The sequence below is a fragment of the Nicotiana tabacum genome, chromosome 4, assembly GCF_000715075.1.
Source record: "Nicotiana tabacum cultivar K326 chromosome 4, ASM71507v2, whole genome shotgun sequence".
Taxonomy (NCBI): Eukaryota; Viridiplantae; Streptophyta; class Magnoliopsida; order Solanales; family Solanaceae; genus Nicotiana; species Nicotiana tabacum.
In genome coordinates this window covers 43980441-44052529 of record NC_134083.1, presented here as the reverse complement: position 1 = coordinate 44052529, position 72089 = coordinate 43980441, and the positions used below count along the sequence as shown (strand labels likewise).

General features: G+C 38.7%; 3 protein-coding genes and 1 pseudogene across 5 annotated transcripts; 2 read left to right on the top strand and 2 right to left on the bottom strand.

The window, feature by feature from the left end:
* The first annotated feature begins 34911 nt into the window (after nucleotides 1-34911).
* LOC107785252 (E3 ubiquitin-protein ligase AIRP2) lies at nucleotides 34912-38440 on the top strand. Of its 3 annotated transcripts, none has more exons than XM_075251750.1 (5): nucleotides 34912-35384; nucleotides 36934-37096; nucleotides 37216-37282; nucleotides 37593-37828; nucleotides 37938-38067. In XM_075251750.1, exons 1-5 carry the CDS (start codon nucleotides 35293-35295, stop codon nucleotides 38022-38024), a joined length of 645 nt encoding a protein of 214 aa, XP_075107851.1. In that variant the 5' UTR covers nucleotides 34912-35292; the 3' UTR covers nucleotides 38025-38067. The 3 variants fall into 3 exon arrangements, with proteins under 3 accessions (XP_075107851.1, XP_016461990.1, XP_016461991.1); XM_016606504.2 differs by having other exon boundaries at nucleotides 34920-35384; nucleotides 37593-37824; nucleotides 37938-38440; XM_016606505.2 differs by having other exon boundaries at nucleotides 34922-35384; nucleotides 36095-37096; nucleotides 37593-37824; nucleotides 37938-38440.
* Nucleotides 38441-58597: 20157 nt separating this feature from the next.
* LOC107826434 (cysteine-rich receptor-like protein kinase 10) lies at nucleotides 58598-60624 on the bottom strand (annotated as a pseudogene).
* A 1166-nt stretch (nucleotides 60625-61790) lies between these two features.
* Nucleotides 61791-62863, bottom strand: LOC142161699 (cysteine-rich repeat secretory protein 38-like). Its single transcript, XM_075250778.1, has 2 exons — nucleotides 62790-62863; nucleotides 61791-62463 (listed from the first exon to the last, which is right to left on the bottom strand). The coding sequence occupies exons 1-2, from the start codon at nucleotides 62861-62863 to the stop codon at nucleotides 61791-61793; spliced, it is 747 nt and encodes a 248-aa protein (XP_075106879.1).
* Nucleotides 62864-63673: 810 nt separating this feature from the next.
* LOC142179889 (uncharacterized) lies at nucleotides 63674-65670 on the top strand. The gene is made up of 4 exons (XM_075250777.1): nucleotides 63674-64061; nucleotides 64200-64465; nucleotides 64552-64842; nucleotides 65149-65670. Exons 1-4 carry the CDS (start codon nucleotides 63674-63676, stop codon nucleotides 65668-65670), a joined length of 1467 nt encoding a protein of 488 aa, XP_075106878.1.
* The last annotated feature ends 6419 nt before the right edge of the window (nucleotides 65671-72089 follow it).

Here is a 72089-nt window from a genome sequence, read left to right as displayed (position 1 = left end):
ATCAATGCCAAAGTCAATATCCCTGTCGGGTGGCATACCCGGAAGATCTGCTGGAAATACTTCAGGAAAATCTCTTACTACAGGAACTGACTCTACGGTAGGAGTATCAATACTAACATCTCTCACATAGGCTAGATACACATCACTCCCCTTCTAAACCATTCGTTGAGTTTTAAGAAATGAAACAACCCTGCTAGGAACATGATCCAAGGTACCTCTCCACTCTAGCCGTGGTAGACCTAGCATAGCCATCATCACCGTCTTGGCGTAACAATCAAGAATAGCGTGATAGGGCGAAAACCAGTCCATGCCCAAAATAATATCGAAATCTACCATACTGAGCAATAATAAATCAGCTCTGGTCTCAAAACCACTAATAATAATTAAACACGATTGATACACGCGTTCCATAATAATAGATTCACCCACGGGTGTAGATATATAAATAGAAGAACTCAAGAAATCACGGGATATGCCTAAATACAGGGCAAAATAAGATGACACATAAGAATAAGTGGAGCCTGGATCAAATAAGACTGATGCATCTCTATGACAGATCAGAATAATACTTGTGATAACAGAATCGGATGCAACGGCCTCTGTCCTAGAAGGAAGGGCATAATATCTGGCCTGGCCTCTCCCTCTAGGGAGACCTCTACCTATCTATCCTCTACCTCTGGCTGGCTGTGCAGGTGGAGTGGCAATTGGTGCAGTAATCATGGCCTGAGAAGCCTGAGGGCCATGTGGAATGGGTGGGGCATGAGAAATCTGTGGAAGTGCACCCCTCCTAAATCTGGGGCAATCTCTCATAATATGACGAGTGTCACCGCACTCAAAATAAGCCCTCAGAGGACGTGGCTGCTGGGACTGGCTCGGGCCTGATCGACTAGACTGCCCGCTGAAAGCACCCCATACAGGAGGTACAATAGACACTGGCGGTGCATAATATGGAACCTGAGGTCTGGGAGTAGCCAGAATACCACTGGAAGTTGGAAGTGATGAATGAATAGGACTCACATAACCCCTATCATGACGAGCTGCAACTGGGGCACGAGAATTATTATATTTGCCAGAATCTCGGGGTCTCTGAGCTTCCCTTTCCCCTCTCCCGAATCCGCATACCTTCCAATCTCCTAGAAATTGATACCACCTATTGGTATATGATGTCCATCTCTAGCTCTCGGGCCATACTAGATCTGATACTAGGGCAGAGACCCTCAGTAAATCTGCGAACCCATTCTCGAACAGTAGCAACTAAGGTTGGTGCATGCCTAGTAAAATCACTGAATCGGACCGCATACTCTGACACGGTCATAGAACCCTAGCGCAACTGCTCAAACTCTGCGCACTATACATCTCTAAGACTCTGAGGAACATACTCCCTTAAGAATATATCTGAAAATTGAGTCCAAGTGAGTGAAACTGCCTCAGAGGGACTATCCAATTCATATGCCCGCCACTACTGGTAGGCTGCTCCTCTAAACTAGAATGTCGTGAAAGGAACCTCATTGGAATCCACAATACCCATAGTACGAAGGATACGATGACATTCCTCATGAAAACCCTGAGCATCCTCTGAAGCTAAACTGCTGAAAGTGGGAGGGTGGTACTTCTTGTACCTCTCGAGCCTGAGCTGCTCCCCCTCTGAAACTGCTGTCCTAATCTCAGGCCGAACTGGGACAACTGGCTGCACTGGTATAACCTCTAGGGAATGATCAACTTGGGCCCGTGGTTCTGGAGTATGGGCGGCGGGAGTCTGTGCTCCTCCCCCAGCCTGAGATGTGGCAGGAGCAAGTGGAATTAACCCTTTCTGAGCTAGAGTGCCAAACATGCTCAAAAACTGGGCAAGAGCCTCCTGAAGTGCAGGAGTAGTAACAGGCGTCTCAGGTGCCTGCTCTCCAACTGGTGCTACTAGTGACTCTGCTGCAGCAGCTCGTGCAGGTGCTCTGGCTGCACCGCGTGGTCTTTCTCGGCCTCTGGCTCGGCCTCTGCCCCGACCCCAGCCTCTAGCGGCTCCAACATGGGGTGCAAGTGTCTGATTGTCGGATCCAGTTGTACGTGTCCTCACTATCTGTGAGAGAATAAAAAGACAATGGTTTAGAACTTTGAAGTCAACAGTGCGCACGATAAGGAATCAAAGAAGTGAATATTTTCCTAACAGTTCCATAGCCTCCCGAAGATAAGTATAGACGTCTCCGTACCGATCCGCAAAATTCTACTAAACTGCTTGTGACTCATAACACTTATGAACCTAGAGCTCTGATACCAACTTGTCACGACCCCAAATTCCCTCCGCAGGAGGTCGTGATGGCACCTAGTCTCTAAGACTAGGTAACCCTATCAATACAGAATAATAATAGATATCTGAATTAAATAAATTGTAATTCAAATAATTACAACTTCCAAAACCCGGTAGGAATAAGTCACAAGATTCTAAGAATTTATCTTCAATGTCTCTATATATCAAGGATTAAAGAAAAATGAGGAAGCCATATAATAATGATAGAAGGGGACTCTGGAGTCTGCAGACGCTGACAGATATACCTTGAACTCTCTGTACACAGGTAACTCACTGATGTCTGGGCTGGTAAGATGTACCTGGATCTGTACAAAAAGATGTGCAGAAGCGTAGTATGAGTACACCACAGCGGTACCTAGTAAGTGCCAAGCCTAACATCGGTAGTGTAGTGACGAGGTCAGGTCAGTCCCTACTGAAAAATAAAAATGACATGGTAAAAAATGTTTAACAATATAATAAAATAAAATGAAATGGAAATGAATCAAGTAGTATGTCACCATTTAATTACACCAAATAATGGCAAATAATAACTCGTGGAAACAAAACAGAATTCTTTTCAACTTTAAGAAAATCACAACAATAATCAAAGGCAACTGCGGCCATAAATCAATATCAACAAAGGCACTCCCGAGGTACCACTTCGCAGTCTTAAATCATAAATAAATTCACAATATCTCATTTTCTTATATCACCGCGGGAACCTTCACAATTTATTTTAAAGAAAATAGATTTCCCGAAATAGCATCCCGCGTTTTAGCTACCCTTATCACACCGTATGACTTCTAGTAGTTTTCCCTACTAGCCACGCGTATCAAGCCACCCTTATCTCACCGCATGCGTTTCAATACCCAGACCTTATACCACCGCATGCGTATCAATATCACAATATATCACAATTTGCACCTCAAGTGCCCAAATATTTTAATTTGCCAAAATAAATCAATAACAATATTTTTTCATAATAAAGAGCTCACGGCTCATTGCCAAAATAATTCAACAATAATATTTTCCACAATAAAGAGCTCACGGCTCCATCACAATTAGTAAGAAAATCTCATATAATATCAACAAATATAATATTTCACAAATTTACCACCTTGTTTTAAATATCAATTTTTTAAGTGTAAAATACTTCATTTTTTTAATAATATTTAAATTAAAGAAATTTCACCTTGAAATAATACACCGAATAAAAGAAACCAAGTTTTAACTAACAAGTAAAAACACTTAGCAGGAGAAGGTCAAGCAAATATAAAGTATATCAATCAATTAAATGCGCAACAGTGATCTTCATAATTTAAAAATATAATCTTTCACATTTACCCCGTGTACACGACTTTCAACACATTACAATTATCACATCAATACCAATCATAGGGGAAATTTCCCCACACAAGGTTAGACAAGTCATTTACCTCGACTTGCTCCAATTTAATCAAGTAGTATGCCTTTTCCTCTATTTTCCAACCCCGATCGACTCGAATTTAGTCATAATTAATTCGATACAGTCAACAAAAATTATAGAATCAATTCCATAAGAAAATACTACATTTTTCAATAAAATCCGAAATTAACTCAAACATCGCCCGTGGGGCCCACATCTCGGAATCCGACGAAAGTTATGAAATATGAACGCCCGTTCAACAACGAGTCTAACCATACCAAAATGACTAAATTCCGATAACAATTCGACCCTCAAATCCTCAAATCTATCCAAGAGGGTTTTCAAATTTTTCCAACTAAAATCACCAATTAAATGTTTAAAATAGTGATGGATTCAGGTAATCTAACCAAGATTGAGTTAAGAACACTTACCCCGATATTTTCTCTGAAAATCTCCCAAAAATCGCCTCAATCCGAGATCCAAATCGTTAAAAAAATAAAAAATGGGACGAAGTCCCATTTTCTGAACTTAAACATTCTGTCCAGTGGTTTCTTCTTCGCGAACGCGACCCTTGCCTCGCATTCGCGAAGAACAAAAAAATGTGCTACCCAACTTTCCTCTTCACGAACGCGACCTACGCTTCGCGAACGCGAAACTTTGCAAATTCAAACCTTCGCGAACGCGTCCCTTACCTTGCGAACGTAGAGCAAAAGACTGGGGTCCCCAGTTGCCTCACTCCCTTTCGCGAACGTGACGTCTCTCACGCGTTCGCGATGCACACACTGCCCTACCCTTCGCGTTCACGTCCTCTCCTCCGCGAACGCGTAGAACATAAATCTCACCAGCTCAGAACACTCTTCGCGAATGCGAGGCTCCTCTCGCGAACGCGTAAGAGGAAATCAGAAAGATTGCAGCAGCAGATATCAGCTATCTCACCAAGGCCAAAAATGATCTGTTAACCATCCGGAACATGCCCGAGCCCCTCGGGACCTCAACAAAATATACCAACAAGTCTTAATACATTATACGAACTTAGTAGAGTCTTCAAATCATATCCAACAACACTAAAAATACGAATCACACATAGATTCACGCTTAATGAATTTTGAAACTTTCAATTTCTACAAACGACGCCAGAACCTATCAAATCAAGTCCGATTGACCTCAAATTTTGCACGCAATTCATAAATGACATAACAGAGCTATAACAATTTTCAGAACTGGATTCCAACTCCGATATCAAAAAGTCAACTTCCCGATTAAACTTCCAAACTTAAATTCCTATTTTAGCCATTTCAAGCCTAATTTAACTACAGACTTTCAAATAAAATTCCAAACACGCTCCTAAGTGCAAAATCACCATACGGAGATGTTGGACTCATCAAAATTCTATTCCGGGGTCGTTTACATATAGGTCGACATCCAGCCTACCTTTTTAACTTAAGTTTTAAACTTTGGAACTAAGTGTTCCAATTTATTCTAAAATCTCATCGGACCCGAACCAATTGCCCCGACAAGTCATATAACTGTTATAAAGTACAGAATGAGCACTAAATAAGGTAACGAGGCAACAACTTTTAAAACGACTGGACGGGTCGTTACACCCCCCCTTAAACAAACGTTCGTCCTCGAACGAGTTTCAAATTATACCTGGAGTGGTGAAAAGATGAGGATAACAGCTGCGCATATCATGCTCGGTCTCTCAAGTCGCCTCCTCGACCGGATAACCCCTCCACTGAACCTTCACGGAAGCAATATTGTTTGACCTCAGCTTTCGAACCTGCCTATCTAATATCACAATATATCACAATTTGCATCTCAAGTGCCCAAATATTTTAATTTGCCAAAATAAATTAACAACAATATTTTTCCATAATAAAGAGCTCACGGCTCATGCCAAAATAATTCAACAATAATAGTTTTCTAGAATAAAGAGCTCACGGCTCCATCACAATTAGTATAAAAATCTCACAAAATATTCAGCAAATATAATATTTCAAAAATTTACCACCTTGTTGTAAATATCAAATTTTTAAGTGTAAAATACTTTTTTTTTAATATTATTTAAATTAAAGAAATTCCACCTTCAAATAATATACCGAATAAAAGAAATCAAGTTTCAGCTAACAGGTAAAAATAATTAGCAGAAGAAGGTCAAGCAAATTTAAAGTATATAAATTAGATCAATGATGAAGAATATAACAAAATAAAATAATTTAATTAATGCGCAACAATGATCTTTATAATTTAAAATCATTATCTTTCACATTTAGCCCGTGCACACACTCTTCACCTCATGTACATGACTTTCAACACATTATAATTATCACATCAATACCAATCCTAGGGAAAATTTCCCCCACACAAGGTTAGACAAGTCACTTACCTCGACTTGCTCCAATTTAATTAAGTAGTATGTATTTTTCTCGATTTTCTGACCCCGATCGACTCGAATCTAGTCATAATTAATTCGATACAGTCAACAAAAATTATAGATTCAATTCCATAAGAAAATACTATATTTTTCAATAAAATTCAAAATTAACTCAAAAATCGCCTGTGGGGCCCACGTCGCGGAATCCGACGAACATTACGAAATATGAACGCCCGTTCAACGACGAGTATAACCATACCAAAATGATTAAATTCCGATAACAATTCGACCCTCAAATCCTCAAATCTATCCAAGAGGGTTTTCGAATTTTTCCAACTTAAATCACCAATTAAATGTTAAAAACTGTGATGGATTCGGGTAATCTAACCAAGATTGAGTTAAGAACACTTACCCCGATATTTTCTCTGAAAATCTCCCAAAAATTACCTCAATCCGAGCTCCAAATCGTTAAAAAAAGCTGAACTTAAACATTCTGTCTAGTGGTTTCTTCTTCGCGAAAGCGACCCTTGCCTCGCGTTCGCGAATCACAAAAAAAAAATGTGCTGCCCAACTTTCCTCTTTGCGAATGCGACCTACGCTTCGCGAATGTGAAGCTTTGCAAATTCAGACCTTAGCGAACGCGTCCCTTACCTCGCGAACACGTAGAGCAAAAGACTGGGGTCCACAGCTGCCTCACTCTCCTTCGCGAACGCGACGCCTATCACGCGTTCGCGATGCACACACTGCCCTACCCTTCGCGTTTGCGTCCTCTCCTCCGCGAACGCGTAGAACAAAAATCTCACCAGCTCAGAACACTCTTTGCGAACGCAAGGCTCCTCTCGCGAACGCGTAAGAGGAAACCAGAAAGATTGCAACTGCATATATCAACTATCTCACCAAGGCCATAAATAATCTGTTAACCATCCGGAACACGCTCGAGACCCTCGGGACCTCAACCAAATATACCAACAAGTCCTAATATATCATACGAACTTAGTCTAGTCTTCAAATCACATCCAACAATACTAAAAATACGAATCACACATAGATTCAAGCCTAATGAACTTTGAAACTTTCAATTTCTATAAACGACGCTGGAACCTATCAAATCAAGTCCGATTGACCTCAAACTTTGCACGCAATTCATAAATGACATAACAGAGCTATGAAAATTTTTAAAACTAGATTCCGACCCCGATATCAAAAAGTCAACTCCCCGATCAAACTTCCAAACTTATTCCTATTTTAGCCATTTCAAAGCCTAATTTAACTAAGGACTTCCAAATAAAATTTCAAACACTCTCCTAAATCTAAAATTACCATGAGGAGATGTTGGAATCATGAAAATTCTATTTCGGGGTCGTTTACATGAAGGTCGATATCCAGCAATGACTGGACGGGTCGTTACATAATTATGCTTAAGTCCGGGTAGTTTAGGACCTAAATCATGAAATACTTGTGATGTTTGCACCCCACTTGTTAATTAAAGTGCTTAAATTATATTGAAACTTGTTAAAGAATTTGTAAAGACCGAATTTCACTCACTTGAGTTTTGGCGAGGTTACTTGACCGTTAATAGAAATTGTGCTTACTTGTGTATTAGCCTTATAATAGCTTTTAAACCGGATGTTCATAATGTATCCTCTTTTCTTGTGGAGCGGGCCGAACACCTCAGCAATATAATAGATGCATTTATGGTTCATGCCGCTCGACCCTTGACAGTGTACACATTATTCTGAATCGGGCCGTACGACCTCGACATAAATCGTGCGTGTTGGTGCTTGAAGCCCAAACACACTTGATATTATTTTCCATGAATTGCGAGATTTTAATTAATTTATTTGTTCGGAATTTATTTAGAATTAGTATGTGCTAATGGAAGACTCTTGGAATTTACTATTAGTTAAAAAATTATTTAATCAATGTTGTCATTGTGTTAATATTATTGTTCACATTCTCTGTGTCTATTTAGCATTTCTGTATTTTATTGTTAGCCCATAGTAAGTGTCGATGTCGACCCCTCGTTACTACTTCTTCAATGTTAGACTGGATACTTACTGGGTACATGTTGTTTATGCACCCACGCTATACTTCTACACTAATCATGCAGGATCTGAGGTAGGTGCATCTGGCAGTCATACCAGTTCGCACCTCCGATACCCCGAGGCCTAGTGGTGAGCTGCTTTCCGAGTCCATTCTGCAGCACCCGAAATCTCTCTTTTGCATTTATTTTCTGTTAACTCTATTTTAGATAGTAGTTTAGAGTTCTGTATATTCTACTAGTTGCCCATACACTTGTGACACCAGGTCTTGAAATACATACTAGTAGACTTTATGATTTTTGGGCGTTTATTTCACCACATTTGTTTATACATTGGTTTTCGCCTTATTTTATTAAATCTTCTACTCTTTATTTCCTTAACACTATAAAATTCAACTACTTTGAAATTATTAAAAGGAACACTTACATGGTTAGATCACCGTTGGCTTGCCTAGCGGCGACGTTAGGTGCCATCACGGCATATAAGAGAAATTTGGTCGTGACAAACTAAAATCAGCAGAGATATCTACAATTTGTTTCTTTTGAATTATATCAAACTATAACGAAAATCCTTAGTACATGCAATTTCTTATGTTAAATATAAAAATTTTCAGGTAATAATCTTGAATTTCGCAGCAGGTACAGTGTTGGTTCACAATGTCAAAAAGAGATGGGCGCGCTCCGTTGGCGTTATAATAGCTCAGTACAAAAAAAAAGAAGCTCAGTACAATTCAACCATTTGCTTAAGCTTACCCCAGAAGTTTGTGTTTAATTTAGTGACGTGTTTTGACCATGTCATTGAAAAAATAAGTATTTTCTTGTTTATCATTGATATACTTTATTTTTTTAAACTAATCCGACGAGTCTTTGGCTAATTGCCAGAAAGACCTTTTAAGCATTGCTTTCACCAACAATCGTGTTATTTTCCCCTAAACTGTACTGTATACGGGTGAAACCGAACCCTTAAGACGTCTCGGTTGACGGTGAAGTAAACAAAGTAAGAGACGTGACGGCAAGGAACCAGGACCGAGATAAGGAGCCCCTTGAGCCGGGGTCACGCCCACCCTCGGGAATATCGGGGCCATGATCCCAGGACCGGTTCAAATCCCAAAAGATTTCAGAGAGCATTATCGGGCAACCGAGTACGACTAACAAAAGGTCGTGATATCCTGACAAGCCGGATATCACGACGTAGATCTCAACACGTACCGATGGAAATCCGGTGATTAATTAGATGGAAGATTTTTACCTTTTATGGAATTGTACTTAGAGTAGAACTCCCCTGCTATATAAAGGGGGTCTGATTATTCATCAGACACATTGTAATACGCATATCAAGGCAATATACTATTATTTTTTCTGTTATTCAAAGTTCTCACTTTTGTTCATCAGTGCTTCGTTACTGTGAATCCGGAATCAAGGATAGACATTTCGTGAAGGCCATTATTGAGTCCGGAATCACTCCCTTAAGCGGTTTGATAATTTATTACACCCTTTATCTGTTTAATCTAACGCAATTTATCGTTTGTATTGAATTAATTCGCATATCCTTAAAATTACTTACAAATTTAATTGTTATCCATTTTTAGGGTAAACAGTTTGACGCCCACCGTGGGGCTAAGGATAATAATGGTAATTTGATACAAATTTACATAACTCACCCTATTTTACACTTGTTCTTCGAGCTTTTAATTTCATGTCAAAATTTAAAATGTCAAACTCCCAATATGCCCCTTTGAACGTGGATGCTGAGTCTGGCCACCATGGCAAGAACAACAATGTGGTACCCAGTAACGATGTGCCCCATGTTGATACCAACGGAGTTCCGGCCGCAGACCCAATCAACGCTAATTCACACGTGGCCATTAATGCAAACTTGTCTACCGATCCTGAGAACAACATCCGTGAGGGAGTCTGATCGGTGGCCAAAAGTACACACGACGGCGAAGGTGATGGGATCAGCTTGCGAGTAATCTTCGAAATGTTGCAGGCTCAACAAGCAGCGATAACCCAGCTGCAGAACTAGAGCCGCACCCCTAGTAAAGTCGAGCCCGAACCATCCCAGGAAAACGCTCGCAAAAATGAACCAATCGTAGAAAGGACGAGTGAAGCTGAACCCGGGACCAACCCCGAGATCATAAAAATGCTTGAGGAACTGACAAAACGGGTGAAATTGGGAGAAAAGAAAATCGAAGCCAATGACAAAAAAGTAGAAACCTACAATTCCAGGGTCGACCAAATCCCAGGAGCACCACCGATATTGAAGGGCCTGGATTCCAAGAAGTTTGTTCAAAAATCTTTCCCCACCCCCACCCCCACCCCCACCCCCGAGCGCAGCTCCGAAGCCGATCCCAACGAAGTTTCGCATGCCCGAAATTCCTAAGTACAACGGAACAACTGATCCAAAGGAACATGTGACCTCCTACACGTGCGCCATCAAGGGGAATGACTTGGAAGATGATGAGATCGAGTCCGTCCTGCTGAAAAAGTTCAGAAAGGCCTTGTCAAAAGAAGCTATGATATGGTATGACAATTTACCCCTAATTATATTGACTCGTTTGATATGCTTGCAGACGCCTTTGTGAAAGCACACGCCGGTGCCATCAAGGTCGATAGTCGATACCAAGAAGTCAAACCTTTTCAAAGTGAAGCAAAGAGATAACGAGATGCTTAGGGAATTCGTGTCTCGGTTTCAAATGGAATGAATAGACGTGGCTTGGGTCGCGGACGATTGGGCCGTTCAAACCTTCACCCAAGGACTCAATACTCGAAGCTCATTGGCTTCACAACAGTTGAAGCAAAATCTGATAGAATACTTGGCGGTAACTTTGGCCGACGTCTATAACCGATACCAATAAAAAATCAGGTTCGAAGATGATCAGCTCGGGGCCCCTTCCGGGTCCGTTTATCCCGTCAGAGCTGGTGACAGATCCAAAAGAGACATTGATCGTGAACCAAGATCGAATAGAGACCGGTACCAACTATACAATGGAGGTCGAAGGGGTAATGGGTCTGGACAAAATCCTATGAGAAGTGATAGGAGAAGTGACCAAGGTCAAAATAACCGGGGACTCATAAGCAAAAGCGATTTTGACAGGCCCATCGGGCCTAAGGAAGCGCCGAGGTTATCAGAGTACAACTTCTACGTCGACGCTGGTTCCATCGTATCTGCCATCGGATGCATCAAAGACACCAAGTGGCCTCGACCTTTATAGTCTGACCCTGCCTAAAGAGACCCCAACCTAATGTGTAAATATCATGGCACTCACGGCCACATAACTGAAGATTGCCGACAACTGAGAGAGGAAGTAGCCTGGTTATTCAACAACAGACACCTCTGAGAGTTCCTGAGTGATCGAGCCAAAAATCACTTCAGGAATAGGGACTCCAATAAGCAGATTGAGGAAGAGGAACCCTATCACGCATTAACATAATCATTGGTGGGATCGACATCCCCTATGGGCCGATGTTAAAGCGCACCAAAGTATCCATCACAAGGGGAACATGGACTCAAGATTACATGACAGAAGGAACTGTATCTTTTAACGACGAGGACGCTGAAGATATCGTGCAACTACACAATGATGCACTGGTAATATCTGTACTCATAAATTAATCTCGAGTTAAGCGTGTGTTAATTGATCCAAGTAGCTCGGTCAATATCATCAGATCGAGGGTCGTAGAATAGCTAGTTCTACAAGACCAAATTGTGTCTGCAGGTCCGACTTCTAAACAAATTCAATATGGCATGTGAGACCACTAAAGGGGAGATAACCCTACTGGTGAACACTGCTGGAACCGTTCAGGAAGCAAAGTTCTACGTGATTGAAGGAGATATGAGATACAATGCTCTATTTGGGAGGCCACGGATTCACAACATGAGGTCAGTACAGTAACCAAGGAAGAAACCAAATAGCAATCACCGATACGGGGCCCGATCGAGCCAGAAAATCAAGGGACGGGCGAGGATGACGACTATGGAATTCCCAGGTCTTTCATAGCCCTAGACGATTCCGATGCCACCAAGTCAACGGTTGAGGAGCTGGTGCAAGTCATATTGATCGAGCACCTGCCTGATCAGAAGGTAGACCGGGGCACGGGATTAAGTCCCGAGCTTAGGAAAAAACTCATTAAATTCCTTATAGCTAACACAGATTGTTTCTTATGGTCCCACCTTGACATGACAGGGATCCCACCGAAAATAACTACTTACAAGTTGAGCCTAGATCTGAAGTTTCACCCGGTCAAACAGAAAATGAGATCTCAGTCTGAACTCAAGCATGCATTCATTAATGACGAGGTATCTAAACTCCTTAAAATAGGTTCAATTCGAGAAGTTAAGTATTCGAATTGGTTAACAAACGTAGTAGTAGTCCCTAAAAAGGAAATAAATTAAGAATGTGTGTAGATTACAAAGACTTGAAAAATGCATGTTCCAAGGACTCTTTTCCTCTGCCCAATATCGCATGATCGATGCGCCGGCCGGCCACGAGATCCTCAGCTTTCTCGATGCCTATTCTGGGTACAACCAAATCCGGATGGACCCGAGCAACCAGGAAAAAACTTCCTTTATCACTAAATACAGCGCCTACTGTTATAACGTAATGTCGTTCGGACAAAAAAATGACAGTGCCACTTACCAACGCTTAGTAAATCGGATGTTCGAAGAACAAATAGGAGAATCAATGGAGGTTTATATTGACGACATGTTAGTTAAGTCCCTGCGAGCAGAGAACCATTTGAAACATTTGCAGGAAACCTTCAACATATTGAAGAAATACAATATGAAGCTGAACCCAGAGAAATGCACATTCGGAGTCGGGTCCGGGAAGTTCCTCAGATTCATGGTGTTCAACCGGGGAATCGAGATCAATCCCGACAAAATTAAGGCCATAGAGGACATCACCATGGTGGACAATGTCAAGGTCATTCAAAGGCTAACCGGGCGCATAGCCGCCTTGGGTTAATTTATTTCAAGGTCTTCCGATAAGAGCCATCGGTTCTTCTCGTTATTGAAGAAGAAGAATAATTTCTCATGGACCCCGGAGTGCCAATAAGCTTTGGATGAACTCAAGCGGTACCTTTCAAGCCCGCCTTTGTTTCATACTCTGAAGGCAGACAAGTAGTTGTACCTGTATTTAGAGGTATCCGAGATAACGGTAAGTGGGGTCCTAGTCCAAGAAGAGAAAGGTATGCAATTTCCTATCTATTATATTAGCAGGACTCTAGGCGAGGCCGAAACTAGATATCCTCACCTGGAAATATTGGCGCTCTCTTTGCTAAGCGCCTCCCGGAAGTTAAAGCCGTATATTCAATGCCATCCCATATGTGTCGTAACTACTTACCCGTTGAGAAACATAATGCATAAACCCGAGCTCTCGGGACAATTGGCCAAATGGGTCGTGGAAATCAGCGGGTACGATATCGAATATCGAACCCGAACCGCCATCAAATCCCAAATTTTGGTAGACTTCGTGGTGGACTTCATACCGGCCCTAATACCCGAGGTCGAAAGGGAATTGTTGTTGAACTCGGGGACTTCCTTGGGGATCTGTACCCTCTTACAGATGGTGCCTCGAACGCAAAATATTCCGAATTTGGTGTTGTTTTAAAGCCATCGACGGGTAACGTAGTTAGGCAATCTATTAGAACTATAAAATTGATTAACAATGAGGCCGAGTTTGAGGCCATGATTGCAGGTCTCGAACTGGCTAAAAGCCTGGGGGCCGAGGTGATCGAAGCTAAGTGTGATTCCCTCTTTGTGGTGAATCTAGTCAATGGGACGTTCGAAGTAAAAGAGGAACGAATGCAAAGGTAACTGGATAAACTACAGGTAAAACTACATCGATTCAAGGAGTGGACCCTGCAATATGTACCCCGAGATCAAAATAGAAAAGCTGATGCTCTAGCTAACTTGGGATCGTCGGTTGATGATGACAAATTCAACTCGGGAACAATGGTATAACTCATGAAACCGGTAGTGGCAGAAGGCCACGCCGAGATAATCTCGACAAGCTTAACCTTGGACTGGAGAAACAAGTATATAGATTACCTGAATACCGAGAAGCTGCCCTCGGACCCTAAAGAATCGATAACTCTGCGCGCGAAGGCGCCCAGTTTCAGCCTATCCGAAGATAACATTCTTTTCAGGAGAATGTTTGACGGCCCACTCACCATATGTTTGGGCCCAGGAGATACCGAGTATGTCTTGAGGGAATTTCACGAAGGCACCCGTGAGAACCATTCGGGTGACGAGTCATTGGTTCATAAGATAATTAGAGCCGGTTACTACCGGATCGACATGGAGAAAGATGCGAAGGAGTTCGTACAAAAATGCGATAGGTGTCAAAGGCACGCACCGATGATCCACCAACCCGGGGAGCTACTGCATTCGATTTTGTCACCTTGGCCATTCATGAAATGGGGAATGGACATCGTCAGTCCCCTGCCATGGGCATCCTGTAAGGCTCAATTTATATTATTTATGACTAACTATTATTCCAAATGGGTTGAAGCCCATGCATCTGAGAAATTCAGGGAGAAAGAAGTTATTGATTTTATTTGGGACCACATAATATGCTGGTTTGGGATACCAGCCGAAATAGTATGTGACAACGGGAAGCAAGTCATCAGCAGTAAGGTGAGAAAATATTTCGAGGACCATAAGATCAAAAGAATCCTATCAACACCCTATCACCCTAGTGGGAACGGGCATGCGGAGTATAAAAACAAGACCATACTCCAAAACCTTAAGATGATATTGACCGACGCCAAAGGAAAATGGAAGGAAATTTTGCCCGAAGTCCTATGGGCATATCGTATGACCTCAGAATCTAGTACCGGGGCCACCCCGTTCTCGTTGGTCTATGATGCCGAAGCGCTCATACCGGTCGAGGTAGGTGAACCAAGTTTGATGTTTCGATATGCGACCGAAGAGTCAAACGGCAAGGCCATGAGCATGAGCCTGGAACTATTGGACGAAAGGCACGAGGTCGGCTCTCATCCGGCTGGCCGCCCAAAAATAATAGATCGAAAGGTATTACAACCGGAGAGCCAACCTTTGAAACTTCAATATCGGGGACTTGGTGTTAAGAAATGTGACACTGAACACCTGGAACCCAGACGAAGGGAAGCTGGGAACGAATTGGGAAGGTCCATATCGAATTTTCGAGATTACCGGTAAAGGTTCATACAAACTCGAAGCAGGGAACAGTGAATGACTGCCAAATAACTGGAATGTAACCCACTTAAAATGATACTACTGCTAAGGTACGACCACATCCATTCTTTTCTTTGCATATATTGCGAATTGGACTAACATTTGTAGGCAACAACCAAAGATGATGCAGCTATTAGGCCTGAAAGCACGCGTTGCACTCTTTTTCCCTTGGACCGATTTTGTCCCAAATGGGTTTTCCGACAAGGTTTTTAACGAGGCAACAATGGATCATGCTAACTTAGAATTGAAGACCGGTTATGAACTGGAATCGAGGGTCACATCAACAGTGTCCGAGCCCTCTTGATGATCGACCTCGAATACTGGGGGCCATCACCCTCGGGTAGTGATTTTAGAAAGGAAGGAAACTTTGTGCTTGAACATTCTGAGCTCGGTGGATAGAATTTATTATAAGGACCAAACGGTCAAATGAATTGTGCCCGCATAAACCTGTTAAGCCATACCACGAAGCTTGTACACACTTACAATCTTGTATATTGTGCACAGGAATTAAAGACAGTTTCCACCTTGCAGATACATATTTTTTCCCTTTAGACTATGATATTTTGTTACTTAAGGATATCGAGCCCAAGGATTTCCTCTATCTGTATCCAAGAGATCACCCCCACTGGGGGACTATCGTCCAAGGCAAACTCGGACAATTCGGGCTATCAAAGCCCAGAGGCACAAAAGCCTATTAGGCAGTACCTAAACTTAAAGGGCTACGACCACCCCCACTCGGAGACTGTCGTCCAAGGCAAGTTCAGATGGCTCGAGTATCGAAGCTCGAAGACACAAAAGCCTATTAGGCAGTACCTAAACTTAAAAGGCCACGACCACCCTACAAAATAGCTTAGAGACGTCTGAAACCCATAATCAAAACATAAGGCCTTCAAAAATTCCAAACCGGTTCAAAGGCTACCATCGGCAAAACTATAATCTGAAAATATCTAAACAAGCACTTCGGGGAAAGCTTCTGATCATACCGAGCCTCACAAGTCTCAAACAAAAATTACATCGAGAATGAGTCATGTTCGAACCTCTGAACAAGACCTTAGTACTACGTTTTATTCCGTGCTAAGGCATTTGAAATCTTTGCAATCATAAAGAGGAAGCCAAAATAACCGAACTCGAAAATTGCCAAAGGGGAAAAAAGCCTTATATACATTCCAATAAAAGTCTTTACAAAGGCCAACGATAGTGGCCTAAACAAAATAAACAAGATAAAAAAACAAAGAAAAATTCCTAAGGCACCTAAGCCTGATCTTCACTAGAGCCCGCTCCGTCACTGGGGTTGTCGGGGTCTTCTCCATCCTCGGGTTCGCCGGAGCCCTCAGAACCTTCCTCATCTTTGGGGTCAGCCAGCTTCTTGGCCTCAGCGCCTTTTAGCATCCTCGATCTCGGCCGACAGGTCGAAACCTTGGGCATGGACCTCCCTGAGAGCCTCCCTTCGGGACTGCCACTTTACGTACTCAATAGTGACTTTCAGGCGGTCCTGATTCGAGCTCCTTGCCAAGGGCATCTCTTTCAGTATTGGTCGAGCCCAGTTGAGACTGGTGGTCTTCGATTTGTTGAGCCCGTGCTTCGGCTTTCTCTTTCGCCACTTGGAGTTGGACTTCCACCAATGCCAAATGCTCCCAGACAGTCTCCTTCTCTGAAATCAATCGGTCCATTTTTCCTTTTCGCCCTTCGGCCATGGCCTTGACCTCGTTCATCTCGGCTCGGAGTTGGTCGATCCGATCAACCTTCTGCTGGACTTGCAGGTTTTGACCGTTAGTCACCGTGTCTAACTCTTCATCACTAACTTCAAAAATCTTTACCTATTCTACCAGGTCGGTAAGCTCCTTTTGAGCCGCGTCCAACTCAGCCCGGAGGTTCTTGAACGCTTCTTCCCATTGCTTGCTGAGAAGGTGAGTAGTCCCGCCTGTCACGCGGATGACCCGGGTTCGATCCCCTGCAACGGTGCCAAAAATTGATCTCGCCCAAATCACACCTCAGTTTGGGGTTGTGAAGCGGTCGATTGCAATAATAATACCCAACTAGGAGTCGGGATCGAATCCACAGGGAGCGTAGATGGGATTAGGTATATATTCGAATTAAGCACGTAAAGTGTCTAAGATGCACTTCCATAACTGTGTTTTGATTCTACTTCTAAATTATGCTACGGTTTGCAAATGTAAAGCTAGAGAATAATATTTTTGGTGCTGTTTTTCAAGTATGTAAAAGATCTAGGGCTGTGACTTCCATCTAGGTGTTTGCCTAACGGGTTGTAGGCTTTAGGGCAGGTTTGGTAGGTCAGGGGTGTAATATAACAATCAACACGCAATTACCCACTCAATACCTCTCGGTAATAGAGTGGTTTTGCACAATTTGTCTTTCTCAAGTCCAAATAGGTAATTCACAAACAGTTGATAGATGCTCAAGTCGGGTTTTACCATTTCTAGATTCAACCCTTTAATTGGGACTATCAATTTCTTGAGTTCATCCCAATTTCTTGTTAGCCAAGTTTTCCTAGACTAAGTATCTCTTATATTTGCAACCATTAATTCTATAATTATAGCAAGAACTAGGCTAAATATTACACACCCAACCATAAACAATCCCTAAATCAAACACTCATTAGGTACCACACTAGGGTTGGGTCACAACTCTAGCTAGAAATTTAGCTACTCATAGTGGGTGATGAAGAAAATAAAGAAGAAAAGATGATTAAACTCATATTTAATGAAAAATAGATGAAAATACAATGTAAAATTGACAAGTTATGATAAAGTTTCCTAAAACAGTAAAGAAAAATAGCTACCAACTTTCAGATATTCAAAACTTGACCTAATTTCGTGAGAGTAGTCTATTTATACAAAGCTGGAATTTTCGGATAAAACTGCCCTTTAGGAGGTTCTGCGGCCGCACAATTCTATGTGCGGTCCACACTTTGCTGCAACTCTTGACAGGAGTGGTTTCTGTGGCCGCACAATTCTGAACTGCGGCCGCACTTCTTGAGTTCTGCGGACCGCACAATTCTGGGTACGGCTGCACATCTTGAGTTCTGCGGACCGCACAATTCCGGGTGGAGCCGCACATTTGATTTCTGCGGTCGTATAATTATAATGCGGTCCGCAGATCTTGATTATCTTGAATTCCCAACTCTCTGAACCTTGACTTCTGCGGCCGCACAATTATTGTGCGGTCCACACTTTGCCTTGCAGTACTGTCAAATTTCCTTCTGGTTCTGCGGCCGCAGACAGAATTCTACGGTCCGCACTTTAGCCCTTTTTTCTTGATTTTTGTCCTTGTTCAAAATCACTCCTTTTTGAGTTGAATTTCATCACTTTGGCTCATTTTCCAATACTCCTGCAAATAAGCATATTTCATCAGTTTTCGGGAATACCTTTAAGCATTTTTGAACTAAAACGAAAGTCAAAAGGTCCAAATAAGTAGTCAAAATCCCTACTTATCAACTCCCCCAAACTTAAGCTTTTGCTTGTCCTCAAGCAAATAAGGTAATTCCCACCTTCATAAGAAAAGAGCTATTCCAGCTAAGCTAAGGTGAATCAAACATACATCAATTAGGACCTACAATTACCCACACACTCATGAATCATCAACAAGGCAATGTTTTGAAGGTTAAAGCACAAATAGCTCTAATGTGACACTTTAGCATCAAGATTTGACTTTACTCATCAAGGAAGTTCGCACTTTTATGTAGGTCACTGTGGATCCCAAACTCCTCCTCTTATACCCTCAGTTAGCTCATCTCACTTAAGAATGTAGCACTCAATTCAATGATTTGTGAAAAGTTCGCTCATCACTCTCAAAAGAATGTCATAAGTACGGCTCTAAGTACCATATGCTTGCCCCTCATTTAAATCACCAGTAATATAAGCTCACTCGGCTTGAAATCACGTAGGGCTTTTTCGGCATGTAATGAAGGCTTTCAGACTAAGGTAGGAAATATTGAAATAAAACGGGTTCATCTTTCCTTAAGCACTCCATTTTCTCTTTTTGGCTCATGCTTTGCCGACTCTTTGAGTCATTTTCTTTTTCCTTAGGGAAACTAGAGAGACTTGACATCTTTCTTGGTTATGATATTCATTTTTTCCTTCTTTGTTTACTCCATGCTTTACACTTTTGCTTTTCTTTGAATCCCTTCAACTTTTTAATTTATTCACTTTTTTTTGTGTTTTTCTTTTGTTCTTTCTTTTTCTTCATTTCTTTTCTCTTTTTTTTTGTACCTTGATACCACTTTCAAACTCCTCGTCTCTCTCCCAAACTTATGCTTTTGCCAATTTTCTTCTCATGAGTGTTAAGGAAAGCTCGGGTGCCAAGAGAGGGTCATTACAAAACGGGTAAAGGCTTGTAACATGGTTATCAAATGAGAAAGGCTTTAGGCTCAAAAGGGTTGACCAGGGATAAAATCATTGGTGGGTCATGAAAAATTTCAAAACAGGTCAAGGAGAACCTACAATCACTTCTCAAGCCAAGCAAAGCTTAGAATTTTGCCTAGAAACACATTCGGGGCAAGTTCTAGACCATTCGCACGGGTACTTGGACTTGTAACAAAATATCTCACCTCTCACACAGCTGGATTGTTAAAGAGGATAGAGGCGAGGGCCCACAACAACCGTATTCAAGATTGAAAATTGCTAGTGGTTCAACTAAACCACTCGATGATTGCCTAAGTCAACACAAGGGTCAAAAGGTCACTAACAAGAGCCATTTCTTTCCACGAATTTGTTTTTAACCATAAGCGTGTAGCTAAGTGTGTTGGTACCAAGTGAAGCATGCTTGACCCTTTTATTCATTATTACTACTATTTTTACCTAATCATAAAAACGGACTCAATCCCTTAAGAAGGTTGTCACGCCATCCATCGTTGGAAAGAGCTACCCGGTTCACACAAAAACCACCTTTGGAAAGAACCGTGGCATTAAGAAAACCAAAGGCTTATTTATCACTTCAATATAAAAAGAAGCTACCAAATCAACAAGAAGCTATTAAAGTAAATAAGAAGCTAAACTACTAAGAAACAAAATAAAGAAGCTATAAAGTAACTACTGAAAGAAAAAAATGAATATACAAGCCGGGAATGGGAAAAAGAATATATACATCAATAGAGAGGGGGGAATATATACACAATGAAAAAGAAAATAAAGATAAAAAGAGAGTATTATAGTTATTACATGCCAATGTCATATCAAATCAAAATAGACCACCCCCTGAATAAGAATAAGCATTATCCACAATGCTTAACAAAAATCAAAATAAGGGAGGGAAGAGAGTAAAGAGAACTCCCTATGTGGTCTCAGTGTGCATGGCATCATCACCACCCTCAGGCTCCTCTAACTGGATCTCATCATCCTTTGCTCGGGGAGTAACGAGGTTAGTGAACATCTGAAGCACCTCCTCAGCAGTATGGGCAGCAAGGTCTGGCTCATCAGACTGGCCAGCTGGTGCCACTGGTGCTGATAGTGCTACTGGGTCTGCTGGTACTGATGGATCTGTCTCCATCAGTAAGTCAAATGGAAGATCACCAGCTGCTGCTATCTTGGTCTCCTCTTTTCTCAACTTGTCCACTGATTTTCTTGAGGCCTGTGATTTCTTCATCTTCTTCACCTGTTTATCCAACTCCTTAATAGCTCCCCCATGTGCCACCAATGTATCCATGATGGTCTTATGATTGTCCAAGTTCTTCTTCAATGTTTCCTCCACTGACGGAGGAACCTGTGGTGCTTCTGGGGTAGAAGATCGAGCTGCAACAGTACTGGATATGTTAGACAGCTTTGTAGTAGCTGTCTGCATCAAGTCATTGAGACTCGCCAATGTCTGGGACACTCGCAATGCAGTGAGTGGATATGTGGAGGATGAAGGCATTGATATTGAAGCTGATGGTCTAGAAGATGGAGGTGGTGGCATGTCAGCTGTCTCGGTGGAAGGACCGACTGCTGTGGAAGGCATGGAAGTTGTAGAAGGCATAACAGTAGAATCTGCAACTACCACCGATGGCTCAACAGACTAGCCTACGGTAGTAGTCGACTTACCCTTGTTTTTCGGGTTACTTGGGTCCTTCAGAGAGTAATAGGAGAAGGGCTGCTTAGCCCTTACCTTCGTATCAAAGCTCTTGGTCTCCACCCATGTATCCATGAGATACTCCGTGATAGTGTTGGGATACGGATAGGAGCTTTCACCCTGTCTGACAACCAGAGATATGTTGGATGACATGATGGCACCCACATTAATTAGGTACCCGACCATGATAGATGCAACTAAGAATGCAGTCAGGCTCACAAACCTATCTTCCCAAACTTCCTTCTTCTTTGACCTCTCTAGGCCTGCAACTCTGGTATCACCCCAGACCGTCATCCGGAATATCATCATCATCATCAACTGTGACTGGTGCGGTGGGGGCATGAGTAGATGAGGGCTCCATAGCCTGACTGTTCCCTTTCGATCCCTCAGAATTACTCTCAGAAGAGGTAGGGTCGTCTCTCTGTCGGCATCTGTCCTGGGGCATCTGTGGCTGTGATGGCACAGCAGGCTGCCTTTGCACTGAGTCGCCCTCCAATGCTCCCTAGATGGGCATATGAACTTGATTCAGAGGGCTCTGGCTGTCTACCTCTACCTATTGTTCCCTTCTTACCAATCACTTTTTGCACGGAGAGTGGTAAGGTACCCCTACCTCGGCCTCGGGAGGGTTCACCCCTCCCTTTGGAAGTATCACCTCGACCTCTTGATCGAACTATTATCTGTAATACAAAGCAACATGAGTTAGTTAAAGTGCAGAAACAGGCTGTAAAAAGTTGCAGACAAAACAATATGCAAATGTGAAAGTGCAGTTCGCACAATTTTGAGTGCGGCCGTAGACTGCCTTGTGCGGACCGCACAATTTTGAAGTGCGTCCGCACAATTCCAAGACCAGTAACACTAGTTCTCTGAAGTTTGGATCTGCGGTCGTACAAATTTTTCTGCAGCCGCAGATCAGTTTCTGCAAACTGCACAACTTTGAGTGCGGTCCGGACATTGAATGCACAGACTTGCCCTAAAACTAAGGATCTGCGGACCGCACAATTCAAAATTAGACGGAACTGAACTTAGGTTTTTAAATTTTTTGCACAATTTAGATATGGTATTGGCAAATTAGACATGATACATGATTTACCCAACCCCCAATGAGTACATATGAAAGTACCCACACAATTTTAAGCACACATGATGAATCATCTCACATTTAGGCCTAAAAATAACTATACTAATTAAGAACAAAAACTAAGAAAATTTGGAAAACTTTAAACACGAATTGAACATACCAGTGATGAAGGATGCATGGGAGAATCTTGGACGATGAAATGAATGTGATGTTTGAAACAATTTTTGTACATTGTGCTTGCTTAGGTGCCAAGAGTTCAAAGTGTGTAAAGTTTGGAACAGTGAGAGGAAGGCCTATTTATAGGTTGAAAATGTGCAGCTGAGTGTGGCTGCACAATTTTGTGCGCGGTCCGCACTCTGTACCTGGTCCCTCTGAAGATCTGCGGTCCGCATAAAATTGGGTGCGGCGGCAGATATTTGTGCGGGACGCACAATTCCAAGTACGGCCGCAGATTGGCCATTTCTCTGCAATTGCAAACTTCAGAGAGTTTGCATTTTTGGGTCTCCAGTTTTGCAGCCACACAAAGAATTGTGAGGCTGTAGACTCCTTTCTGCTGTGGCATGCAAAATTGTGCGGTCCGCACAGTTTCAACACTTAGCCATTTTTTCGAGCACAGTTCCTGCAAAGCACACTCATTCCTGCAATTCACTTCAAAACCAGTTAGCACAAAACAAAACCTATCTAAAAAGAAGAATAAAAAGAAACATGGGTTGCCTCCCAAGAAGCGCCTGATTTAACATCGCGCCATGATGCAGATTACCATCAATCACTTGAAATGAATTAATGCCACAACGTGGCCATCATCAACTTTTTCAAGATAATGCTTCACCCGGTGACCATTGACTCTAAACACTTCATCATTTTTATTCTTCAAGTCTAATGCACCAAAGAGTGTCACATTCACAACCTCAAACGGATCACTCCACTTAGACTTAAACTTTCCTAGAAATATCCGTAACCGAGAATTAAACAATAACACAAGATCACCTTCTTTGAACTTCTTGTTCCGAATGTATTTGTCATGGAGGTACTTCATTTTCTCCTTATATAAGGAAGAACTTATATATGCATGGTACCAGAATTCATCAAGCTCATTTAATTGTGCCACCCTTAAGTCGGCAGCGACATCCCACTCAAGATTTAGCTTATTCAATGCCCACATAGCCTTATGCTCAAGTTCTACCGGAAGGTGACAAGCTTTCCCGAATACCAACCGGTATGGAGACATCACAATCGGTGTTTTGTAAGCCGTCCTATAAGCCCATACAACATCATCAAGTTTCTTCGAAAAATTCGTGTGGTTGGCATTCACGGTCTTTGACAAAATACTCTTGATCTCTCGGTTGGAGACTTCCACTTGTCCGCTTGCTTGAGGATGATAGGGGGTCGAGACTTTATGAGTGACACCATACTTGGTGAGTAAGGTATCAAAAGCTTTGTTACAAAAGTGCTATCCCCCATCACTTATAATGGCCCTTGGAGTGCCAAATCTTGTAAAGATATTCTTTTTCAAAAATGCCACCACACTTCGAGCTTCATTGTTGGGTAGATCAACGGCCTCAACCCACTTTGACACATAGTTCACAGCCACCAAAATGTATGTGTTCCCACAAGAGCTTACGAACGGTCCCATGAAATCAATGACCCACACATAAAAAATGTCAATTTCCAAGATGGTAGTGAGTGGCATCTCATTTTTCTTAGAAGTCCCACCGGCCCTTTGACATTCATCACAACGCTTGACTAGATCACTAGCGTCCTTGTAGAGGGTAGGCCACTAGAATTCACAACTCAACACTTTTGACGCCGTTCTCGCTCCACCATGGTGACCACCATATAGTGAAGAGTGGCAAGCTTCAAAAATTTCCACTTGTTCTTCCTCCGGCACACATTGTCGAATCACACCATCGATACAAATCCGGAAGAGATACGGCTTATCCCAATAATAGTCAAGGCAATCCCATTTGAGCTTCTTCCTTTGGTTTGAAGAGAACTTAGTCGGTACAATACCGCTCACAAGATAATTTGCTAAGTAGACAAACCATGGCATCTCGGTCATTGAAATGGCTAGAAGTTTCTCGTTGGGGAAGGAGTCATTAATCTCAAGGCCGTCATATGGCCTCCCCTCCTCCTCCAAGTGAGACAAGTGATCCGCCACTTGGTTTTCACTTCCTTTGCGGTTTTGGATTTCGATATCGAACTCTTGCAATAAAAGCACCCACCGCATGAACCTCGCCTTTGAATCTTTTTTGTTCATTAAGTACCGAAGCACCGCATGATCGGTGTGGACAATCACCTTGATACCCATCAAGTACGGGCAGAACTTCTCCATAGCAAAGACAATAACAAGGAGCTCTTTTTCAGTCACCGTGTAATTGACTTGGGCATCGTTCATGGTCTTACTAGTATAGTAGACCAGATGGAAGATTTTGTTGATACGTTGCCCCAAAACTGCTCCGACCGCCACATCACCTGCGTCACACATGAGCTCAAAAGGCAAGCTCCAATCCGGTACGGTGATAATAGGACTAGTAGTCAATTTGAACTTGAGAAATTCGAATGCCTTCATGTAATCCTCGTTGAAATGGAATTTGGCATCCTTCTCCAAAAGCTTACACAAGGGATTCACCACTTTGGAAAACTCCTTGATGAAACGGAGATAGAACCCCGCATGACCCAAGAAGCTCCTCACTCCCTTCACGGATGTAGGGGTGGGAGTTTAGAAATCACCTCTACTTTGGCCTTGTCGACCTCAATACCATTCTTTGAAATTTTGTGGCCAAGGACAATGTCTTCCTCGACCATGAAGTGACACTTCTCCCAATTGAGCACCAAGTTTGTCTCCCTACATCTTGCCAAGACCTTATCTAAGTTTTTCAAGCAATCATCAAAGGAATTCCCAACCACAGAAAAACCATCCATGAAGACCTTAAGAAAATCTTCCACCATGTCGGTGAAGATAGCCATCATACACCGTTGAAAAGTCATCGGTGTATTGCATAACCCAAATAGAATCCGCAAGAATGCAAAAGTACCATAGGGACATGTGAAAGTAGTTTTCTCTTGGTCCTCCGGAGCAATAAGAATTTGATTGTAGCCGAAATATCCATCAATGAAACAATAGAAAGCATGGCCGGCCAACCTATCAAGCATTTGATCAAGGAATGGAAGTGGAAAATGATCTTTCCTTGTGACTTTGTTGAGCTTGCGATAGTCCATACACACTCTCCACCCGATCACAGTTCTTGTAAGAATCAACTCATTCTTGTCATTGGTGACCACAGTCATGCCCCCTTTCTTTGGGACACATTGCACCGGAGAGGTCCATGAGCTATCGGAAATGGGGTAAACAACCCCGGCATCCAACCACTTTATGATCTCCTTCTTCACTACCTCTTGCATTGCTTTATTTAGTATTCTTTGATGTTTAACGGAGGGTTTGGCATCCTCCTCCAAAATAATCTTATGCATGCAAAAGGCGGGGCTTATACCCCGAATATCCGCCAATGTCCATCCAATAACTTTCTTCCTCTTTTGTAGCATCGCCAAAGTAGAGTCTACCTGCACGTTAGTCAAACAAGAGGAAAGAATAATCGGTTAAATAGAACACGGGCCAAGGAACTCATACCTGAGATGTGGAGGCAATGGCTTTAACTCCAAAGTGGGAGGCTCCTCGATTGAGGGCTTTGTTAGAGGAGTTTTCCGATTTTCAAGAGCTAAGGACAATTTGCGGGGTTCATAAGTGTACGATCTCATTCCTTGCAATGCATTCACACATTCCACATAGACATCCTTCTCATCATCATCATGATTAAGCAATACGACCTCCAAAGTATCATCAACATTCATCATGGCACTAGCATCATCAATAATCACCTCGGTCACTAAGTCCACAAAGAACAAACTTCATTGCTATTCGTTTGCCTCGTAGATTTGCACACATGGAAAACCACATTTTCATGACCCACCTGGAAGGTGATCTCACCGGCTTCCACATCAATAAGTGCCTTCCCCGTAGCAAGGAAAGGTCTACCCAAAATAATAAGCACCTCATAGTCCACTTCACAATCAAGAATCACAAAGTTTGCCGGGAGGATGAACTTATCAACTCGAACCAACACATCATCAATAATACCCAATAGTCTCTTCATAGTACGATCCGCCATTTGTAGCCTCATAGAAGTGGGTCTTGGTTTCCCAATCCCCAACGTTTTGAAAACCGAGTAGGGCATCAAGTTGATACTCGCCCTTAGATCACAAAGAGCTTTGGCAAAGTCGTGGCTTCCAATGGTGCAAGGGATTGTGAAAGCGTCGGGATCTTCCAATTTAGGAGCCATTGAGCGCACAATTACGCTCACTTGATGTGTCATCTTTATAGTCTCACAATTCATGGACCTCTTCTTTGTCACCAAATCCTTCATGAACTTTGCATATCCTGACATTTTCTCCAAAGCCTCAGCCAATGGCACATTAATAGATAAACTTTTCATCATGTCAATGAACTTTTTGAATTGGTTCTCGCCATTTTGCTTGGCAAGCCTTTGAGGGTATGAAGGAGGAGGCCTTGGCATTGGTGCCTTAGCCTTTGGCACTATCGGTTCTGGTATATCAACAATGTGTTCCCTAGATGGGTTCACTTCTTCTTGAGTCTCCTCCACATTTTCATCAATATCAATTCTCACTTATTCATTTGCTTGCACCACATTGTTTGGAATCTCATCTTCTTGAATGACTTGTTCATCATCCACAATTTTTCTTTGACTTGAGGTGGTTGCATCCCCACCTTTTCCACTTCTAGTAGGCCATGCATGTCTCGTGTTGTTCCCACCCTTCGGGTTCACTACCGTGTCACTTGGTAGTGCCCCCTTAGGACGAGTGTTTAAAGCTTGCGAGATTTACCCCAATTGAACTTCCAAATTGCGAATTGAAGTGTTGTGAAAGGCTAGTTGAGCATCGGAGTCGGCATTCTTCTCCATCATTTGTTTAAACATGTTCTCAATTTGCCCCATCTTATTTTTAGAAGAGCTAGGACCATGGGAAGGATAGGGAGGCGGGTTGCTTGGTTGTTGATACATCGGGGGCCTTTGAAAACCTGACCCCCGATTCCCTTGATTATTGTTCCATCCCCCTTGGTTGTTGCCTCCCCAATATCCTTGATTATTGCCACCCCAATTGCTTTGGTTGTATTGACCATTCCAATTTCCTTGATTGTTTTTATTGTTCCAATTACCTTGGTTGTTACCACCACTCCAATTGCCTTGGTTGTTTGAGTTCCAATTCCCTTGATTACCTTAAGATCACCATTGTTGTTGATTCGGGCATTGAGAGTTGTTTCTTTGCCCTTGGAAGTTATTCACATATTGTACTTCCTCCTCTTGTTCATTATAAGATTCATCTTGGTCAAATCCACTATCTTCTTGCACATATTGTTCCCACGGTTTTGCACTTGTTGACCCTTTTGCCTTCTATTATTTACCATCATATTGACACCCTCCATTGCATTTACTTGTTTAGGACCTTGAACTTGAGCTTTGGCTAATTGATTCATTGTAGTGGTCAACTCGGCAATTGCTTGCCCATGATCATGCAATTCTTTATGTAGGTGAATCACATTGGATCACCTTGAGGAACATTTGCTCTACTTTGCCATGACGATGAAGTATCAACCATTTCATCTAAGATCTCACAAGCTTCAGCATATGGTGTTGTCATTAATTTTCACCAGCATGTTGGTTGACCACGCATTGATTGGTAGTATTGATCCCCCTATAGAAAGTTTGTTGAATCATAGCCTCCGTCTTGTCATTGCTCGGGCACTCTTTCACCATAGTTCGGTACCTCTCCCATATCTCATGCAAAGGCTCATTGGGTTCTTGTTTGAATGCTAGAATCTCGTCTCTAAGAATAGCCATATGCCCGGGAGAAAAGAACTTGGCAATGAATTTCTCCGCCAATTCATCCCATGTATGGATGGAATGGTTTGATAACCTTTCTAACCAATCAAAGGCTTTCCCTCGTAGTGAAAAAGGAAATAGCCTCAACCTTAAAGAATCCTCGGAGACATTTGTCTGTTTACTCCCTAAGTAAGTGTCCACAAATCCTTTCAAGTGTTTGTACGCATTTTGATTTGGAGCCCCGGTGAAGAATCCTCGTTGCTCTAACAATGTGAGCATAACATTTGTGATTTGAAAGTTGCCCGCCCCTAATGCGGGGCGGGACTATGGCACTTTCATACCCTTCATTCGGAAACACCCGGTGTGGATCCGCTCTTGGTGGAGGTGGGGGAGGGACCGGAAACATTGTCATGAGTCGGTCGGTCTCGTCTATTTGCTTGAGGTTCAAGAGGAACTTCGTCAACTTAGTCATCATCCACATCCTCTCCCAATGGTAAGTTTTCGAGAGGATCATTGTTGTTGAGAGCCATTTTTTTGTACCTATAATTGTTTCACCAAAAAGATTAGTAACACGAAAGGAAAGGAAGACAAGTCACACACAAAACCAGGTATATAGCTAAATTCGTTTTTTATGCTCCCCGGCAACGGCGCCAAAAATTGATCTCGCCCAAATCACACCTCAGTTTAGGGTTGTGAAGCGGTCAATTGCAATAATAATACATAATTAGGAGTCGGGATCGAATCCATAGGGAACGTAGATGGGATTAGGTATATATTCGGATTAAGCAAGTAAAGTATCTAAGATGCACTTCCACAACTATGTTTTGATTCTACTTCTAAATTATGCTACGGTTTGCAAATGTAAAGCTAGAGAATAATATTTTTGGTGTTGTTTTTCAAGTATGTAAAAGATCTAGGGCTGTGACTTCCACCTAGGTATTTGCCTAACGGGTTGTGGGCTTTAGAGAGGGTTTTGTTGGTCGGGGTGTATTATAGCAATCAACACATAATTACCCACTCAATACCTCTCGGTAATAGAGTGGTTTTGCCCAATTTGGCTTTCTCAAGTCCAAATGGATAATGCACAAAACAGTTGATAGATGCTCAAGTCGGGTTTTACTATCTCTAGATTCAACCCTTTAATTGGAACTATCAATTTCTTGAGTTCATCCTAATTTCTTGTTAGCGAAGTTTTCCTAGACTAAGTCTCTCTTTCTCAAGTAGAGACTAAGTCAAATAGACTTGAATCAATGTTTGCAACCATTAATTCTACAATTATAGCAAGAACTAGGCTAAATATTACACACCCAATCATAAACAATCCCTAAATCAAATACCCATTAGGTACCCACACTAGGGCTGGGTCATAACCCTAACTAGAAATTTAGCTACTCATAGTGGGTGATGAAGAAAATAAAGAAGAAAAGATGATTAAACTCATATTTAATGATAAATAGATGAAAATCCAATGTAAAATTGACAAGCTATGATAAAGTTTCCTAAAACAGTAAAGAAAAATGGCTACCAACTTTAGATATTCAAAACTTGACCTAATTTCGAGAAAGTAGTCTATTTATACAAAGCTAAAATTTTCGGACAAAATTGCCCTTTAGGAGGTTCTGCGGTCGCACAATTCTGTGTGTGATTCGCACTTTGCTGCAGCTCTTGACAGGAGTGGTTTCTGCGGCCGCACAATTCTTAACTACGGCCACACTTCTTGAATTCTGAGTACTGCACAATTCTGGGTGCGGCCACACATCTTGAGTTCTACGACCGCACAATTATAGTGCGGTCCGCAGATCTTGATTGTCTTGAATTCCCAACTCTCTGAACCTTGACTTCTGCGGCCACACAATTATTGTGCGGTCCGCATTTTGCATTGCAGCACTGTTAAATTTTCTTCTTGTTCTGCGGCCACAAACAGAATTCTGCGGTCCGCACTTTAGCCCTTTTTGTTTGATTTTTGTCCTTGTTCAAAATCACTCCTTCTTGAGTTGAATTTCATCACTTTGGCTCATTTTCCAATACTCCTGCAAGTAAGCATACTTCATCAGTTTTCGGGAATACCTTTAAGTGTTTTTGAACTAAAACAAAAGTCTAAAGGCGCAAATAAGTAGTCAAAATCTCTACTTATCACCCGGTACCGGAGAAAGGTTTCATGATAGAGTACCGATGCCTGCAAAAATATAAAAAGGAAAAGTCATTAGAGATATCAAAAACTAAATTCGAAGATAAAAGAGTGTAATGACACCTTACCCGGTTCAACGCTTTTTGTGCTTCATTGAACAAGCACGACACATCCATCTCATTCATTTTTGCCTGGTCTTCTTCGGTTACCAGGCACCGGAGGTAGCTAGCTACTCTGACTAGGGTGAAAAGAACCCGGGCATCCTCTGAGACTGTGATGATAACTGACTGCTTCCGGCCGGGATCCATGCTCAGGACAGGGAACCGGTTGATTAATTTTGGGCTCGAATTCGGCCCACCGACCTACGAGGATGAACTTTTCCTCAGCACCTCTAAATCACCTAACCCGAAGAAGTCTTCCAGAGCGGTAGAATCCACACCGTCAAAAAAGGAATAGAGGGGATCATCCGCACCATGAGCCCCTTCGTTGGATCACTCGGGCTTTATCGAACATAGACTCTGTAAATGAAGGCGACCCTGAAATTTCTATAACACCGAGTGGAGCGGAGTCGGCGCCTCGAGAGGTCTCGGCCCTCACCTCTGCACCAACCTCCTGAGAGGGATTAGCCTCCGTTATTTCCCCATCGGCTGTCTCCCGCTCTTCTGGGATGGACGGCTCACAGGCCACAAAAATAACGTCCTCCTCGGGCTCGTCCCTGAGCCGGTAAAGCAAGTCTGAGTCAGGCACTTGGGAGCTGGAGCTTTCCTTTGGCTTACTGGCCAACCTTCCCTTTGGCTTCTTTTTCTCTGAGCTCGGGGAACTAGGAGCCCTCCTTCTTTTCTTCTCTCCTGCTGCGGCCCCGGGCTACCTCGAAGCAGAAGGATCAATGGGTAGGTCTTCGCCCCTCACTAAAGGCCTAAGCTCAATGGTCTTAGGCAAGCCTGCAAAAAGAGAAGAGAAGGAATGAGAACATAGTGTTAAAAAAGGGAGCCTAATGCTACTTTTTCGAGAAAGAAATCTTACAGCGGGAACGGGCCTCCCAGCGGCCCTTCGAGAGCTCGCACCACGAGCGCTCTATATAAGGCATTTGCGAACAAATGCTCTCGATCCACTCCTTGAGCCGAGGAATGGCATTTGGGACTCGAGCGAGGGCTGCACCACAGCAAATACCAATGAGGAAAAGGGAGATAAAACGTAAAATCGACATCTAAAAGAAAGTACACTTACGTGATACATTCCACTTCTCGGAGAATGGCCTAAATTCTACAGGTATCAGGTCGGCGGTCCTCACTCGGACAAAGCGTCCCTGCCAACCCCGATCCCGGTCCTCGTCGATGCTTGAAAATGGGGCTTTGCTAGCCCGACACACGAGCTTTATCAGCCCCCCTCCCCCCGAAAGATTCGGGGACTGTAGAAGCGGAGTAAATGATTGATAGTGAACAAGCAGAAGTCGACCTCGTTCAAAAAGTATCGGAGGAGGATTACGATCCTCCACATCGATGGGTGAATCTGACTGAGGCACACGTCAATCGTCATACCTCCTGCAAAAGTTGAGGATAACTGGGTCCACCGGGCCCAGCGTGAAGGAATAAGTGTAGACACTTAAATACCCCTCCATGTGGGTAGTAATGTCATCATGAGGCCCGGAGACTACTATGTCTTTATCCGCCCAGCCATTGTCCTTTCGAACCACAGGAAGGATGGCCTCGGTGATAGAGCAAATGTACCTGGACACCGCCTCACATCGGCCTTGCACCGATGAGGTTTCGACTTTAAAGTCGTCCGCGACCGAACACCTCCACAGGGATGAACATTTTTAAGGGGGGTTCAACTGCCGGTTCATCGGTAGCCGCACCCAGAGCGGACCTCTCGAGGACTACCACATCAAGGGCGGTCTCCTCGACCTTGGTGGACGGCTACGAGGAAGAAGAAGCGACCTTTTGAGGAACAGTCTTGAAGGTTTTCGCCATTGCTACCTTAAAAAGGCTTGAAGAAGTATGAAGGAAGGTTGAAAGAAGAAGGGAAAAAGTTTGCTGAGGAGATTAAGCGTGCTGGTTTGGGTAGAAGATAAATAAAGACTCGTAGTTTGCCGAAAAGTCTTGAAGAACGAAGGTAAAAATAGTGAGGTATGAAGAAAAACAATAAGTATCTTGAAGGTTCGAAGGTAGAAGCTTGATCCAAAGTAAAAAATGAATGAATGAGGGGAGTATTTATAGGGGTTCCGCGCCGTTTCGCATCCAGGGACGACCTGCTGATGGCTGACACGCGTTGAAGTCATTATTACGCGACTAACGGGACGTTTCAGATTTTTGGTCGTTTCTGCTACGGCGTGTTGAAGAAGGGATCGAAGTGCTCATGTCGTTTCTCGTCGTGAACTTACTCTCCGAAAAACGAGGGGACTATGTGTATACGGGTGAAACCAAACCCTTGAGATGCCTCGGTTGCCAATGAAGTAAACGGAGTAAGAGACGTGGCGGCAAGGAACCGGGACCGAGATAAGGAGCCCCTCAAGCCGGGGTCCGGGGGCACAACGCCCGCCCTCGGGAATATCGGTGCCATAACCCCAGGATCGGTTCAAATCCCAAAAGACTTCAGAGAGCATTATCGGGCAACCGAACATGACTAACAAAAGACCGCGATCTCTGTGACTAGCCGGATATCATGACGTGGATCTCGGCACGTACCGGCGGAAATTCGGTGATTAGTTAAACGAAAGATTTTTACCTTTTATGGAATTGTACTTAGAGTAGGACTCCCCTACTATATAAAAGGGGATCTGATTATTCATTAGACACACTGATACGCATATCAAGGCAATATACTATTATTTTCTTTGTTATTCAAAGTTCTCACTTTTGTTCATGAGTGCTTCGTTAGTATGAGTCCGGAATCGAGGGCAGACATTTCTTGAAGGTCGTTATTGAGTCCGAAATCACCCCCTTAAGCGGTTTGACAATTTATTACACCCCTTATCTGTTTAATCTAACGCAATTTATCATTTGTATTGAATTAATCCGCATATCCTTAAAACCACTTACAAATTTAATTTTTATCCGTTTTTTGAGGGTAAACATATACGTTAAAATTTTGTAAAAAATTAGCGAATAAAGAGTTTTTTCTCTCATTAATATAAAAGAAAAAAAATTGCATAAAAAGTGCGTCCCACGATCTGTATTTGCAAATTTTATCTTTGTCACTCAAAGCTTCAAATCTCACCTTTTTTTTTCAATCTGTATTCTTTGCATGGATATTAAAAATAAAGCCATTGAATTGTTTAGTGGCTTTCAATTAACAGCTGCTAAATAACGTCACAGCTTCTTTTCACCGTCAAAATTTTCTTATTGAATTATGGACCTTTTTTCTTTTCTTACATTTTTTTGCCTTAATCATAAATAATTGGTTGATTGTTAGTTAAACAACTTCATGAAGGTGTCACTATTCCACCCGATACTCTTGTATTTTAGGAATTACTTTTAAGAAGATATGTATTAAATATACAAATAAATTTGAAATAATACTTAATTAGTCAGTTTCCCCTTCTATTTTAACAAACCAATGATTACATATACATAATTAGCTACGAAAAGCAAAAGACGAAGAAAAAATTGGAGTAATACAACTAGGATTTGTATATGTTTTAGGGATTTAATTTTCAAGTTACATGATTGCCAAATATAGCATCCAATTTATTGGTTTTTGGATTAGTAGTAATAATTTTGTTTTATGTATGGTTAATTTTCTCTTATACCTCAAAACATTTGATTACCTGCTCAAAGAAAAAAGAAGGGCGTTATTTGTTCTTTGAGAAAGAGTGAGTTCAGAAATGTGGCCGTTGTAATAATTTGATTTTTCTACTGTAAAAAAGAAGCTTTGACTTGTGCTCCTTGTATTAAATTATTTTTCTCCAACGCTCTTCGTATTTATTACTCCTACTAGCTTTGATTTTATGAGCTGAAAACTTGTCCTTGGACACCTTTTTTTTCATCATAATAACTTCAAAGTTTCCTATCGAAACTACCAGTTCAAAAATTAAAAAAAAAATAATTGCAATTTTCTCCTGCTTTTTTCCCTCCTGATTATATGAGGAAATTAAAGTCAAATTTGCCTTGGGAGCTTCCATTCTAGAGAACATATTTTTTTTTAAGTGTTTTTCAAAAAAATATTTTTGGCGAGAAGTAATTTATTTTTGACTAATTAATTTGAAAAATATTTTTGAACCGTCAAACTTTTAAAAAGTATTTTTAAATATATATTTTTTTCAAAAGTATTTTTCAAAAATTTATTTAAGAAAAACTGCTTCTGCTTGTGCTTCTTCTTTTACTCAAAAATAATTATTCTTTCTAAAAGTTTGGCCAAATAACTTAATTTAAAAAAAAATAATTACGGAAAAAGAAATTGGCCATACAAGCTAGTATTAACTTGTAACAGTAAGCAACCAACCATACCAAAGACCAAATCTTCTTCTTCTTCCTTTATAATGGGATTTTAGGACTGTGTCAATAACCAATTTGTCCCAGTAAATACTCCCTCTAGACTCCATTTGACTTATTCGCTTTCTTTATTCTGAGTGTTCAACATTGTACTAATCAACTAGTACATTACACCGCAGTTTTCCTTTTCGCATATACCCAATTGGCTGTTTTTGCTACTGTGATCTTCTCCCCAAGAAAACCATTGCCCATTTAGTAAAGAATTTTTTCTTTTGGCTCACTGATCAGTGAGTAGTGATCAACTCACTGCGCGTTACGTTTGACAAAAAATTGGTTACAAAATTGAAAGTTTTCGCCTGGGAAAATTGCCACTTTGGCATAAATGATGACAAATTACTATCAGCTTGTGAAATCTACTTCCTATGAAGATTCTTTAAAGGCAATTGAGGCTGATATTCAGTATGCCAATTTGCTGTAAGTTCTATATTGACAATATATATATATGTACTTGCATGCCTGTGTAATCTATTTGATTTTTCTTTTCAGTTTTCCTTCTTTTTGTGCTCTTCCACTGCTATATGAGGAATTGAGTTTCTGATTAGGGAATCGAACTCCCAAGTTAAGCCATGTCAAATTATATTTAATTTTTAAATTAGTTTCCTTTTCTGGTTTGGGACGAGGGATACTGTTATTAATTAATGCGATTGCTTTTGGTTTTTCTTTCCGTTAATTACAAGATAAAACATTTGTTTACTTTCTTTCTCCCCTCTACAATTTCTAAAAGATTGAACTTTTCAAGTTTCTACTGTGTTCTAATTAATTAGTTTGAAAAATCTGCCTAAAAGGAAAGGGGTTTGCTGTGGAGGTGGACTACAGCTTGCTATGTTTATCTGCATTCACACAAGTCGAAAATGTTCTTGATAACCGGAAATTATAGTAAGGGGCGGATCACAATGTATAAAGTGGATTCACGTAAACCTAATAGCTTTTGACCAGAGCTTGTATATGCAGCAACAAATATTTGATTGTGAACATGATTATTATTGTATATTAACTTGAGGTCACAGTAGAACTCATAAATTTCAAGTAACCTTCTTGTTCCTTTCCTTGGATTCTGGAAGTAACCTTCTTTGGTTTCCAAATTGGAATTTCGATTGAGCTTTTTACTTTGTTCATGTGGGCAGTTCATTGTTCAAGGAAAGGAAAATGGAAGAGCAAGTGGAGGAGAAAGTTAACCAGCTGTTTTCTTTCCTTGGTTTGAATCAAGATAAAAATGTGGAGTAACTAAACTTTTGTTACTCTATGGTAGTGAGCCCAAAAGAAAAAGGCTCCTCATTTTTCTTTTTTCTTTTTCAATGCACACCAAACAAAGGAGGCAATTCTTTTTGGAATTTCCCTCTTTCTTCCCCTTACTAACATAATATAACGTTTATATAGCCGAATTACTGGAATGGACTAATGAATTTTTCATTACCGGTCTGTATGCTAGTTCCACAGATAGCACTATGACTAGCTGAAATTTTGCAATAGCTTCAAATGATTATGTTATATGGTCCGAGAGGTGGTTTTGGTCAGTTAAATATCAGTTTTTATTAAGTGCAGCGATATAAAACTTTATCACAGTTAAAACTTTATGAATTCCTTAATTGGCAATATTAGAAGTTCTCTCTTTAGTAATTTTTGACATATCAAGTTCACATATAGTTGAAAATTAAATGATGAGACAATACAATGAAAGAGTAATCTGCAATGCAAGAGTTATTGATGGTAAGGAATATTGTTGAACGCACTAAGTAGGTCTCAGAATAGTACTTTTTGCTATCTGTATGAGAGTATGAAAGTCTTTGTATCTGCAATCTTCAATTTCCTTTCTGTTGTTTCAACTGTTCTGGGTTTATAACGCTGAATTTGCTGGTGATTATATAGCCAATTGCTAAAATGTGTCGCTGGACAAATTGTTGTTCTGGCTGCAGTCTTAAACAGCAAAGATAACCTTTTTGTCACTCTAAATTACGTGTTCCAGGGCAGCTTCTATTCCAAGGTTCAAGAATGGCACTTGTCTACAAATGAAATTGGTGTACAGTAACTTGGCACCGATACTTTTGTTCTTGCTCCAGCGGATGGATTGCTCATGCACATGCTTACTTCCAAGTTATTTCAATCTCTTCCACATAGTTGTATACAAAGTTTGTTCTCTATTCTCGGGTTGTTAGTTTCTTCCCATAGTCCTAGTAGGTTAAGGTTTTTATAGATTAAGATAATTTTGTCATATTTTGTTGTAATAAAAGTTCGTGATGTCTTTTAGGTTATCCCCAATAGCAAGAAGAAGATTCCTTTAGATGGGAGGAAAGCAAGCATTAGAGAATTCTATGGTATGTACCATTTTTCATTTATCTAGCTTCAAGCCTTCAACTAGCAGGCTAAGAGTAACCCAAAGGAAAAAAAGGTTTGGTAGTCTAAGAGCTATAGAATTAAATCTTCTTGACATTGTATTCTGATATGGATTGAATTTCAGTTAATGAGTATCTGTTTTCATGCCATTAGTAAATAGAGAAACCTCATAGTAATTAGATTTGGGCGAATTTTTTGATATTTTATTGTGCGTCTCCTAAGTCAACAATTTGTCTCAAACTATATCCGTATATGTGGCCACTTATTTCTCTGACAAATAGCAATTTGCAGCGGTTCTATTACCATCTCTCCAGCGCTTACATGATAGCTCATCAGAGCAGGATAGTAGTCAAGACGAACATCAAGTGTCAAAAACGATCGTTGGGAAGAAAGTACAAGAGAAAAAGCATTTCGATGCTGATCTAGAGAAAGAAGATGAATGTGGAATCTGCTTAGAACTGTGCACCAAAATAGTTTTGCCAAACTGCTATCATGCAATGTGCATTAATTGCTATCGTGACTGGCAAGTGATATTCTTTTCCCTTGTTTTCTTTTTCTGGATCGCTCATTATTACTTTTTAGTGCCAAACGAATAAGTTTTTTAGTGATCTTCTTAACCCATGATGTCTGCTGCAGGAACTTAAGGTCCGAGTCCTGCCCATTTTGCAGAGGAAACCTCAAAAGAGTGAACTCAGGAGACCTGTGGGTTCTCACGGGCAATAGTGACATTGTTGACCAGGAAACTCTTTCAAATGAGGACATGTTGCGTTTCTATCTTTACATAAACAGCCTGCCTAAAGATACTCCAGAAGCCCTCTTCTTGGTTTACTATGAATATTTGATATGATTTAAGTTCTGAACTTAGACCTTTGACTAGAAGTTTAACAATGCCGACCAAAACCTGTGGATAGAGTCTGGTGAAGCCTTCTTTTTCTTTAATTCAGCAAAGAAGCTGTTACCTCACTTTCAGCACTCTGAGAAGTACTATTTGATTTGTAAGCATTTCATCTTCTGTTAGTAGAGACGCTAAGATACGGCCTGTGATATCTTTCAAGAGACATGTCTTTTGCAATTAAAGAGTCAGACAAATGTAAAAACGTTTATAATGCTCGTGAAAAAATCATACCACAGTGAGGCAACATGTTAGCTTGCATTAGAAAGTAAGAAGATGGATTGACCATTATTCAGGCTCTTGCCTCTACAATCTTATCTGGTCTTTATATCCATGTTCAACTTTCCCATTTTGTGAGTGGTACTTTGAAAGCTAAATTTCTTAGGCCTCGTCCATGGAAAGGAGATCAGCTTGTAAAATGAGGTCCAAAGATGCCCCAAATAGTCAAGTCTTTTAACATGCTAAAGGTCAAAGCAATGGTTTCTTCTGTCAAGTATTTGGATGAAGCTGCTGATCTCTTGGCCCATGTTCTTCTGATATTTAAAACAGCAAATACACTCAATAACCTTGAAAATGGATGGTCTTGATTTTTTGATGCTTGCTTGCCCCATGGGCAAACCTTTAAATCAAAAGTCAAAAGTGTTGCCTATGGGCAAGCGAGGGGCAACATATGTTAAACTTGAAATTCTGCCCATGGGATAAGCGGGGTCAAAAGACCAAAGTGTCCTATTTCTGTCATTCACCCTGTCTTCTGCCTTCTTAGCCCCTACATAGGCGGTATCTTTTGCTGTGTCTGGAGAGAGCACAAATAGCTGTTTTTTAGCACTGCTATTTAAAGAACAGCTGAAGTTTACAAAAAGTTTAAATTTTAGCCGCTTCTTCATCTTTAAATCTTCAGGTCTGCAGTTGACGGCTATCAAAGCGACATTCAACTGCAGCCTCAGTTTCAAATCTTTGGTCTGGAGTTTAACCTAAGCCTGAATGTCGAGGATTTAGTGATCTCTCCACTCTGTGCTAAGGTGAGCGGACCACTTGGTCCGTGGGCGCTAGAGACTTTATTTTGTTTCAGTTTATGATATCTGGCTACATCCGTGAACTTTGTACTCAATTTATTTTAGATGCTCCATTACTAGACGTGGGATTGGTGGGTTTGCTACTCTTTTACGTTGTTTACATTGTTCCCGTTGCTATGTTATGAAAGATGCTATTTTATGACTAGTGGTTTCCTAGTGAAGGAATATTGTTATGGAAACTGATTCATTTGGCATGTGTAGTTGCTCGCTAAGTGCTGGTCAGTGGTCACACCCGTAAATTTTGGGTCGGGGCAGAATTAGCTATATTATCAAGGATGAACGATGAAGTTAATGTTGACGGCAACAAATCGGGTTTAGCATGTTAGTTTTCCTCATTGTGAAATGGGTGTCACATGAGCAACTGCTGTAGTTGGCACCGAAAGAGAAGAGGGAGAGAAAGGAGGAGTTTCTAATTTACTTTCTCAAGTTGCAAATAATGAAGTTCTCTGGCATACCATAAGAAAATTGGAAGTACCATTTTGTTAAACAAAAGTTATAATTGATTTTAAAAAACTTTATTATTTCTCTGTTATCATTATTTGATCTTTTTAATTTATCAAATTTTGTTATTTTCTTGTACGATGATATTAAATTTCTTTTTTAAGTCTCCAATTTCTAAACGGCACTTGTGCCTTCTATCATTTGATCGCATATTGCAGGAAATATTTTTGGGATTTTATTCCGTCGCTTGATTTCTAACTAGTGAGATATTTTTGGGACATTGACCATGGATAGCATGTGGTGGAGGTTGAGAATTATGGTAGAAAGTTAGTAGGTAGTAGTGCGTTTCCCTTTATCTTCAGTAGTTCGTTAGTGTTACAGTTAGAATGGTACCCTTTTATTCTGAGTTTGCTATTTTCGCATATCTTGTTCTGTTATTACTTGTCACTAGTACTTCAATAGTTTGCTATCAATGCTCCTTTCATATTCTCTACGGCAAAGAGCCAAATATACCCTTGTACTTTCGAAAATGGTCTAAGAATACCCCTCGTTATACTATTGGATTATCTATACCCATGCCGTCATACTTTGGAACAAAAATACTATTTTGGATGGAGTGCCACGTGGCAGCACCAAATGAAAATGATCCATTTCATTTTTTTTACCCGATCCATTTTAAAAAACCTACCACCCGACCCAATTTGCTAAACTTAGCATCTTTAGTTTTAAAGCAATTTTTTTGTAAAAAATGAAAAAGAAAAGATTCAACAAAATATTTTCGTTTTTTTAAAAAACTAATGCACATGTAGCCCACTAGTTTAGGGAAGTCTTTTTTTTTTTTTTTTTCAGTTTTTTAAGTTTTTTTTAAAGCATATTTTTTTTGTAAAAACTTAAAAAAGGATTTTGCAAAATATTTTTGTTTTTTTAAAACTAATGAACGCGTAGTCCACTGCTTTAGGAAAGTCTTTTTTTTTTTCCAGTTTTTACAAAAAAATATTTTTTTTTCAGTTTTTACAAAACGAAAATATTTTGTTGAATCATTTTTTTCAGTTTTACAAAAAAATTACTTTAGAAAATTACTTTTCGGGTATGGGTAATGGGTATGAGTCTTTTTAATTAATATTTTTCAGTTTAAAAAAATGCTTTAAAAAAATATTTTTCAGTTCTCTTTAAAGCATATTTTTTGTAAAAACTGAAAAAAAAAAAGATTTTGCAAAATATTTTTATTTTTTAAAAAACTAATGCACATTTAGTCCACTACTTTAGGAAAGTCTTTTTTTAACCTGGACTGACTTGGGTAAAAAAATGGACTGACTTGGGTAAAAAAGTAACTTGGGAGAAAAGTCATCCTACACGTTTTTGAGAGCCTTATTTTGGCTGAAAACGTGTCTACTTAAGGAAGATAATTTTCACCCAATAACTCACCTTTTAGAGTTATATTGTTCTTGCCCACTCAAAGCATATTCGTCCAAGGTATTACCAGGATCATAGCAGAAGACTGCAACTCTGGATTCTTGCTGTGTGGAGAACCTTTGCAACGATTTCAAGAGGTAAGTGGTTTCTAATCTCGTAATTGTATCATTGTCTAGTTTACATGTATTTGATGCCTGAATTGTATGCTTGCTTCCGCTGCGCATGTTTTAACAATTGGTATCAGACGTCGTCTTACAACTAGATAATGTAATACAACATGAATAGAGTAATATTAAAACGTGTTGTTTAATGATACATGTTTGGTATGAATTATTCTATGTCAAAAACGTGATTGTTTTTATTAGTATTTTAATTCTGTTATTATGGATTAATATACATATGCATAAATAGTGGCGTTATATTTAATGACAATTTATTCAATTATATTTTTGTTGAATAACGTGATTGTTTTCAAGAGAGTTCAAGCATGACTGTTTTTCATAATTAAGTTTATGGATTAACAGTGTTGGTTTAATAAAAATGTGGATGTTTTTAATGCTATCAGTTCTGAAATTATGAGTCAATATACGTAATTATGAACAGTGGCATTTTTAAACGGGGTGAAGAATATTTTTTTACAATTATGTTCGAAAACAGTTTTTTAAATAATAATAAAAATATTATTTTGAGTTCTGAAATCATGAATTAACATAAATAAGTATATTATGTGATTTGAACGAGTCAAAATAATTAAAACCCTTAAAAACAGCAAAAAATAGAATACTACAAATAGGTCATGAATTTGGAATTCTGAAATTCTGTCGAACTCCGATTTACCTCAAATTTGGTAGGTTCATCGGAAACGACCCAGTGAGCAATACTCATCAGCTTGGCTCATGACGTACGTCGGTTTTTGGGCATTCGGGTCGTTTATATAGGTTTTTGGCCATTTTTCTATTTTCTGAAGAAAAAAAATATAAAAAGATTTTTTTAAAAAAAGAAATCATTGATGGTAGGGTTCAATTCCCATGGTTTTCAATCATGTTTTACAGTAATATAATGAATTTATATGTTGACATAGGTCTTCTTCCACATCGGATAAGTTCATTATAGATGATTACTGTAGTTTTGCCTCTAGTTATTTGATTACTTGTATTAACTCTCCAACTGAGTTACATGTTGATTCAATGAAACTAGAGTTTATAAAAGTGATATTTACCTATCTTAAATTAACAGTTTACTCTCCATCTGAGTTGGTCCTGTTTTAATTTATGGGGTAAATATCTTACATAACTCATATATTTTTTTGCATGAATAGTTAAGTTTTCCTAACGAATCTAACTGTTCAATGAGCATGGTTATATGTGTAATGTTCTGTTTTGAATTTAATTATTCTAAATACATAACTAATGATCTATTTAATGTGAATATCTCTCAGATTAACCATGTCTTCATTCAACCCACTTACCTCAATTTTGAACCAAAACAAGTTGGAAGGACCGAATTATGTTGACTGAAAAAGAAACTTTGATATTGTCCTACTGCTGAAGGTTACAAATTTATAATCACTGAGAAGTGCCCAGAAAAATCTGAAAATGCTACTGATGATTAGGTTAAGGCCTATGATAAATGGGTTAATGCTGATAAGATGGCGTGATGTTACATTCTTGCCTCTATGGCGAATATTTTGCAACATCAGCATCAGTCTATGGGGTCTGCTTATGACATGCTCGAAAGTCTCAAAGAGATGTTCGGTGAGTAAAATCGTGCGGCTAAGAAGACAGCCATAAAAGCCCTTTTGAACATCAAGATGGCTGAAGGATCATCGGTCAGGGACCATGTTCTGAAGATAATGAGTCTTCTGAATGAACTAGAGGTCCTTGGAGCTATGATTGATAAGGAATCTCAAGTTGAGATGGTCCTGCAGACTCTGCCTGACAGTTTTCAACAATTTCGCTTGAACTATAATATGAACAAAATGGATTTGTCACTGGCGAAATTGTTGAATGAGCTGCAAGCGGCAGAATCTATTATCAAACAGCAAGCTCCAATTGTGGCACTCAATGTTGAGAAAGCTTCGGTTTCTAAGTCGAAAGGCGATAAGAAAAAGAAGAAGGCTCAAAAGGTTTTGGCACCTGGAGGTGCGGCTGGTGTGAAAAAACCCAAAGGAAAGTGCTATCATTGCAAGCAACCTGGGCATCACAAAAAAATAATGCCCTGCCTATCTGGCAAAGTTGAATAAACAAGGCAATTCAAATTTAAATGCCGTTGAAACTTGTTTAGCGGCTATCTCTACCATATTTTGGTGTATAGATTCAGGAGCCACTAATCATATCTGCACTACTTTGTAGGGGTTTCAGGAAATGCGACGGCTAAGTGAGAATGAAGTTTGTATTTTTTAAGCCAATGGCGAGCTAGCACCAGCTTTAGCATTAGGAGATATTAGAGTTTTGATTAGTAGTAATAAAGTTTTAGTTTTGAAAAATATTCTCTATGTACCTTCTTTTAGAAGAAATTTGATTTCGGTTTCAAAAATAATGGATGCTAGTTATAATATTTATTTTGCTAATAACACTGCTGTTATTAAGTTTAATAAATGTTTTATATATACTGCTGCTAGAGTACATGACCTTTTTATTCTTGATATATCTCCTCATGTTCTACAACAACCAAAAGAATTAAATAGCATTAATATGCTACATAAAAAAAACGTATTTCTGAATTTAGCTAAACTTATTTCTGGCACTTACGTCTAGGTCATATAAATCTAAATAGGATTCGAGATTGGTCTCTGATGGACCTTTGAGTTCATTGAAAGTGAAGTCACTGCCAACATGCGAATCTTGTTTAGAAGGTAAAATGACCAAGAGATATTTTCCCTCAAAAGGAAATAGAGCCAGCGATAAGTTAGAATTAATTCACTTTGATTTGTGTGGCCCTATGAATATACAAGCAAGAGGTGGTTTTGAGTATTTTATAACTTTCACAGATGATTACTCAAAATATGGATACATTTATCTGTTGCGTCGTAAGTCTGAATGCTTTGAGAAATTCAAAGAATTTAAGACGGAAACGGAGAAACGACATGATAAATATATCAAAACATTGCGATCTGATCGTGGTGGTGAATACCTTTCTGCGGAATTTATTAAATACTTATCAGATTGTGGAATTACATCTCAATTATTTGCTCCACGAACACCACAACAAAATGGTGTGGCAGAAGGAAGAAATAGGACCCTTAAGGAAATGGTTAGATCAATGTTAAGTTATTCCGATTTGCCTTCTTTCTTTTGGGGATATGCTTTGGAAACAGCAAATTACATTCTAAATTTGGTTCCTTCAAAGTCAGTACCTTTAACTCCAATAGAATTGTGGACTGGGCACAAGCCAAGTTTACGGCATATTCGGGTTTGGGGTTATCCAGCACATGTGCTGAAAGGGAAAGCGGATAAATTAGAATTGAGGACAGAAATATGCATTTTTATTGGATATCCAAAAGGAACTAAAGGCGGTTTATTTTATTATCCCAAAGAAAAGAAGGTAATTGTTATGATAAATGCCAGATTTTTAGAAGAGGACCATTTAATGAACCATACTCCTAGAAGTAAACTAGGTTTACAGGAATTAAGTAATGGAGTAACTAATGACTCATCTCTGGAATGTATCCCGGATGCCAGTATTGACATACCATTGCATTATCGTAGTGGGAGAAATGTCAATAGGTAGCAGAATGCACAAGAGCAATTGCCTGACATCTCACTACCCCCAAAGTAGTGGGAGTAATGTTGAACAACCTCAGATTGTTGAGCAACCTAAAATTGTTCTGCAGCCTGCAATCCAGGAAGAAGTTAATGATATCCCAGCACCGCAAGGTGTGGAGGATAACATTAACACTTCAGTTCTGTAAAAAGATGTTGTGATTCAACAACCATAAAATACTGCACCTGTAGTGACTAGTTGTAGTGCGAGAATTATTAGAAAACCTCTCCGTTTTGCGCTCTTGGGAGAATCTTATGATAGAATTCTTGAAGAGCCTAACACAAAATCTATTAATTATGACGAAGCACTACAGGATACAGATGCTGATAAATGGGTTGCTGCTATGAAATCTGAAATGGAGTCCATATACTCCAATCAAGTCTGGGATCTTGTAGAACCACCTACTGGAGTCAAACCCATTGGTTGTAGATGGATCTATAATAAAAAGAGAGGAGTGGATGGAAAAGTGCAAACTTTTAAAGCTAGGCTTGTTGTAAAAGGGTTTACTCAAAAAGAAGGGATCGATTATGAGGAAACCTTTTCGCCAGTAGCCCTGCTTAAATCCATTAGGATTCTCTTATCCATTGTTTCTCATTATGATTTTGAGATTTGGCAAATGGATGTTAAGACAACTTTTCTTAATGGAAGTCTTGATGAGTGCATCTATATGGCACAACCAGTTGATTTTATAAAAAGTGGCAATGAGCACATGTCGTGTAAATTAAAGAAATCCATTTATGGATTGAAACAAGCTTCTAGAGCATGGAATACTTGTTTTGACGCATCGATTAAAACCTTTGGTTTTGATCAATGTGAAAATGAGTCTTTTGATTTTACATGGCCTTTGGGATGGAGATAAAGTTACATTTTTGATTTTGTACGTACATGATATTTTGCTCATAGGAAATAATGTGAGCATGTTGAATTCAGTAAAGGAATAGTTGTCCTCACGTTTCGATATGAAAGACTTGGGACAAGCGGCACATATCCTTGGGATCAAGCTTATGCGAGATCGCAAGTGAAGGATATTAGGCTTATCCCAAGCACTTTATACTGAAACTATTCTCACCAAGTTTAGCATGCAAGATTCCAAGAAAGGTTTTCTCCCTTTTATAAATGGAATCTCTCTGTCGAAAGATCAGTCCCCAAAAAATGACTGATGAGATAGAAAAGATGAAGGCGGTCCCTTATGCTTCTGTTATAGGGAGTCTCATGTATGCTATGCTATGTACTAGACCTGATATCTGCTTTGTTGTTGGTATGATTAGTAGATTTCAGTCTAACCCTGGACGATAACACTGGACTGCCGTTAAACATATAATCAAGTACTTGAAAAGGACTAGGGATTATATGTTGGTATATCACTCAGGTGATCTTGTACCCATTGGCTATACTGATTCAGATTTCCAGTCAGATAGAGATTCTAGAAAATCTACCTTACGATATGTCTTTACCCTAGGAGGTGGAGCCATAAGTTGGAGGAGCATCAAGCAATCATGTGTTGTTGATTTCACCATGGAAGCTGAATATGTGGCTACATCTGAGGCAGCTAAAGAGGTTGTTTGGCTCGGGAACTTTCTAAAAGAGCTTAATGTAGTTCCTTCGGTTCAAGCACCGATTGTACTTTATTGTGACAATAGTGGTGCAGTTGCAAACTCGAAGGAACCAAGAAGCCATAAAAGAAGTAAGCATATTGAGCATAAATATCAATTAATTCGGGACATAACTCAGAGAGGTGATGCAAGAGTGTTAAAGATTGCGTTAGAGGACAATTTGGCAGACCCGTTTACAAAGAGCTTGTCACAGAAGATTTTTGACAAGCATGTAGAAGGAATGGGTGTTAGAGTAGTAGACGCATGGTTATGAGTCTAAGTGGGAGATTGTTGGGATATACTGTTAACCATGCGGTTTAGACATAGTATTTTGTTTAATTCTTTATGGAATAATTATTTATTTAATTTATTCAATTCAATAAAGTACCTTTTTAAATAGATCATTTGTTACATGTGTGTCCTTTTAGTTATGTAGTAGACAATTTAGTGCATGGAGTCTTAGCTCATGCACAGAATGTTAAATTGTCGATTCACATAATTAATAAACTATGTTCACAATCAAAGATATTATTGAACAAAATATCTTGATGATTGTAGCACAAGATTATAGTATAATTTGTCTTGATTATGGGAGTGGTTTTACTCCAATTTCTTGTGCTAGTATACTTAGTGTATATTGAACGGACCAAGTAGAGAAAAGATATTTTTGTACTGAATATATATAAAATATTTTCTCTAATTTATTAAAATGAGCTTATGCTCCTAATCTTGATATAATTATTATGATCAATATGATTTGTTTATTATTTTGATTTATCAAAAGGTACAACTCTATTCAGAGTTAGTGTATGCCTAATAGATTGGACAATAACGAATAACATTTGTGAAATAATAATTAGTTGATAGAATCTATGACTCGATTTTGAGTTTGATGATACCCCTTTCATGTAAGTTTATAAGTTTTCATGTGAAAATCCGGCCGGTGGATTTTGTATCCGTCACATGAAATAGTTTAAGCGGAATTATAAAGGATTTAATTAGTTAATTAAATTAAATTTTCAGTGATTTAATTTAAGTAACTGGTATTTGGGATCGTAACATGGTGAGTTAAAATAAGTGTTAGTAAATTTTCGAAATTCATATTGAGGAGAACAATTGCAGTTTTTAGTAGAATAAACTGCAATTAATTATAGTAAGAATTAATTCATGCAAAATTTTGAATTAATACGATAATTAGTAGCATTTTATTATTTCTGTGGTCCCTGCTATGTCTAGTAAAAATCTGGACTAACTTGGGTAAAAAGTGACTTGGGAGAAAAGTCATCCGGTAGAATTAGAGTAGGATTCTACTTGTGCAAGTAAAATCCTACACGTTTTTGAGAGCCTTATTTTGGCTGAAAACGTGTCTACTTAAGGAAGACAATTTTCACCCAATAACTCACCTTTTAGAGTTGTATTGTTCTTGCCCACTCAAAACATATTCATCCAAGGTATTACCAGGATCATAGCAGAAGACTGCAACCCTGGATTCTTGCTGTGTGGAGAACCTTTGCAACGATTTCAAGAGGTTAGTGATTTTTAATCTCGTAATTGCATCATTGTCTAGTTTACATGTATTTGATGCCTGAATTGTATGCTTGCTTCCGCTGCGCATGTTCTAACATTTACCACAGAGACGCTGCAAAATGGTGACCGGATATGAGGCACCATTTGCCTTATCCTATGTTTATATTTTATCCAATTTCACTTGTAGTAGACCTCAGCAGCACTAGTAGCTAGTAGAGAGGCACACAGATTAATAGTTTGTAAATATTTGTGATGCAAACCTTCCATCTTATAGTGTATGACTGTTTTTAATCCACAATCTTATAATCTTATTATCTAAAAAAAAGTTTCAAAACAAAAACAAAAAAAAATCATTTAGAAAAGGCGATCGACATTTCGCTAAGTATTTTCGTGCTTTTAATATACTTAGTATAGATAAATTACTTTTAAGAAAATACTAAATAAAGAAATAAATTTGACACAATACTTGTTAGAAATAAATCTCTTTCCCTTCTATTTTAACCAAACTATGATTACCTAAACGCAATTAGCTACAAAAAGGAAAAATGATTGAGAAAAAATTAGAGGAAGAAGCAAAAGGTAGAAAGCATTATAGAGTTAGAGAGTAACGCAGCTAGGATATGTACATGTATTAAGGATTTAATTATATAATTGCCTAATGTAGCATTCGGTTTATTGGCTTCTGACCGAATTATTAGTGATTAGTATTTAGTAATACATAGTTTTATGTATGGATAATTTTCTCTTATACCTCAAAACTTTTTATTTCCTTCTGCTGAAAGAAAAAAGAAGGGCGTTATTTGTTCTTGGGGGGTAAAAAGAGGTTTTGTAATGTGTCCATTGAAATAATATGTCGTGCTTTCTAAATATAGTGGTATCAAATTATTTATCATTTTAGAAGTTCAAGATAAAATATGTTATATTTTTTCCATTTTACCCTTAATAATAATTAATCTTGATGATGGAAATAGCACATAAATATGATAGATATTCAATTAAGAGAGATTATATCTTAAGACATAAATACGGGTAAAAGAGAAACAAGACAGTTAATTTGAGACTGATGGAGTAATATTTTTCTCCAACTCTCCTTGTATCTATTACTATACTAGCTAGGACAGCATAGCGGCTGGTCCGAGACTGTCATGGACTTGTACATCGGTCCGAGATGGTAAGGAGATTGGGGCGGGGGATTTGCACTCGTACCATATATTTGTGCCACCTTTTAATTTGTATTCTATTTTTAAATATTATTGATTTGGTAGCCAGTTGATAAAAAATCTGTAATAATATGACAATTACACCCCTGATAGTATTAGCATTAGCATGCTACTTTGGAGATGACCTCATTCGTATTAGCATACTGTAAAACAAGCCCTGATAAACGTAGCAGCATGCTAATGTTTGAACTTTGAAGATGATGTTGTTTTACAGTACCAGAGATTATTCATTAGCATGCGAGATGGTGTAAAATTTTAGCCAATTATAGTAGTAGCTGAAGTTGTTTTACATTAAAGCTAAAACTTCATGCTAATGCATGCTGAACTTATTTATCCTGCAGTCAACAGTTTTGTCATGAGTTTTATCCAAAACTTCAGTCTAAACATGCTGAAGTTATTTAGTTCATTTGCTAAAATTTCATACTAAACATGCTGAAGTTATTTAGTTCATTTGCGAAAACTTCAAACTAAACATGCTTAAGTTATTTAGTTCATTTGCTAAAACTTCAGACTAAATATGCTTAAGTTATTTAGCTCATTTGCTAAAACTTCAGACTAAACATACTTAAGTTATTTAGTTCATTTGCTAAAACTTCAGACTAAACATGCTTAAGTTATTTAGTTCATTTGCTAAAATTTCAGACTAAACATGCTGAAGTTATTTAGTTCATTTGCGAAAACTTCAGACTAAACATGCTTAAGTTTTTGTCTTGCAATATGTAATTTTCTAATGAGTTTTTGCTAATGCATGCTGAAGTTATTTAGTTCATTTGCTAAAATTTCAGACTAAATATGCTTAAGTTATTTAGTTCATTTGCTAAAATTTCATGCCAAAACATGCTGAAGTGTTATCCTGCAGTCTACAGTTTTGTCAATAGTCTTGAAGGGCAAAATTATCTTTTTAAAACGTTTTTAACAAAAAAATGGGTACGGATGTGGTTCATTTGCTAAAACTTCAGACTAAACATGCTGAAGTTATTTAGTTCATTTGCGAAAATTTCAGACTAAACATGCTTAAGTTTTTGTTTTGCAATATGTAATTTTCTAATTAGTTTTTGCTAATGCATGCTGAAGTTATTTAGTTCATTTGCTAAAACTTCAGACTAAACATGCTTAACTTATTTAGTTCATTTGCTAAAACTTCAGACTTATCATGATTAAGTTATTTAGTTCATTTGCTAAAATTTCAAACTAAACATGCTTAAGTTATTTAGTTCATTTGCTAAAACTTCATGCCAAAACATGCTGAAGTGTTGTCCTGCAGTCTACAGTTTTGTCAATAGTCTTGAAGGGCAAAATCATCTTTTTAAAATGCTTTTAACAAAAAAAATGGGTACGGATGCAAACGAAAAAATAAAACGGGTATAAGTTAAAAGGGAGCGACCAAATAGGACGCCCCATGTAATTTTTACGATTGGGGTTGGGCTGGACTACGGGGTAAGGGCCTAAAAGGACTGGGACCAGGGGCATTTTAGCGTGAAAATAGCACGTGCTAGCTATTTTTCGTACTGGTAATTAAAAATAGCTACATTAACAAAATTATTAAAAAATAGTCATTGTTTTGCTGAAACATGGAAAGTTCCACTATAATATATTGGATTATGAAGCTCATGCGTATAAACTTCAAGCATTGTGTTGGAACTCCAGCACATTATGCTGGAATCTTGTATGTAAAAATTTAGAACTCCAACATATTATGCTGGAATTTTTCCGAATTTTTAAGGGTATTTTTATTCAGATTTTATCTTTACACGAAAACGTAGCTAAATTTTGATTACTTTTGAAATTGTAGCTATTTTCAATTACCAGTTGTAAATCTAGCTATTTATGATTTTTACCCCATTTTAGCAGAAATTTATGTTGGCTGGGCCTTTTTAAAACCATGATTTACTCCGTTAAGAAACTTTTTGGGAAAATAGCCCCTCGTCAGAATTTAATGTACCAGGAATCCTGACGATCATCAAATTTTTAAAAGTTAAACATGTCGTACCATGAGACTAATATTAGTAAATAAAGTTTCTTACTACAAGATCCAAGATAATTTATTGCATAAACATGGTTAACATCTTACTAACTTGAATTAACCTTATCAATATAAATAAATATTACTTACAAAGATTTGTTGTGAGGTTAAAAGCTTTTCGTCATGTAAGAATACTTAATTATAGTATAAACAACAAGCACAAATAAGATTCCAAAATTATATAAGTACATACAAAATTATTAATCAATTGAAATTCAAAACAAATTTTCTTTGGTCCAATTTGAGCTAAACATAAAACCATTAATGATTATTTCACGCTAGCTTCTTGATTGAGCTTAGTTTAAGCCTCGCAATCAACCACAAATTATAAAATAGTCGATGTTAAAGTAAAAGTAAATCCAATTGCGCAACAATCCATGTGCAAACAATGTATTTAAACATATAAAGATTAGATGAAACTATAGAACAAGAAACTAAGAAATACCTCAAAAATATCAGTGAAAACATAAAAATTTACATCCATATCAATGCAAATACTCCATTAAGAGAACCCTCAGATCCAGTGATCAAAAAGGGCCATGTGGTTTATTAGATGATTTAGGCAGGGGAACACATTTCTGCACGTGGGACAAAGTGAGGATAGTCTATGTGCCAGAAGGCATTGTAGTGATTGATAGCCTCAATAGTAGTAAATAGCAAGGGTTGGCTATTGCGTTTTTCTTAAATTACTATTTATACTGATAATAATTACTCTTACAATTTATAGGTGGAGTACTTATCAGTTTAATCAAAAAAGTTATATACGTACAATAAAAATAAATTTAAACTATTTCTCTTCCTTTGGCATGCGTTCCCATCTTTTTTTCCCCTTAATTTCTATCCGATATTCGATACTGCTTAATCCAGATTCGTGTCAAAATATTTTAGGTTAGGGGGTAACGCGCTTGATGTTTGGCATATTTCGATATGTGTTGATGTTACTTTACCCATGTTTTAACCGCTTTTTGATGTTATTTGATCTTTAAAATGCCCAACATGATTTAATTATTGGTTTTATGACTAATTGAGTTGTGTGTGGTGAATTAGGGTATTTGGAGTGCAAAAATATGAAGAAAAGGTGCTCTAGGTAGAGGAAGAGAGATTCGCATCCAATCTAGAAAAAAATCAGATCTCGTGCACCCTTAGCAGTGAAGTCGGCCCATAGCATCCGCCATAGCATCCGCACCTGGGCAAAGCTGAGATGGAGGAACAAGGGTTGGATGCGTCGCATCCACCCTCGCATGCAAAGTTGAGAAGTAGAGGACGAGGTAGATGTGTCGCATCCACCCTCGCATGTGAAGCTGAGAAATGGAGGACGAGGTGGATGCGTCGCATCCACCTTAGCATCAATCCCTGAAGCTGATTTGGACTAGGAATATGAGAACTTTGGCCCACGACTTTTGTACGCAATATATAAGCCAAAAACGCCTCTTTAGGTCATCTAACATATTGGGAAGGGGGAAAAAGCCACGACAAAGTTGTGGAGGCCGGAATTCATCAAGTTCCATCTTTCTCCCACCAAATTTAGTAATCTTTATGTTTCTTTGTATGAATTGTTGTTTGGCTACCATGTCTATATAGAGCTAAACTTCACGTTCTAGGGTTGTAGTTCTTTCATGACTATTGTTATTCGGATATTGATTTTGACTTCTTGATTTATCATATTAGTTTATTTATTCAATCTGGCGCTTAATTATTTGATTGCTTGATCACCAATTGAATATTATCTACGAATCTAGAATTGAACTCGAAAGTGAGAATTCTATATTGCATACAGGATTGAGTAGGGCAAGTTCTTGAACTCGGGCATCGGGGAACGGATTCGTGGTCAGGATAGACATATACCTAATTGCCTTGCTTGGTTGATTTACAGGAATTATAAATGCGTTCTTGTTGATTCTAACTCCATAGACATATAGGCGTTAGGTTAGCTTGAATAGGCGAGTAAGAACTCGACAGATTTTTATGAGCAATATTAACCCTGTCAACCAATAAGCTAGATAAATTAGTCGGTCCATTCAATTTAAGAATACAATAGGATTGTTAGATAGCCCATAACCCTAGATCGTTTTCATTATATTGATATCATAAAAATCTACTCTTTCTTTGTTCAAAGTTTATTATTTATATTTTTTTATTTAATTAGTTTAGAATCAAATATTTTTAGGTTTAATTCTTGTTTAGATAATTAGGATAGTCTAATTTTGTTAATAGTTAATCATAAGTCCTCGTGGGTTCAACATCCGACTTTTAGTCACTTTATTACTTGACGACCACGTATACTTGCGTGAGTATGTTTGGTCGCAACAAGTTTTTGGCGCCGTTGCCGGGGACTTAGAAATTAGCTATTTTTCTAGATTAGACATTTTTTTTATCTATTCAATTTTTTTAGTTTAGTTAGTATTTGTTATTTATTTTAACATGGCATCTTGGAATGAAAATTATTCGAATGATGGTTATTCTTATTTTGATGATCCTTGTCCATATTGTGGAGGACCCCACTGGTGGAAAAATTGTCAGAATATTCCCGGGACCGATTTGTGCGCACAATCTCAATCCTTTGAGTGGAATATTTGTAATATGTGTGGTGGTCAAGATGGCCATTGGGATGGTTGTCCTAATCTTGTTCATCCTTCTCTGAGCCCTTATTATGATCTTTCTAATGATGTTTCTGAGTTTGATAGGGGAAATGAAGTGCAGGATATGGAGCCTGATGCATATATTAGGGATATTCTGAGGCAAGTAGCAGAGCAACAGGATGAACTCAAAAAAGATATGAAAAGAATGAGGGCAGCAATCACAAGAATGAAGGCCAATATGGAAGAATTGAATGAAGAGAGCGAGTACCGGCAGGAAGATAATTTTGAAAAAGTGGAGATTTTGAGCCATATGTCGCTGGTGGAACAATCCGAAAGATTAGAAATATATGAGGCTCAACGTGAGGAAATTACAAATGAGATGAGATACTTTATAGAAGAAAGAGCCAAATTGGGACAAGAGATCGATAAATTTGGCACTACTATTCACGACTTAGAGGCTCAATTGAATACAAATGTTGATGCGTCTAACGCCCAACAAAACAGTAATGAGTTGTGTAAAGCTGAAAATGAGTTTATACGCCAAATTGAGGAGCTAAAAGTGGAGAGCCAATCACTCGAGCATATTTTTGTTGATGATGCCCATATTGAGAAAAGTACACTAGAGTCATGTGAGGAAGTAGATAATGTTATATTTGAAGATTCTTGTGTATGTAAATATGAGGATATAAAGAGTAATACAATTCTAGAGTTAGGGCGTATTGGTCCTCATTCCAATCATTTTTCCACATTGTGTTTAGATAGTAAGATAGTAATCAAGCCATCTGAGCCTATGGGGGAGTCAAAGAGTGAGGATGAGAGTGCTTGTATTCTTGAATTTGTCATGCCAAAAAGCAAAAAATACATTCCTCATCTAAAGGCCGAGAAGTGTAGAGTGAAAAATTTATTACTTGGCTTGGTTATCATTGTAGCCCCACCACTGGAGCATAGCCGCAAACTGGATGCCATGTTAGGGGCTCAATTCATAAGTTCGAGGTGGAGGCAAAAAGTGATTCATGTCGTGCCGCTACGTTAAATCAGGCGCTTGTTGGGAGGCAACTCAGCTTTACTGCTTTCTTTTATTTTTGTTTACTTTTTATTTTATTTTATTTTTATTATTTTGTAGGATTATGAGCATAGGAAGCAAAGCCATTAGAAGAGTGCAAAAGCGAGCTAGATGGTGAGGACTAAGTGTGGGGTACCCACACAAAGGACGATGCCTGGGGAAAGTCTGAGTACCTGGTGAGCCGCTATTACTTCGGCCTTTGGCCTACCAGGGAATCTCGTTTACCCTCTTATTATTTATAGTATGAATTGAGGACATTGCAAAATTTTAAGTGTGGGGTGAGGAGATCGTTTGGATGAGTTTCTGTGCTATTTTAGCTTAGTTGTAGTACTCATTCTTAAGTGTAGTAGCTTTTGTGAGGAAAAAAAAAAACAAAAAAAGTAGAAAAATTGGACTTTTCCCGACGATTGATCTCCTAGACAGTTTTCTTGAGGGATTAAAGTCTAAACAAAAATTCAAAATATGTCTTTTAGCTTTCTTTAGGTAGTAATAATCCCCTGTGGTTTTTCTTTGTGCCTCGATTCTTTTCTATGGGATGTAGTTTGAACCGAGTAGCTTTTTTCTTTCCGAGTAGATTAGAAATTTAGGGAATAAAAGGAGCAAGAATGATGAACCTAGGTGCCCTTGACTTGTTTGATAGTAACATATTTATGCTTTGGCATGTGTAGTATCTTCTGTATGATTTGAATTTATTGATGATGCCTTATTAAATTGGATAGCATGTTTTGTTGCGCCTATGTCTCGTTTACATGACTTATGTTCACCTTGTGTTTAATACTTAATATCTCGTGGCTCCGTGAATACTTGTATTATTTGAGAGTCGGAATGAGACCGTCCTTAGTGAGTCATATGCCATGTGTGATGAGGTTTTTGTGTAGTCCATGTATTGTACTTGTGTCTAGAACTTGCCCGGTATGTGAGTTGAAGCGAAATTTTAGGTAATGCTCGGTTTGAAAAATGATTTTAGGCTTTCTTTGATCTTTTTGAGCTTATTGCTTATCACAAATAAAATCTATCCCTAGTTAACCCTTTTGAGCATGTAGACCTGTTATTTGGTACCCACATTACAAGCCTATACCCTTTTTATTCTTAATTGACATTGTTTTGATCCTTTTACCTCTTAAAGTACTTTAATTGTTAGATGAGCGCTAAAAGAAGTAAGAAGGGACTAAGTGTGGAGTGATTTTTGAGTGGAACCAATGAAAGAAAGAAGGGTGCACTTATTTTGTAAAATAATACACCACTAGCGGAAATTGAAAGAAAAAAAAAGAAGAGAAAAATCTGGAAAAAAAGAAAGAAAAATATAGATGAATAAATTGTTGTCTTGTTCTTGCTAGTGGGTATGAATTAAAGTAGTGCTTAAAGAAAGAGGAAATATTGTTGGGGATGATATTATTTTTGAAATTGAAATGGTGTTGAAGAATTTGCGCTTAAGTTATTTGGTGATGTGTTAAAGTGCTTAGGAGGTTGAGTCACTATTCCTAAAATATATCCTACCCGTCCCTTAGCCCACATTACAACCATGAAAAAGTCCTAATTAATTTTAGATCGAGCGAGCTTATATTAGTAGAGATTTACATTAAGGGCAAGCCTATGGTACCAATTGCATGCATGTGACTTCTCTGTGAGAGTGAGCGATTTTTTTTTGATATATGTGGGTCATTAAAATATATTTGATCATGAGATTCGAATGTGTGGATTGAACTCGCTCTCTTGTTCTTGTTGTGAGGGAACATGGTTTCACGAGGGATAGGTAACGTTATTAGACTTCTCTATGACGTTGGATGTTCAAGCCATGAGTGCATTGTGACATTGAGTCGGTTTTTGAGGTTAGGATTGTTGTGAGCATGTTGTCTTTGTTTGAATATTTTTAAAAGAATGACACAAATAAAGGTAAGTGCATATGATGCATATTCTAGAGCCTAATAGTGGCAAATGACCATGGTCATAGGTGTGGTGTGCTTTGAATGATAAGATCTTAATTTTATTTTGTCTACTATAGTGATGGTTTGTTCGAGGACGAACAAAGGTTTAAGTGTGGGGTAGTGATGTTTGGCATATTTCGATATGTGTTGATATTACTTTACCCATATTTTAACCACTTTTTGATGTAATTTGATCTTTAAAATGCCCAACATGATTTAATTATTGGTTTTATGATTAATTGAGTTGTGTGTGGTGAATTAGGGTGTTTGGAGTGCAAAAATATGAAAAAAAGGTGCTCTAGGTAGAGGAAGAGAGATTCGCATCCAATCTAGAAAAAAAATCAGATTTCGTGCACCCTTAGCAGTGAAGTCGGCCCATAGCATCCGCCATAGCATCCGCACCTGGGCAAAGCTGAGATGAAGGAACAAGGGTTGGATGCGTCGCATCCACCCTCGCATGCAAAGCTGAGAAGTAGAGGACGAGGTGGATGCGTCGCATCCACCCTCGCATGTGAAGCTGAGAAATGGAGGACGAGGTGGATGCGTCGCATCCACCTTAGCATCAATCCCTGAAGCTGATTTGGACTAGGAATATGAAAACTTTGGCCCACGACTTTTGTACGTAATATATAAGCCAAAAACGCCTCCTTTAGGTCATCTAACATATTGGGAAGGGGGAAAAAGCCACGACAAAGCTGTGGAGGCCGGAATTCATCAAGTTTCATCTTTCTCCCACCAAATTTAGTAATCTTTATGTTTCTTTGTATGAATTGTTGTTTGGCTACCATGTCTATATGGAACTAAACTTCACGTTCTAGGGTTGTGGTTCTTTCATGACTATTGTTATTCGGATATTGATTTTGACTTCTTGATTTATCATATTAGTTTATTTATTCAATCTTGCGCTTAATTATTTGATTGCTTGATCACCAATTGAATATTATCTACGAATCTAGAATTGAACTCGAAAGTGAGAATTCTATATTGCATACAGGATTGAGTAGGGCAAGTTCTTGAACTCGGGCATCGGGGAACGGATTCGTGGTCAGGATAGACATATACCTAATTGCCTTGCTTGGTTGATTTACAGGAATTATAAATGCGTTCTTGTTGATTCTAACTCCATAGACATATAGGCGTTAGGTTAGCTTGAATAGGCGAGTAAGAACTCGACAGATTTTTATGAGCAATATTAACCCTGTCAACCAATAAGCTAGATAAATTAGTCGGTCCATTCAATTTAAGAATACAATAGGATTGTTAGATAGCCCATAACCCTAGATCGTTTTTATTACATTGATATCATAAAAATCTGCTCTTTCTTTGTTCAAAGTTCATTATTTATATTTTTTTATTTAATTAGTTTAGAATCAAATATTTTTAGGTTTAATTCTTGTTTAGATAATTAGGATAGTCTAATTTAGTTAATAGTTAATCATAAGTCCTCGTGGGTTCGACATCCGACTTTTAGTCACTTTATTACTTGACGACCACGTATACTTGCGTGAGTGTGTTTGGTCGCAACAAGTTTTTGTAAGAAAAGAAAAAAAATAAAATAAAAAATAAAAAAATACAACTCTATTCGCCGAACTCACTGGAGACATTTGATTAAGGTGAAGTAGTATTTACATCTCCACCACAACCTTTGCTTTTACCCTACATGCTAAATACAAGAATTAGATGTATCTCGATAAAAGTCCAAATGACAAAATTCTCCTTCTCCCGAACCATTCTCTATATACCCATTGGGCATTTCCAAAGTTGTAACAGGTAAAAGTTTAGACAGTTTAAAACTTGAAATTATACACGCGTATAATCCCATTTTTAGAAGTATGAACCAAAACATCCACTAGGAAATATACATGCACTAAATAATGCGGATTTTTGTATGATTATCTGCAAATGGAACTAGCGCTTGTGGAAGAATTGACATCCTATAATTGTCAGAATATCATCTGCAATAGATTCAAACATCATCGGGGTGATAGAATTGACAAAGTGCCTTCGTTAACCGAACACAATTGATCATTAGATCGAGGCTGATCAGTTGATCTCACGACATAGAAAATGCAGGCTGTGATGGTTGCGGGAGAGTTTGAGGGTCATTTTCCAGCATAAAAACTACAGAGGACATGGTAGGTCTATCTGCTGGATCTTGTTGAACGCAGAGCAACCCGATATGGATGCATTTTGTTATATCAGCTGCCACACAGGATTGCGATAAGCCAGGGTCCATAAGCTCTAATCCTTGCCCTTCACACCACAATTTCCATGCCTATATTTTCAAGATGATCACAGGATAATTTATGCAAGTTGAAATTGACACAACAAAAAACTAGCCGACTTCAAAACACAAAATGGAGAGAAATACACTTACAAAATTAAGGAGGCTCTGACCATGTTCAGAAATATAGCCAGTGTTCTTCCTCCCACTTATTATCTCAAGCACTAGAACTCCAAAGCTGAAAACATCTGATTTAGTAGAAAAGAGTCCTTCCATTGCATATTCTGGGGCCATATATCCACTGTAAAATTGGCAGATACAAGTAAATATTGTACTTTGACCATCAATCTTATAGCATAATGTCGTTTTACACAATAACAACAGATTCTTGCATCATCTTTAGCTATCTAGCTTTTAATTTCAAATATGAAATATGTTTAAATTATGTTAGCACTTCATCTAAAAGCGTGTTTTAGAGAAAGAGCACACGTTCGTTTATTTTTTTAATTTGTATTCAACATTCTCCTCATGTGCAGGCTAGTTCTTCCTCTTTGCGCTCTTTATGTTGAGATATTCTGATCGCGGGACTTTAAGGCACAAGGTGACACATCTTAATGTTCTAAATATTTCAGACAATGTAAAAGTCGAATTTTTGGTAGAAGAAAAACTCAATCAGAAGTCTTACTAGGTTCCAACAACTCTATTTGTATTGGCTTCACATTGATTTCCGCTAAACATCTTTGCCATTCCAAAGTCTGATATCTTCGGGTTCATATCTTTGTCCAGTAAAACGTTGCTAGCTTTTAGGTCCATATGAATGATTCTCAGTCGAGAGTCCTCGTGCAGATACAGAATTCCCCTGGCTATTCCCTTAATAATGTGGAGACGCTGTCTCCAATCCAGAATCTCGTTTTCTCTTGAATCTAGAAATACAAAGTAAAGAATGAAGTTAGTGAACAGTTGTTACTTCGGGGTACACTGATTGGCCAAATAAGGAAAGGACAAACCGAAGAGGAAGAAGTCCAAGCTTTTGTTGGGCATGAACTCATAGATAAGCAATGCTTCATTTCCCTCTAAACAGCAACCCAACAGCCTAACGAGATTTCTGTGTTGTAACCTGGCAATTAAGACTACTTCATTCTTGAACTCTTTCAGGCCTTGACCAGATGTTGTAGAAAGCCTCTTGATTGCAATTGCTATTCCATTGGCTAGTGTACCCTGCAATGTTATACACAACATCAGATAACCCAAAATTCATGGACAAATTGACCCCCTGTAGCAACTAGATTCACTATATTAAGATAATACAACAACAACAAACCTAGTATAATTCCACAAGTGGGGTCTGGTGAGGGTAGTATGTACGCAGACCTTACCCTACCTTCAAGAAGGCAGAGAGGCTGTTTCCGAAAGACCCTCGGCTATATTAAGATAATAAGTTTGAAAATATGATAATTGATAGGAACTGCTACCTTGTACACTGGACCAAATCCACCTTCTCCGAGCTTGTTTTCTTCAGAAAAATTTTGAGTAGCTGCTCGAATGAGGTCTAGTTTAACTCTTTGGACCTCGCTTGCTTTTCTGAGCGAAAATCATCATTCGAAAAGTCTTCAGCAAGTGTTTCTTCTATCATGTTAAGCAATTGAATTTCTTGATTAATTTCATCCCCCTCTGTAGAGATTCAACTTTTGATTGGTTAGCTGAAAAAAATACTTTCTTTTAAGCCCAAAACGCCAATATCCTTTTACCTTTAGCTATTCGTCTTCTTCTTTTCACAAGGTAAAAACTAGTTCCTGCCAGTACAACAGCCAACAGTGCTATAACACCAATGATGATACTAATAAGCTTTGTCTTCGAGGTATTTCCGCCTGAAAATAGAAAATAGTTGGTAAATTCAATGCTGAAATCAACTGTTACCTTATGAGTAGAATGCCTTGATAATTAAACAAAGACCATCACTTATTTAGTACAACAAATTTGAGATATAGAAGAGTCCATTGTTTAAGACAATCTTCAAATTCAGATTATATAACAGTGGCGTCTGAGATTAACAAGCAGTTCTAGGATGCTATTTGTATGTCAATTTATAACCATGAAAACAGTAACCGGAGTTCTAGACTTTTAGTAGAAAATAGAAATATATGTCTACTCAGAAGAACTATCCCCTCTTTTCAGATAATTGGGGAAAACTCAAAATTAGAATCACATTCTGCTATTTCCTTAAGTTTGTGAGGCCAGTTCTGTCACATGCAATGGTAAATGTTAATAACAACTAGGATTTTTAGGTACAATTTTCTGAAATGGTGAAGGGACTATGCAACTCATTGTCAAACAGCTAAATTTAGAGAACATTATCGACATTTATGTCAAACCTGCACTCTCCAGCCAAGAGCCATATTCTTCATTCTTTTGTGACATTTCAATTCTGCAAGTTGGAGACATGACGATTGCCCTTCACTTTGAGGGGCGACAAAGCGTAGTATAGTCAAGTAACCTTTTAATGATTAATGTTATTAGTAAATGATTTTCTTACTTTATGTGTGTCAAAGCCTTAAGACATTTAAAATGGACCAAATGTAGTATAATATGATTAGGATTGTAAAGCTTTTTTATATGAATTTGAAGCCATTAGTTTAATGTGAAAGACAGGGGAAATAGGTGCCTCCATATAGATTCTCTGGGAAATTGCTTTCTTTTCTTAGGAAATTTGGCTTCACAAACAACCTCTGGAAATAAAATTACTGCATGCAACTTGTCAAGTAGAAGAGAAGATCTTATACTTACCTTTATCCTCGTTACCTTGGCTGGTCGATGGCTGTGGTGCTCCCGGACCCGGACCCCGTCCACCTGGATTTAAAAACGGATATAGCTCATACCTTATATTGCAGCTTGCAAATAGAACTCTGCATCCGCGTTGTACTATGGCAGAGAGTGGAGTACTGATTTCAGAACGAGCACGATTCAGGCAAGCGCGACAATCTGCAGCTGACAAATCAGGTAAACACTGCACCATGCCATACAACGTCTGAAACAGTTCTAATTCATCAGAATTTGCAGCATATTTAAGGTTGGGTTTGACTGAAGTAGCTTGAAAGGTAAGGTTATCAAACATTGCATCCAAAATCCCCTTAAATTGTTCTGGCCGTGAAACGTTTTTTGTGTTATACAAAATGAAACCACCTGAGTAGTCCAGGGTGGAGACGAAAGATACATTAGAGTAGCGGATCAAACACTCATCATACCATATAATTGCCTGTTTCTTGAGATGACATACGCTCAAGATCTGCTCAGTTGCCTTGTCAATGCAGTTTTGGCAGTCTTTAGGTGCAACGTCTCCCCTACAGAGGAATACTCCATGTACTTTATCAGGGTTTTCTCCTTCACTGGCTTTTGCATAGATGAAATTGCCACCGTTATTGTATAGTGTTCTGTACAGCAAGCGGTTAAGATTTGACTGAAATTTGCTTCCTTCTGTATAGTTACTAGTGTGGACAAATGTATGTCAGGGGGGTGCTCTCTTCAGGCTTCACGCCCACAAGTATGTTTGACAGAACAAGCAGCGAAAGGAGCAAGAAAATCAGAGTTGTTCGGCTACTGCTTAAAGCTAGAGCAGACGCCATACTTGATTATTTCCAAGTCTTCCTAAATCCTAATGTACTGGCCAATTGATTGGAATTAACAATCTAAATGGAGTAGTAGTATATAGGAGGGAAGTTGACTCGCACTCAACAACACCAAGTCAAGGTCTTCTTACAAGGGCGAATTGGCTACTTCACCTATAGATGCAAAGTCCATGTATTCCAACTCAACAGAAGAAATTTTTTCCATTTGCTTGGAATATTATTGTATCACATATAATGATACAATAATATGTGATTATCACACACTTCAAATACCAAAAACTTAATATGTACTCTTTGAAACTGTTAACACTGATATGGACTCAGCCATTTCAACAAAAGAAAAGGGCCCAGCCCAGCAAAAATGAGAAAATAACCGGATACTCGGCCCACTACTATTTCACTTCCCATTTCTTTTATTCTTTACATTTTAGTTGATGTAAATATAAATACAGATTTTTCTTTTATGGAAGAACATAATAGAATAATAAACAGATGAAGAGTCTGGTGTTCTCTCATCTCTCTCTCGCCCTAACTAGGATTTTCTTTTTTTCTTTCCTCCATAGCTGCTTGTGCTTCAATCTAACATGGTATCAAAGCCGGAATTATGATTCCTCGCTTCATGAGCTTCAGTTCGATGTTACCCTCGCTCAGAGTTTTGGACGGTTTCATTTCCGTCTCTAGTTGATCGAAGTCAACTGCTAAATCGTCGATTTTGCCATCAAAACTTGGGGATTTCCCTATTTTTCTTCTTCAAGCGTCTTGTATTGCTAGAAGATTTGATTTCTAGGGTTTTCCAAATTTTTCTTCAACGATCCCTTCAGATTCAATTTTTTAGGGTTTCATATTCGGAGAAGACTCTTCTTTTTCGAGTTTGAGAAGAAGGCTGGTAATACCTTTCCTGTTCAACTCCGAAATCGTATATATCTGATGTTGCATGTAGCATATTTGTGTAGAAATTGTATTGATTCAGTTGATAATAGTTTTGTTTCAACTTACTAAACTTGAATTTCACTCTATGGGTAGTGTTATGGAAAATATAGAATCGCCTAGTAGTACAACCTCTGAGGGTTTCACTCCCTTCACGATTGACCCATCCCATCCTTTATATGTGCATCTGTCTGATAGTCCTGGTAGTCAGCTAGTGTCTGTACCTTTTAGTGGTTGTGGTTTTGTTCTGTGGATAAGCAGTATGCTTACCTCCTTGTCTGCAAAGAACAAGTTAGGTTTCCTAGATGGTAGGGTCCCTCAACCATCACCAGATTCTCCTTATTACCCATATTGGAAAAGGTGCAATGACATGGTGAAGGCATGGATAACTAATTCTGTGTCTAGAGAAATTGCCACTAGTGTCATGTGTCTTAAGACTACGAGAGAAGTCTGGAAAGACATTAATGAGAGATTTGGTTAGTCAAATGAGTCAAAGTACCTTCAAATCCAAAGTGAAATTAGTACAACCACTCAAGGTTCATCAAACATTGCTACCTACTTCACTAAGCTTAGGAGCTTATGGGATGAACTGAACTCCTCTTATGTTGGTCCAGTGTGCTCTTGTGGGGCACTTCCAAAATTCATAGAGGACCAACAATTGTTTCAGTTTCTGAATGGATTGAATGAATCCTATTCTACTGTCAAGAGTGCCATCACGATGATGAGCCATCTCCCTCCTATAAGCAAGGCTTACTCCCTTCTTCAACAGGATGAGAGTCAAAAGGAATCTCTTTTCAATATTTCCAACTTTTCTGGGGACTCTGCATCTTTCTATGTAAATCCTTCTCAATACAACAACAATAAAAACTTTACCCAGAAAGTAAATTTTGAACCCAAGAAGAATGTGTCCACAGTGTCATGCAAATACTGCAAGAAACCTGGACACACAGTGGAAAAATGCTACAGGCTGCATGGTTTTCCCCTGACTTCAAATTTACTAAGAGCAAGAAGTCTGCTTCTTGTGTCCAAGGTGATGTCTCCTATCCTCAATCATCTTCTAGGATCAGTCAGTCTCCTGGTAACTCTGCTCCAGTTCATGGGTTCAAAAAGGAGCAGTATCAACACCTCCTCACTATATTTCAACAAGCTCATGTCTCTCCTGGTGCTGCACCAACCATCCAATCAGATGAGGATTCTACTTTTGCTCATTTTGCAGGTTTATTTACTGCCTATGCTGTAGAATCTGTAGGTTCCTATGTATGTGCTTCTTCATAATTAGATCCAAACCCTTGGATCTTGGATTCAGGGACCACTAATCACATAACTCCACACAAATATTTGCTTCACAATGTTGTGCCTTTACATAAACCATTTCTTGTCACCTTACCCAATGGATACAAAGTTAAGATTATATCAACTGGTTCCTTGAATCTAAGACATGATATAACTTTGCCTAATGTCCTTCTAGTACCATCTTTTCATTTCAATTTGATCTCTATTCATCAACTTATTACTCAATTGAATTGTATAGCAGTTCTTACCAAATTTCATTGTTCTCTACAGGACCCTTCTCTGAAGAGGCCACTGGTAATTGGTAAGGCTGCTGGCAGGCTCTACTATCTTCATCCAGATGGAGATCTATTCCCCAACACAAGTTCTTCTCTATCTAATGTTGTTAATACAACTTGTAATAAGTCTGTTCCTGCACCTTTACATCCTAATGTTCCACCAAGTTGTAATCAAACTTCACTTGTTAATAAGATGGATCTACTTTGGCATCAAAGATTGGGTCACATGCCTTTTCATAAGATGCAGTCTATTTCTTTTTTGTCTGACAAAGTCTCTACTAAACAATCTTTTATTTGTTCAATTTGTCCAATGGCTAGACAACAAAGACTTCCCTTTCATGATAGTACTGTTTCTTCTACCAAACTTTTCCAACTAGTTCACATTGACATTTGGGGTCCTTACAACACTAAAACTTATAATGGTTTTAGGTATTTTCTCACTTTAGTTGATGATTTTACTAAAGCCACTTTGACTCATCTTCTTTCTTCCAAGAGTAATGCTTTGTCAATTCTTTAAGCTTTCACTTCTATGGTGAAAGTTCACTTCAACTCCTCAATACACACTTTTTGATCAAATAATATTTTTGAACTTGGGAGTAGTTCTGAAGCCATCAGCTTCTTTGCTTCTCAAGGCATTTTACATCAAACTTCCATTCCCTATACTCTACAACAAAATGGTGTTGTGTAAAGGAAATACAAATATCTTTTAGAAGTCTCAAGAGCCCTAATGTTTCAACCCAAACTACCACTGAAATTTTGGGGGGAATATTTCCTCACTGCTACATACCTTATCAACAGGATGCCCTCACCGCTTCTCCTTAAGCTTTCTCTGTTTGCAAAACTTCATGGGCATCCACCCTCCTATGATCACTTAAGATCATTTGGTTGTCTCTGCTTTGCTACTTCTCCTAAGGTATGCAGGGATAAATTTCAATCTAGAGCTATTGCATGTATATTCTTAGGATATCCCTATGGCAAGAAAGGTTACAAATTACTCAATCTATCTAACTCTTCTATTTTTCATTCTAGAGATGTGGTATTCCATGAACATATTTTTTCCTATTCTTCTTCCACTTATTCCCATTTCAATGTGTTACCTCCCAATATTGTGGATATCCCAAATCCTCCTCCAGTGGTTACTCCCTCTATTAACCATCCTGATCCTCTCCCCAATTCTCCTCTTGCTCCTTATTCTTCACATCCTCATGTTTCCCCTATTTCCTTTCCTTACTCTCCTAATTCCACCACCATTGTTTCTGAACCTCCTCCTTTAAGAAAGTCCACTAGAACTGTTATTCAACCCTCTTACCTTAAGGATAATGTCTGTTCCTCTGCCCTCTCCAACCATGCTTCTACACAATCCAAGATTTCCTCTAGTGAAGCTCACATACATGAACCTCAGTTCTACCAGCAGGTTGTAGGTAATCCTGCCTTGCAAGAGGCCATGCTAAAGGAATTCCATGTTCTTTAGGCTAATCAGACTTGGTACATTGTCCCTCTTCCCCAAAATAAAAAGGCTATTTCTTGCAAATGGGTTTATAAGATTAAGCAGAGGGCAGATGGGTCTATTGAAAGGTACAAAGCTAGGTTGGTTATTAGAGGTGATACTCAAAGGGAAGGCATAGATTTTACTGAAACCTTCTCCCCTGTTATCAAACTCACCACCATCAAATGTCTCCTCACTCTTGCCATCAAAAAAGGTTGGACTGTGTACCAGCTGGATGTCAACAATGTCTTCTTATATGATGATCTCCATGAGGAGGTCTATATGAGAATCCCTCCTGGTCTTGATGTCTGCTCTGCTTCTTCTTCAGCTCATCTAGTCTGCAAACTCAAGAAATCTCTCTATGGCCTTAGGCAAGCTTCCAGATATTAGTTTTCAAAACTGTTTGAGGCTTTGCTCTCAAGGGGCTACATTTCTAGTCTCAATGATTACTCTCTCTTCACCAAATCTTCTTCTGGATCTCTAGTGGTATTGGCTATCTATGTTGATGATATCTTATTGGCTGGAGATGATCTAACTGAAATGCAATCTCTGAAATCTTTTTTGTATGCTCAGTTCAAGATAAAGGATTTGGGTTTTGCCCATTATTTCTTAGGTCTGGAGATCTCAAAGACTCCTCAGGGTTATGTCACGAGTCAACATAAATACACCTCTAATCTTCTTGCTGAGTTCAACTGCAATTATTTTTTTGCTGTTGTAACTCCTTTGGACCCTTCTGTCAAGCTGACTATAGATATGGGTGATCCACTTCCTGATCCTAGTCTGTACAGAAGACTAATTGGCAAGCTCAATTTCCTGCAGTACACTAGGCCAGATATTTCCTTTTCTGTCCAACATTTGAGCCAGTTCCTTCAGAAACCTCGTGTTTCTCACATGATGGCTAGCTTACATGTTCTCAGATATTTGATGGTTGCTCCTTCGCAGGGTGTGCTTCTTTCCAATTCACCTGACTTGTCTCTTGTGGCTTATTCTGACTCTGATTGGGCATCTTGTGCTATCTCTCGCAAATCAGTTACTGGGTTTTATGTGATACTTGGTGGGAGCCCTATAACTTGGAAAAGTAAGAAACAACCCACAATTTCCTTGTCTTCAGCTGAGGCTGAATACAGGGCCCTAAGGAAGGTTACTGCTGAAGTTTCTTGGTTGGTCAGACTCCTTAGGGATCTTGGCCTTCATATTTGTTCTCCTGTCCCAATCCATTGTGATAGTCAGACTGCCCTTCACATTACCAGAAATACAATCTTTCATGAGCGTACAAAGCATATTGAGATTGATTGCCATTATGTTCGTGAGTGTTTGAACTCTGAGTTTATCTCTTTACATTTTGTTTCTAGTACTAACCAGTTGGGTGATATTATGACCAAGGCTCTATTTGGACAGCTTCATCACGGCATTCTTGGTAAGCTTGGTGTGTTTCCGCCCTCCAGTTTGAAGGAGGGTGTTAACATTGATATGGACTCAGCCATTTTAACAAAAAGAAAGGGCCCAGCCCAGCAAAAATGAGAAAATAACCGGATACCCGGCCCACTACCATTTCACTTCCCATTTCTTTTATTCTTTACATTTTAGTTGATGTAAATATAAATACAGATTTTTCTTTTATGGAAGAACATAATAGAATAATAAACATACGAAGAGTCTGGTGTTCTCTGATCTCTCTCTCGCCCTAACTAGGATTTTCTTCTTTTCTTTCCATCATAGCTGCTTGTGCTTCAATCTAACAGAAACAGTTTAAACTTCTAGATGTAATTATCATACTTCAAATACCAACTACTAAGTAACTAGGAAAGTGTATGTCACGAGGAGTTTCGTTCTATTATCCTATTTTATAAGGTAGACTTTTCTTTTTAATCTATTTTAAAGAAAAAAGATACTCATATTTATATATTAGAAAATAATTTAATCTTAAAATTTTAATTTTACCTTAAAGTAATAATTCATAACCGTAAAATATTTATGAAATATTATGAAATAACCGTAAAATAATTCATGACCCTTGATAGGAAGGTATGGGGGTCGAGTATTAGGGTAGTAGAGTAGGTAGTCTAGAGTGTTCATAACAGTGTCTCTATCCTCACAAGGTAAGGGTAAGGTCTATGTACACACTACCCTCCCGAGACCCCACAGTGTGGAAAATACTGGGTATGTTGTTGTTGTATTTTAGGCTACAAATTTAATAAGTTTTTTTTCCTTAAATTTTGTACTCAATTAATTAAATATTACAACATAAAGTAAAATTGAGGGAATAGTTTGTTTCTTGTTTAACTGACTGCCAGGTGTTCTATTAATGGGTCCAATGAACTTTTTTTTCCCTCGAGCTGTATAAAAAAACTCGTAGATAGTTCATTTCTTGCTCAATATGTATGAAGTTCTACTAAATAGCTTTGTATATTTCTCTTGAATTTTTCTCTTACTATTCGTATGGGTATTTGTGTCCTTTATGTGTGTAGTGTTCAATTGCCTGAGATGACCAGTCTCAAAGATTACACGTGCTTGTAATAGTGCGAGAAAGTGAAATGTTACAATGGGAAAATAGTTTTCTCATTTTTCGTTGTTTGGTTGCATAAAATAATTTGAAAAATACTTTTCTAGATATCATATATTTTTAAAATTGGAAAAAAATGACTTTCCTAAAATAAATTAGTAAATTATTTTCCAAAAACTCCACCTACTCTCACAACTAACCCCAACTTCCTCCCCTTTCTCTCCCCTACCCCACCTCTCCCACCCCCTCCAAAAAAGCTTTTTTTCATGTTTCAGTTTTTTTTTCTTTTCCGTCATCACCCACCCTGCTAATCCCCCTCTCTAATTATTTTTTTTTTCGTATTTTTAATTTTCTGTATTTTTTTCCTACAGGGCCCCAGAGCCACCCCCCCCCCCCAAATTTTTTTATTTATTATTTTTTACTTTTTTTTGTTTTTGTATTTTTAGTTTTCTATTATTATTTTTTCGTTTTTCTGCACCACGCCAAAGACCCCCCCCGCTCCCCCCTCCCCCCCCCCCCCCAGTAATTTTTATTTTTATTTTATATTTCAATTATGGTTTTTTCATTTTTTAGTTTACAGGTTTGAAATTTTACGAGCTCCAAAGTTATGAGTTCGACGATTTATGTGTTTGGAAGTTTACGGGTTTAAAAGTAATAGAGTTTACTGGTTCGAAAGTTTATGAAATTTGTGGGTTTGGAAGGTTGTTGGTTCGAATGTTTATGGTTTCATATTTATTGTATCTAAATTATTTATCAATACTCTTGAGAAGTTATTTTCCTTAATTTGCGTACCAAATACAGGAAAATGAGTAAAATTACTAGTTGTTTTCCGTGAAAAATATTTTTTTGGAAAATATTTTTCACGAAAAATATTTTCGTTATACCAAACACACACAATATATGTTGGGATTAAAAGATTAGTGAATGAGAAATGGAAGGAAGAAAGTGGAGGGAAAATGAGCTCCATTTTGCTTTGGAAAGAGCAAGTGTCCCTCATTGGTGGTGGAAATAAAAGTGAATGTGCTTATATTAAGAAAGCACTTCTCTTGGTGTCTAATGGGTTGAAAAGAAAGTAAGTCTCGCGGCGTCGCTCGCTCTCTCGGCTCGGCTTCGGATTAATTAACGATAATTCAACCCGGAATAACCCAAGACCGGTGACGCGACCTGATCTGTTTCTTCCCGGATTATTTTAAATCCTTTTTCTCGGAATATTTCAAATGGAAAATGTTCCCACCTGTTCCAACAGCCATGGTTATTCCACAAAAGCTGCAAACCTTTTCAGAAACAGTGCTAGAAAATGGATATAAATATGCCTTGGTCCATGAATCTCTCCTTACAAAATTTCTGAGCTTCTTTTCCTTCTTATGCACAATTAAAATTCTAGTGTTGTTTACAGCCTTCGAGTAGTTTGCTATTTCACCGGCCTTTTTGGTACCAATACTCTAGTGAGTTAAATCGTTCTATCCTAGGAGAATAATATTCCAGCACCTCGGGTACTTGAGGGGAATAATTTCCTTAAGGACACATTGTGCATTCAGTGGGCTCGATTTTATTCAGAAATTATTTTTCAAATTCTGGTTGATTATTTCGACATTTTGTTGCTGTTAATTTTCTGTTTTCTATTTCAGAAAAATTAACTGTTTCATTATCTATTATAGCAATACAATTTCAATAACAATCGTAAGGAAATTAGTTTTTATATTATATTCTATATTCTATTTTTGAATTTTAAAACCTGTGTGGTTTTCTACTCCTTCTGAATTTTTTCATTCTGATTTGAAGATATAAAAACTTCATCGGAGTATTAAAATTCATAAATGATTTGAAGAATATAAAAACTTTATCGTTTTCTGTAAAATATTATATAAAAACTTTAATTTTTATTTATTAAACGTACTATTTATCATTAATTACTGTACTGTTTACTGTACTATTTTTTGTCATTAATTGAACGCTTCTGTTGTTGACAGTGAGAAATGGCAATTGATAATGGAAATCCTTCAGCGACTGTTGAGGCAACGATGATTGCCCCGTCAAGCCGAACTGTTGTGCCACCGGCCGAGAAATCGGAGAAATTTTCTGGAGCAACCTTCAAAGGATGGCAGCAAAGGGTGTTTTTCTGGCTTACCACACTTGGTATGCAGAAGTTCACCAGTGAAGACCCTCCAGTTCCTGTCACCGACATACCGGACAATGAGAAGTTTATGATTGTTGAGGTTTCTTTGCAAAGACTACATCCTAAGTGCTTTGGAGGGTGACTTGTACAATGTCTACAGTGCTATGAAAACTTTGAAAGAACTATGGGACGCACTTGAGAAGAAGTACAATACTGAACAAGCATGCTTGAAAAAGTTTGTGGTTGCCAAATTTGTAGATTATAAAATAATAGACAACAAAATTATTGGAACCCAAGTTCAAGAGATTCAACTTATTTTTTACGACCTTATTGTTGAAGGTATGGTTATGAATAAAGCATTTCAAGTGGCTGTAATGATTGAAAAATGCCTCCTTCGTGGATAGATTTCAAAAACTATCTTAAGCACAAGAGCAGAGAAATGAAGTTGGAAGATCTTGTGATTCGTCTCAAGATTAAGGAAGACAACAAAGCAACCGAGAAGAAGTCTCGTAAAAATTTAACGATTATGGGAGCTAATATCGTTGAGGAGACTACTCCAAAACGTAAGAAGATGAAGAGTTCTTCTAGACAGACAAAGGAGTAGAACAAAAAAAAATTCAAGGGCAACTGCCACAATTGTGGAAAGGCTGGTCACAAAGCCTCGGATTGTCGTCTCCCAAAAAAGGATAAGAAAAATGTGCAGGACAACATAGTGGAGAAGAATGATGACATCGATGATCTGTATGCAATGCTTTCATGAAACCTAGTTGGAAATCTGAAAGAGTAGTGGATTAACTCTAGAGCCACTCAACATGTTTGTGCTATCAAAGA

Coding starts and splice junctions, on each gene's coding strand:
- LOC142179889 (XM_075250777.1), top strand. CDS start 63,674: ATGGGTAGTGTTATGGAAAATATAGAATCGCCTAGTAGTACAACCTCT. Junction 64,062..64,199: donor AGACATTAATGAGAGATTTG/GTTAGTCAAATG, acceptor ATGTTGGTCCAG/TGTGCTCTTGTGGGGCACTT. Junction 64,466..64,551: donor ATAAAAACTTTACCCAGAAA/GTAAATTTTGAA, acceptor AAAATGCTACAG/GCTGCATGGTTTTCCCCTGA.
- LOC142161699 (XM_075250778.1), bottom strand. CDS start 62,863: ATGGAAAAAATTTCTTCTGTTGAGTTGGAATACATGGACTTTGCATCT. Junction 62,464..62,789: donor GAAGTAGCCAATTCGCCCTT/GTAAGAAGACCT, acceptor CTTGCTGTACAG/AACACTATACAATAACGGTG.
- LOC107785252 (XM_016606504.2), top strand. CDS start 35,293: ATGATGACAAATTACTATCAGCTTGTGAAATCTACTTCCTATGAAGAT. Junction 35,385..36,933: donor ATTCAGTATGCCAATTTGCT/GTAAGTTCTATA, acceptor TACGTGTTCCAG/GGCAGCTTCTATTCCAAGGT. Junction 37,097..37,215: donor TCCACATAGTTGTATACAAA/GTTTGTTCTCTA, acceptor GATGTCTTTTAG/GTTATCCCCAATAGCAAGAA.